We start from the raw sequence: 72,089 nt of genomic DNA on the forward strand, positions 1-72,089 counted from the left end.
GAACGAGAACATACCTAAAGGCCTCTTAATTAACAAAATCCCTGCACAAGATTTACTCAGTGACAAATTTGAGGAGGAATGGAACGCCATGTTAACATCACACTCGCTGTCACTGATTAAATTAATTATTAAAAGAAGAACTGAGATATTGGGTGATCTTAATAATAAAATAGCAAAACTCAAAGAACCAATTGAAAAATTACCCAAAAATGAGGAATTTGAGAACTGGCAGGAGAGATTATGTAGGGGACTGGATAGATTGGAGAGTGAGATAATAAACAGAAAAGGGAAGAAACATCTAAATCCCCAAAGGAACCACTATATAGAGAATAATTCGGATCAACCAGATGTATTTGAGTCTAATCCCTCCAGCAATATAGCAATAGGAGAAGAAACCTTACAAAATAGATATTCAGTAACGGTCAATAACAGATATGACCAATTATCCAACGAGCATTTTTTAGATCATACTCCAGCACATCACAAGACAAGAATAAGACACAGAGAGCACAGCCCCCCAATTCACAATCAGGAATCACCAACTCCCAGATACAATTTGAGGCACAGGAATCACTATTCAGCACAAACACTAGAGAATCACCAACACTACAACTCTCAGGGCAGAGATCACACCACATATCCCTTAAGGAATCCAAGGGAATCCCGCAAAAATTATCACCAAAACCACACAGAAGGACAAAGAAAAAAACAAGAAGAAGTCGTAGAAAGAACACGACAACACAGGAGATATTGAAAAATAAAGACACAACAATAATTAATTTAAGTTCAAGCAATTTCACAAATTCACAGATTAAACTATTAGAGAAAGGTCTGAAATTTGCGCCTACTGAAAGAATAGATAGATTCTCTGCATACATAGGGATCCAAAAATATATAAGAAAGATATGTTTAAAAAAACACTTTTTAAAAAATCCGATAACGAGCAGTATGTCCACGGACCAAACTAAACCCATGCTAAAGAATAAGTCAACGTTTTTTCCTAGGAATGAAATAAGTGCAGAAATGGCCACTTTTCAAAGAAATGTAGAAGAGGACATACGTAAATTAAAATCCGGGTCCAAATACCAGAGCAATTTAACGAGACAAGAATACCAGGCCATTAGACAGTTACAAAAAAATGAAGCCATCACCATACGACCCGCAGATAAGGGGGGAGCATTGGTGGTCTTAAATACATTAGACTACAATGAGGAATGTCTACGACAACTAACAGACAGTGAGACATATACACTTTTGAAAAATGACCCATTGGATGGATTTGAGCAGGACCTGAGACTATTGTGCAAGAAGGGTCTTGAACTCTTATCAATCACTAAACAGGAATGTGATTTCATTTTGGGGACACAGAGAAGACTACCAGTCTTCTACTGTCTCCCCAAAGTGCACAAAAGTCTAGATAAACCGCCGGGTCGACCGATAGTCTCAGGCATCGGCTCAATATCTTCTAATCTGTCTAAATACATAGATATACAGATACAACCGGTAGTCAAAAGAACAGTCTCTTACATTAAAGATACAACCCACATTATAAAAATACTGGAAGAAATGCATACTGAGCCCAATTGGATCATGGTCACACTTGATGTTCAGTCACTGTACACAGTGATCGATCATCAACAAGGCATATTGGCAGTAGGGGAACAATTAAGAAGGGATGGCACATTGGATAAAACATGTATAGAATTCATCCTAGAAGGTATAAGCTATATTTTGACCCACAATTATTTTTATTTTGAGGGAAATTATTACCTGCAGAAATGTGGGACCGCCATGGGGACCAGATTCGCCCCTAGCTATGCCAATTTGTTTTTGGCAGAATGGGAACATAACATCATTGTGCCCAGGCTGGGGGCGGATCTGGTCCTATGGCGGAGATTTATAGATGATGTTATCTTCATTTGGAATAAAAGTAGAGAAGAACTTGATTTGTTCCTGGAAGAGATTAATCAAAATGAGCTAAAATTGAAATTTACCGCCAACATTGCAGAGGAGACAGAATTCTTGGATTTGAAAATAAAAACTGTAGAACAAAGGTATATTTGTAATACATTTTCAAAGCCTACTTCGACAAACAGTTTCATACAGTTCTCCAGCTGCCATTTGCCTACGTGGCTCATAAATGTCCCATATGGGCAGTTTCGTAGACTAAAAAGAAACTGCACATATGATATAGACTTTGAAGAAGAAGCGGCCAAAATGAGGGATCAGTTTATAGAAAGACAATACCCTGAAAAAGTGGTTAACCTAGCATTGGAAAAAACCAGGAAATTAGATAGGAGTACCTTTTTCACTGACAAGGAACCAACGGCGGAGAAAATACAAGACAGTGAGGTAATGAATAGTAAAATTGTCCTTCCGTTCAATAGTAGTTATAAACGGTTACAAAAAATTATCAAAACCCACTGGCATCATATCTTAGGTGATAAAAGGATAGGCCATCTTTTACCAACCATGCCAGCATTAGTATTCACCAAGGCACCCAATCTAGGCTTGAAAATAGCCCCATCGATTAAAACAACTATTGTATCAAGAAAAGAAAATACAATTTTGGGTACTTGGATGAATCTAAAGGGTTTTTTTAAATGTGGGAAATGCATGGCATGTAAGGTTAATCCCACATCTAGAAAAACAACAATGATCTCCTCAACACAAAATAACCACATATGGGAAATTAAGGACTGTCTCACCTGTAATACGACAGGGGTTGTCTACCTGATCCAGTGCCCTTGCAGGAGACAATACATAGGCAGAACCAAACGACCTATGAAAGTCAGGATGGCCGAGCACATAGCCAACATACGAAAAGGCTATGAAAAGCATTGTCTATCTAAACACTATAAAGACATACATAACAAAGATCCCACGGGCCTGATTTTTATGGCACTGGAAAAGGTAGACAGACACTGGCGGGGTGGTAATTACATCAAACAGATGTCCAGGATTGAATCCAGACACATATACCAGTTTGGATCATTGTTGCCAGTGGGTTTGAATGCTGAATTGGAGATTTTTGGGTTTATATAGGCCGGGTGCCCCCGTTCCGACTCCCGCGACTCAGTCAGGCCGATTACCGACACTGAGTCGTGGACTCGGACGTGGGCCCCCGGCCATAAACGCCAATACCCAATTGAAGTTTGGACCTCACATCTTCATGTCTCCAATATAACCTGATTGTGCATTTTTGGTTTAACTCTCAACCCTTTTATTTATATATTTACAATTTTAAGTGTTTTTTACAAGCATTGTCTGTGCATGTTTATTGTACATTTTATATTTTTTATTTTCAATTTTTAGTCCAACTATTAAAGATATTTATATTTATTAGGGTATTATTTTGATAGTTAGAAATAATCATGTTATTATTAGTGTTATATGGTAGATGTCACATTATATCCTATGTATGTAATATATACCCTTTAATTAGGATCAACTGTCCTATAGACTGTATAGATAGTGTTAGATTCAGGTCAATATAACCTGTCATTGTTTTATATATAATAACATCAACACTCTAGGTCTATATGTTGGAAATTTGTGAAAAATTGATCATAATTTGCATAGATAATGTATAATAATAGATGGGATGTATACTAGCTATATAGAATGAAACAACAAACTCACACTATGAAAAAACACATGTGTTTGGTAAAAACCGCATTGAAAACGCATCATGGAAACGCATGCGATTTTTCATGTCCTGAATGAATCCAGTGATCCAGATTTTGGTGCTTATCTAGGATATAAAAGGCGGGGGCATACAGGTGTTGCTGTACCACTGACGAAGGGATAGGATTCCCGAAACGCGTCTGGGCCGCACACCTGTAGCAAGAAGCACCTCCGCACTTATGCATGGCCATGCAAATTCTATTCTGAACGGAAAAGACCGGGACAACTAATAAGCACAGTGGAGAACTTGCAAACTGCCGTTTAGTATTGTCTGGACACAGTTCACATTTGAAATCCCGCGAGATTTGGGATTAACAGGTCACAGGAACTACAAGCGAGACGCCGGGAGCGTCTCACGCCGCTCACCTCCCCACACGCCCAGAGTGAGATCCACGAGACGCATTGAGGGGAAGGTAGGACTATTGCGGTGTGATGTTTATGTGACAAACGAATTGTTTGAACAAGTGCGACAACACTATTGAATCTGCATTTAAGGACATATACAGACATACAAACAGAGCCGCTCAGTATATTCGTTAGATGAATGCGCAAGAGCGCACAACTCGATTTTCACGTATAGTGTGCTTACTGGACTTTGATACAAAATAAAAGAACCAGGAATTTGCTATTTAATAATTCAGAGTATACAATTCTATTATTATACAGTGTGCTGACTGGATTTTGATACAAATTAACAGCACCAGGAAGTTGTCATTTAACCATTTGATTGCGCACCTTCTAACTTCAGCACAGCAGTCCAATATTGGATATTAAGGGACTGTTTTTCCTATTACCTCTTTTGTGGAGCTGAATATTTTTAGTATATATTTTAATTTTTATTGTAGTTTTTTATCATACGCGTTGTAATATTGTGATTTAATTAAATTTTACATTCAAGTACTATCAGTGGTCCAAGTGTTGAGTGCTCGCCCTAAACCTTGAATTTTTCATATATATATATATATATATATATATATATATATATATATAGTTTTTTAGCAGAATTCCATAAACATAAAATTCTATTGACAGGCTTTGTTATTCTCCTTTAAAAAGGAGTCTCTCCTTATCCTAAAGTATGCTGCCATTTTTGCTGAACTTTTCTTCTGATAATATATATATTTCTATATTTTTACTGTTGTTACCATGTCTGTATTTTTCATGCAAATGTTAACGGTATCCCGCTGTGCACAGTCTATTTTAATCATAGCTATATATACTGCTAACAGTGCTTAGAAACATTCTGTGATACTTTGAGCATATGTACGGTAGTGTACCAAATTATATTTCTTGAGAAAATAGGGAAAGATAGATAGTCTAGGAAGTGGATTCACTTGAGAATAACTGCAATCTGTAGTTTATCTGCTTTTGCATAGATAAGCATTTGGATATTGTATTGTGGAAGTCACTAAAATGCACGTCTCTCCACTGATAAGGCAGCCACCCTATAAATGACTTTATCCCTCTCTCTATTTCCAACTGTTCAGCTTGACACTAGTAGTTGCAATACCCGTTAATGTGATGGACATGTGAGCGACAGCTCAGCTTGTGCTGCTTTTTTATCGGAAGTTGGATATAGGATTGAAAGTCTTGGAAATAACAAGAGCTCAATGATATTAAACTAGCCAAACTCTCTGAATAGGAACAATGGAGAAATCTGTTAAAACTGGAGTAAAGGAAAACTAGCTAAGTTGCCCATACCAATTAGAGTCAAGCTTTCATGTTTCAGAGCTCCTTTGGAAAATGAACGGATTAATCTAATTGGTTATTATGGGCAACTAACCTGTTTACCTTGGCACCAGTTTTGATAAATCTTCCCCAATGTTTTTTATTTTATTTTTTTCCTTCTGCCAGTCATTCTGTATCATTGCCATTGCTCAAATACCTAAACATTCCTCCTTGTTCAAATATCACCTTATCTGGATGACATCGTTTTTTCTACTCTATATGTACAGTAGGTCTACTCCTATTGTTAGGCAAACATCATTTACAGCAGAGACTAACACTAGCAAGGAACAATTTTAGGGCATAACAGCTTAGGCTCACATTTCCTCACATACTCCCAAAGGACTCCCTTTTCTACTCAATACACCCTTAGAGAAGTGTGTAAAAATATCTTCTCCATTAACCCCTCACTGCTATAGACAACCAAGGCCTTTATCACTTTTAAACTGTTCTAAATAGTCCCAAAATATTTCTTATAATATACTTTATTAATGAATTATGTTTTTTTTTTTGAAACTTAAAAAGGTATCCTAAGTTCATGTTAGTACTGCTTCTTAAAATCATCATTCCCCCACAGCACTGGCTGTATGGTGTATGGATTTCTGCTGCTATGGAGAAATCTGCACAGGAGGAAGCATCTAGGCACCACTTCTTGACCTGTACAGATCACTTTACTGCAGTTACCTGCTTATCTGTCATTCTATTCCTGTCTGTAATATCACCTCTGTATATAGATAAGACAGGATCCACCATCACAATAGGTGATTGTCAGAGCTTATCTCTTCTTTTCTTGTACAATGACCTCTGCACAGGTCACTGAGCATGCCTAGAAAACTCTCCCATAGAAGTCAATGAGGTCCCCTCTAGACCATAGTGCCAAGGGCCCATGGGACTGCCGTAACAACAACTTTGGTAACGCTTTCTCAATGGTGTTAAGAATATCTCAGACAAGATGGTCAACTCCATAATCATGTTGAGGAAATAGAATAAATAAATAGTCAATCAGAAAAGAATGACAGATGATTTCCTTTAAACTACCTATTATTATTTAGCAGTGTTGCTGACATTATTTTATAACTATATGGCGGTTGTTTGTGGGCACTATTTTGTAGTATTATTTGGACACTGTAGGGAGGTATTATATATGAAGCAGTTTCTAACAACTGTGATATTATGTCACAGCTTTGTATCATGTCACAAAAGCTATCGAAACGCATTGAGAAAGTCAAATAAACATTTCGTAGCATTGTCTTTTTAAGGGCTCTTTCACACCTGCGTTATTGTCTTCCGGCATAGAGTTCCGTCGTCGGGGCTCTATGTCGGAAGAATGCTGATCAGTTTTATCCTAATGCATTCTGAATGGAGAGAAATCCGTTCAGGATGCATAAGGATGTCTTCAGTTCCGAAACTGAAAGATTTTTGGCCGGAGAAAATACAGCAGCATGCTGCGCTTTTTGCTCCGGCCAAAAATCCTGAAGACTTGCCGCAAAGCCGGATCCGGAATTAATGCCCATTGAAAACCATTGATCCGGGTCCGGCCTTAAGCTAAACGTCGTTTCGGCGCATTGCCGGATCCGACGTTTAGTTTTTTTAGAGTGGTTACCATGGCTGCCGGGACGCTAAAGTCCTGGCAGCCATGGTAAAGTGTAGCGGGGAGCGGAGGAGCAGCATACTTACCGTCCGTGCGGCTCCCGGGGCGCTCCAGAGTGACGTCAGGGCGCCCCACGCGCATGGATGACGTGATCGCATGGCACGTCATCCATGGGGCACTCTGACGTCATTCTGGAGCGCCCCGGGAGCCGCACGGACTGTTAGTATGCCGCTCCCCCGCTCCCCGCTCCTACTATGGCAACCAGGACTTTAATAGCGTCCTGGCTGCCATAGTAACACTGAACGCATTTTGAAGACGGATCCGTCTTCAAATGCTTTCAGTACACTTGCGTTTTTCCGGATCCGGCGTGTAATTCCGGCAAGTGGAGTACACGCCGGATCCGGACAACGCAAGTGTGAAAGAGGCCTAACACTAATTCGGTGTCAAGACAGGAATTGCTACATTTTATATGATATGCATAAATAACAATGCTAAACTGTCTAAGGACCCATTCACACAGAGTTTTTGTCCTTAATTTAGGCATGTTTTCCATGTTGGAATCAGGGTTAAAATACAACCCCAAACAGATACCCTTTCATTTCAATGGGGAGCAGCTTTGCCCTAACTTGGCACAGACTCTACACTGAATCTCTTATTGAAATAAATAAAAGTATGCTATATGCTTCCATACTTTTTTGTGCCTTTTTTGGCACAGTTACACGGCAAACACCAAAGGCATAAAATGCAGTTTTTAAATTAAATAAGCTCCCATTAGTAAAAAAAAATAAAAAATAACACTAAAAACCACTTCAAAAGAAACCAAAACATGTATCTACAAAAACAGCTTCTTAAATCAGCACTGATTTTGGAGACAGATTGTCAAAATGTGAAGTAAAGTCAGACAGCTACATGCTAAAATCTAGACCAAGTCTCAGCTCTCTAGGACATACTGTTTCTGAGATATTCCCCAAAAATGACCTACATTAGCCAATACAAGCCTGCAAGTCTTTCTCTTCAAATCCCAACTGCCATACACACAGTTAAATGTCCCTTGTCAGCCAATAGAAGCTTGCAGGCTCTTAGTCTACACATACACACAGTTTTACTCCAGGTTTCCATAACAACCCAGCCATTTTTCTTCACTGCTGTAGGTCAGCTTTAGGCTAGGGCTACACAATGACATGTGTTGTTTGACAATATGTCTCACGACACATAGGGCACAACTACACTGCGACATTGATGTTGCATGACAATTTTTATATTGATAGTCTATGGTGTGGCACTGTGACATGTGACATACTGCAACTGTGACGTGACAGTCACAGAAAAATCCATCTTGGATTGCAACATCATAGCCTATCATTATAAAAATTGTTGTGCGACATTGGTGCGACAAAATGCCGCATGACACATGTTGTCGTGTAGCCCTAGCCTTAAAGGTGCAGCACGCTTTGGAGGTCACTGTTAAAGGGAACCTGTCACCTGGATTTTGGGTATAGAGCTGAGGACATGGGTTGCTAGATGGCCGCTAGCACATCCGCAATACCCAGTCCCCATAGCTCTGTGTGCTTTTATTGTGTATAAAAACCGATTTGATACATATGCAAATTAACCTGAGATAGAGTCAGAGCTTGAAAATATGACTCTTCTCTGGTCAGACAAGTAAGATATGACTCTTTTATGTTAATTTGCATATGTATCAAATCAGTTTTTTTACACAATAAAAGCACACAGAGCTATGGGGACTGGGTATTGCGGATGTGCTAGCGGCCATCTAGCAACCCACGTCCTTAGCTCTATACCCAAAATCCCGGTGACAGGTTCCCTTTAAGGGGGCAGGGGCCACTAATCAAGGGGCAGCTGCTGTTGACGTCACTGTTAAGGGGCAGGGTCCACTATTGAAAGGGCAGCTGCTGTGAAGCTCAATGTTAAAGGGGCATTCACTGTGGATGTTACTGTAAAGGGGGCAGGCTGCTGTAGAGGTCACTGTTAAAGGGGTGGGCACTGTAGAGGTCATTGTTAAGAGGGAAGAGGCCACGATTAAAGGGTCAGCTGCTGTGCAGGTCACCGTTACGTCAGCAGGGCGCTGTGAGGTCACTGCTAAGGGAGCGGGGTACTGTGTAGGTCACTGTTAAGGGAACAGTTTACTGTGGCAGTCACTGTTAAAGGGACAAGTGGTGTGAAGGTCTCTGTTAAGAGGGTAGGAAACAGTGTAGGACACAGATAAGGGTACGGTTCCCTATGGAGGTCAGTGTTAAGGGGAAGGGTGCTGTATAGGTCACTGTTAAGGGGACAGGCCCCTGAGGAGGTCAATGTCAAGGGAGTGGGGTGCTGTGAAATTCATTGTTAAAGGGGAGAGCTGCTGTAAAGGTCAAACTTAAGGCGATGGGCTGCTGTGGAGGTTGCATTTTAAGGAGGCGGGGCACTGTGGGTGGGTCAGTGTTAAGGGAGGAGTACTATAGATATCTTTTAATGAAACACAGAAACATTAAATGAAATAGATTAAATATACCCATGCAAAGCCAGGTCCTTCTGCTAGTATATATATATATATATATATATATATATATATATATTTAGATCTCTCCTTTGTTTCCCATATTCAATAAAGAGAACATGCATCCATATTTCATTTAATTATTTAAAAACAATTACCGTATCAAAAGTGGGGGGGGGAAATGGCAGCGTGTGTTATGGGGCGAATGCTGCTATTTTTACATCGCAGCCTGCGATGTATCAGCGGGGAGGGAGGGGGACTTGGAGGCAACTCGCGGTGGGGCCCAGTGCAGTCACTGTACTCTTACACCAGGCCCCTCACAAACAAGTATTCAGATGTAAACTGTAGGCAATTGATATGTTAATTGTAGGCGATCCATATTTAACCACTTCAGCCCCGCTAGGTGAAACCCCCTTCATGACCAGAGCACTTTTTACACTTCGGCACTACACTCCTTTCACCGTTTATCGCTCGGTCATGCAACTTACCACCCAAATGAATTTTACCTCCTTTTCTTCTCACTAATAGAGCTTTCATTTGGTGGTATTTTATTGCTGCTGACATTTTTACTTTTTTTGTTATTAATCAAAATGTAACGATTTTTTTGCAAAAAAATGACATTTTTCACTTTCAGCTGTAAAATTTTGCAAAAAAAACGACATCCATATATACATTTTTCGCCAAATTTATTGTTCTACATGTCTTTGATAAAAAAAAATGTTTGGGCAAAAAAAAAAATGGTTTGGGTAAAAGTTATAGCATTTACAAACTATGGTACAAAAATGTGAATTTCCGCTTTTTGAAACAGCTCTGACTTTCTGAGCACCTGTCATGATTCCTGAGGTTCTACAATGCCCAAACAGTAGAAAACCCCCACAAATGACCCCCTTTCGGAAAGTAGACACCCTAAGGTATTCGCTGATGGGCATAGTGAGTTCATAGAACTTTTTATTTTTTGTCACAAGTTAGCGGAAAATGATGATGATTTTATTTTTTTTATTTTTTCTTACAAAGTCTCATATTCCACTAACTTGCGACAAAAAATAAAAAATTCTAGGAACTCGCAGTGCCCCTCACGGAATACCTTGGGGTGTCTTCTTTCCAAAATGGGGTCACTTGTGGCGTAGTTATACTGCCCTGGCAATTTAGGGGCCCAAATGTGTAAGAAGTACCTTGCAATCAAAATGTGTAAAAAATGGCCTGCGAAATCCGAAAGGTGCACTTTGGAATATGTGCCCCTTTGCCCACCTTGGCTGCAAAAAAGTGTCACACATCTGGTATCGCCGTACTCAGGAGAAGTTGGGCAATGTGTTTTGGGGTGTCATTTTACATATACCCATGCTGGGTGAGAGAAATATCTTGGCAAAAGACAACTTTTCCCATTTTTTTTATACAAAGTTGGCATTTGACCAAGATATTTCTCTCACCCAGCATGGGTATATGTAAAATGACACCCCAAAACACATTCCCCAACTTCTCCTGAGTACGGCGATACCACATGTGTGACACTTTTTTGCAGCCTAGATGCGCAAAGGGGCCCAAATTCCTTTTAGGAGGGCATTTTTAGACATTTGGATCCCAGACTTCTTCTCACACTTTCGGGCCCCTAAAAAGCCAGGGCAGTATAAATACCCCACATGTGACCCCACTTTGGAAAGAAGACACCCCAAGGTATTCAATGAGGGGCATGGCGAGTTCCTAGAATTTTTATTTTTTTTGCATAAGTTAGCGGATATTGATTTTTTTTTTGTTTTTTTCTCACAAAGTCTCACTTTCCGCTAACTTAGGACAAAAATTTCAATCTTTCATGGACTCAATATGCCCCTCACGGAATACCTTGGGGTGGCTTCTTTCCGAAATGGGGTCACATGTGGGGTATTTATACTGCCCTGGCTTTTTAGGGGCCCTAAAGCGTGAGAAGAAGTCTGGAATATAAATGTCTAAAAATGTTTACGCATTTGGATTCCGTGAGGGGTATGGTGCGTCCATGTGAGATTTTATTTTTTGACACAAGTTAGTGGAATATGAGACTTAGTAAGAAAAAACAAAAACAAACAAAAAATTTCCGCTAACTTGTGCCCAAAAAAATGTCTGAATGGAGCCTTACCAGGGGGGGGTGTGATCAATGACAGGGGGGTGATCAATGACAGGGGGGTGATCACCCATATAGACTCCCTGATCACCCCCCTGTCATTGATCACCCCCCCTGTAAGGCTCCATTCAGACATCCGCATGATTTTTTACGGATCCATGGATACATGTAACGGATCCACAGAACGCATGCGGACGTCTGAATGGAGCCTTACAGGGGGGTTATCAATGACAGGGGGTGATCAGGGTAATCAGGGTGATCACCCCCCTGTCACTGATCACCCCCCCTGTAAGGCTCCATTCAGACATCCGCATGATTTTTTACGGATCCATGGATACATGTATCGGATCCACAGAACGCATGCGGATGTCTGAATGGAGCCTTACAGGGGGGTTATCAATGACAGGGGGTGATCAGGGTAATCAGGGTGATCACCCCCCTGTCACTGATCACCCCCCCTGTAAGGCTCCATTCAGACATCCGCATGATTTTTTACGGATCCATGGATACATGGATCGGATCCACAAAACGCATGCGGACGTCTGAATGGAGCCTTACAGGGGGGTTATCAATGACAGGGGGTGATCAGGGTAATCAGGGTGATCACCCCCCTGTCACTGATCACCCCCCCTGTAAGGCTCCATTCAGACATCCGCATGATTTTTTACGGATCCATGGATACATGGATCGGATCCACAAAACGCATGCGGACGTCTGAATGGAGCCTTACAGGGGGGTGATCAATGACAGGGGGGTGATCAGGGAGTGTATATGGGTGATCACCCGCCTGTCATTGATCACCCCCTGTAAGGCTCCATTCAGACGTCCGCATGTGTTTTGCGGATCCGATCCATGTATCCATGGATCCGTAAAAATCATGCGGACGTCTGAATGGAGCCTTACAGGGGAGTGATCAATGACAGGGGGGTGATCAATGACAGGGGGTGATCAGGGAGTGTATATGGGTGATCACCCGCCTGTCATTGATCACCCCCCTGTAAGGCTCCATTCAGACGTCCGTATGCTTTTTGCGGATCCGATCCATGTATCCGTGGATCCGTAAAAATCATACGGACGTCTGAACGGAGCCTGACAGGGGGGTGATCAATGACAGGGCGGTGATCAAGGACAGGAGGGTGATCAGGGAGTTTATATGGGGTGATCATGGGTGATCAGGGGTTTATAAGGGGTTAATAAGTGACGGGGGGGGTGTAGTGTAGTGTAGTGTAGTGTGGTGTTTGGTGCGACTGTACTGACCTACCTGAGTCCTCTGGTGGTCGATCCTAACAAAAGGGACCACCAGAGGACCAGGTAGGAGGTATATTAGACGCTGTTATGAAAACAGTGTCTAATATACCTGTTAGGGGTTAAAAAATTCGGATCTCCAGCCTGCCAGCGAGCGATCGCCGCTGGCAGGCTGGAGATCCACTCGCTTACCTTCCGTTCCTGTCAGCGCGCGCGCCTGTGTGCGCGCGTTCACAGGAAATCTCGCGTCTCGCGAGATGACGCATATATGCGTGACTGTGCGCCAGCCTGCCACCTCCGGAACGCACATGTGCTTTAGGCGGTCCGGAGGTGGTTAAACTACAAGGTAGTGCAATCCGCGTACCTTAGTACTCACTATTGAACTTGCAAGCAGGCTGACCTGTCACTCACTTCCTCACGGTGCATGCTCCGCCCACTTTATTAATGAAGCAGGCGGAGCTTGCACCGTGAGGAAGTGTGTGACCGGCCAGCCTGCCTGCAAGTACGGGCGTTCAATACTAAGGTAAGCGGATTGCGCTACCTTGTAATTTAAATATGGATTGCCTACAGATAACATATCAATTGCCTACAGTTAACATCTGAATACTGGTGTGTGCGGGGCCCGGTGTATTAGAGTACAGTGACTGCACCGGGCCCCACAGCGATTTTAATACCAGTTGCCAGCCCCAACTTGTATTAGAGTCACTATTTACTGTACACAGGGACACTGTTATGGGGGATATCTGTGGATGACACATATATAGCATAAGATGCTATATATGTGTCATCCACAGATGCCCCTATAACAGTGTCATCCACAGATCCCCCCATAACAGTGCCATCCACAGATCCCCCTATAACAGTGCTATCCACAGAGCCCCTCATAACAATGTAATTCACAGATCCCTCCCATAACAGTGCCATCCACAGATCCCCCCTATAACAGTGCGTCATCCACAGATCCCCCATAATAGTGTCATCCACAGACCACCATTAGTTCAAAATCCACCAAAAGCACACCTTTTGGTTCAAAATTAATATTTTTTTATATTCCTCCTCAAAAACCTAGGTGCGTCATATGGGCAGCTGTGTCTTATAGGGTGAAAAATACGGTATATATAAAGATGGTTCAAGTGACAATATGGTCTCAACATACTAATTCTTTTCAAAAAACATGCTGATATTGCCTTGGAGTACTGGCATCTAATTAAAGTGTCTTCCTAGGCTGGGCATACACATTTGATACTGTAAATGTTGGCTGAACCTGCGGATTTGAGAAGGACCGGCCAACCATTTAATCTGTATGGGGGCCTTGTGACAGCAGGTGCCGAGGGAGATAAGGATTGGACACTTAGATTTTAACTGCCAATCCTTTTGTTCTCAGAGAGATAAGCCCCTGTCAGAGGTGTCTGATAGTGTTTTTTCCCTGTTCAGAACACATACCTACTTGTCTGTGCCCAACATGCAGGCTTAGAAGAGAGAGTTATCGTCTAAATAAGTGTTTGGCCAACCGTTATCCAATGTGTACTGGCAGTCTTAGGTTGACTTTCTATAAACTTGGATGCTTTCCACAGAGCACCTCTAGCCAGAGTCTGATGCTTATACAGATGAATAAGGCAATGTTCATATCCATGTTCAGTCCTTCCATTGGGGATTCCAGTAAAAATTCTAAGACTTTTATTGACCCTTTCCTGCACATGTAAAAACATGAAACTCTTTGTAGTCAACATAGTTACAAGACAGCATTAATCAATATTACCATGATGCATTTTCCCTCCATGTTAAGGTGACAATATGTTACAATATTGCAGATTAATCTGACCATATGTAAGAAAGGTTGATTTGGTAGAAATTCATAAAAATGATTGTCATTTCCATCAACACATAAAAAGTACATAATTCCATATATTAACATGATTGATGGTAATAAAAAGCCTCGATCACACATGTGTGTTCCATGTTAGAATAATTAATATAAAATAGGATCAAACAGTTGAGCTTACCAGGGGACTAATAACATAGCAGCACCCCAAAGTCGGCGTTACTAGAGCACAACTGCACGTTTCTAGGAAAACTACAGGAGGCAGAGGAAGGTTCAGAGCATATTGAGCGTGTCCGACATGCGCCATAGCATGCACACACAAATGGCAGCCATCATAAAAGCGGGACAAAGGAAGGGCACTTCGCTCTATAATGTATAATAGTAAATATAAGCGCTCTCTATAAAGTGGCCGTAAAAACTTGTTCACAACAGGGAATAACAGTGGCATAAGAGCAAATAAAAGCAGACTGGCATACCCATAAATAAAATAACTAGGCACTTAGTTTATTAAGTAAGCCAAAAAAAGGGATCTCCTCAAAAGGGGGTATTACTAGAGGAGTGAAGAAGGGGTCATCACTATATGCTGGAGCAACAATCCCTATCTGTTGGAGAGATAGAGGGTAGGACAACCCTCTACCCAATAGAGCGTAGGACAACCCTCTAACCAATAGAGCATTTTCCTCTGTCGCCTCCCTACAAATAGACCAATATCCCAATCCCCAATATGGCGCAAGTTCCCCGGTGGATCAAATGTTATTGACACATCTCTGTAAAAAAAAGCAAATTAATCATAGATACACATGAAAAAAAGAAAAAAGAAAAAAATTGTAATGGTAATCATAGGCATAATCCAAAGAACCTGCCAACACAGCAGTACCGATCAGAATCATGAAGGAGGCTGGGGGCAAAAGACCTCCTATACATCAATGAGAGATCTGTGTATTATTGTATTTAACTACATTGAGACCCTTGGGTTTCAACGTGTTCAGTCTGAAGATCCATTGAAGCTCTTTTTTATTCAATAAATCCACCTCTCCACCTATTGCCACCTCTCCTCAATCGGGGGACGTGGTCAATTATCTGGAACCGCAACTGTTGTTCAGAATGTTACAAATCCAAAAAATGTTTTGGCACTGGTAAATCTTGTCATTTTTGCCAAATAGTGTCAGGATGATGGTTAAGTCGAGTTTGAAGATCAAGGGTAGTCTCACCCACATAAAGTAAATTACAGGGGCAAGATAACTTATAAATGACATGATCACTGTCACACGTTAAAACAATGTCTAATAGGAAATGTCTCCCCCGTATTAGGATGTGTAAACTGCTCGCCTTTAATCATCAGGCGACAGTTGACACATCTCAAGCAAGGGAAGCAACCAGATTTGCGAGTGGATAACACAGTCTGAGTTGATCTTACATTCTGTAATACATGGGCAGATACTAAACGGTCCCTAAGGTTCCTCGAACTACGATAAAAAAAATGAAGGAGAAGTAGAAAATTCAGAAACACCCTTTATGCACCCAGAAAGCATAGGCAAATGATGTTAATGTGTACACCGTGTTTATTCTACACCACAGGTGCACAACCTTTTTAAGTCTGGGGGCCGCATTGTCACATCGCACTATTTCAAGGGGCCGCAAAAAAAAAAGTTAATCAGCTTGTTTGCATAAGCCTATTACACAAGCTAATGCAAAGTGACTGGGGAGGAATGATCACTACCACAGTCATTCCTCCCTCATTCACCTCTATCGATTATTGGTAGCACATTCCTGATTACACGGTGAGATGTGCTGACGATAATTGTACATCTTTCATCCTGATGAAATATGCAAATCAGACGACAAACGAGCGATTCCTTGTTTATCAGCTGATCAGCGGCACGATTATACCACCAGATATCAGGAATGAGCGTTCCTATGAACACTTGTTCCCAGTAATTGTCCTGAATATTGTGCCGTGTAACAGGGACTTAGAGATTTCCTGGCAATGAAATTATTTTTAGCAGGTTCCTGCAGCATGGGCCTGAAACAGAAGATTCATACTCTCCTGCTGCCTGCCGATCCCGCTGCCTCCATCTTCCATTCCCGGTGCTGTTCACATTCGGTTGGATATGGGCATAGTCACTTGTACCTCTCCAGCCAATGACTGGCTTCAATGGTGATGTGGCCACAAGCAGCGTGTCACCGCTAAAGTCAGTCATTTGCTGGACAGGTGCTCCGGGACCGGAGGATGGAGACAGCGAGAGCAGCATGGAGCAGGAAAGTAAGAATTTTCTATGCCAGCGGCCATGCTGCAGAAACATGTTAAAAATCATTTTAACTAGGAAACATTTGGTGACATTTCATTCCTGCCTTTTATTCACAAATGAGCGCTTTACTTCACTGCAGAGGACAACGCTCACTGGTTATTACCACCTTCTGCACCCCAAGATATACTGTAGGTGCCCTGCAATAACCAGTAAGCACTTTCCCTGAGGGCTCACACACATGGCCATTGTTTTAGTCCGCATCTGAGACATATATTTTGTTTTTCTGGCTTGGATGTGGAACCATTCACTCCAACAGGGCGGTAAAAGATGCGGACAGCATTCTATGTGCTGTCTGCACCCGTTACTCCGTTCTGCAGAATGCAGAACATGCATGGCTGGTGTCCTGAGGACCAAAAGAAAAGGTACGGTCATGTGTACGAGGCCTTTCTAGCCTGGAAAGCACTTATTGGTTAACCCAGGGGTGGCCAACCCATGGCTCTTGAGCCTCATGCGGCTCTTTGCTTCTTCAAGTGCGGCTCTATCTGTGGAGCCGGGAAGCAGTCAGGCCGGCTCACTCTCCACCTCATGCTCAGTTCTGGCTTCAGTTTGTCTCCTGATCATCATTACTATGGTGACTGCCTCACTTTATCCTAGTCATGGACCTTGCTCCACAACTGGTCTGCAGCCTGTGATCTGGGCCTGATCTGTGGCTCAGGCTTCAGCACATCCCTGGCATAGGACAGGGCTCCACTTCCAACACTCCTGCACCACTTTGTCATCTCGTGTACCATTTGAGTCTTGTGTACCTTTGCTAGTCTTTATGCTGCTGCATCTCTCTTCTGGTGCACCCCTAGCAGAGGATACACATGACATCCCAGCATGGCTGTTCCACATTCTGCAGGAAACACTCTTCTGGTTCTGTTATTTGGGTGAATTAGCAAGTGCTCTTCACCTGCTGCACAAAAGCATAGTGCTCACTCCTCCTCAGCTGAGAGATAAGTGCCTTATTTTGTGTATAGAGCTGAGGACATGGGTTGCTAGATGGCCGCTAGCACATCCGCAATACCCAGTCCCCATAGCTCTGTGTGCTTTTATTGTGTAAAAAAACCTGATGTAATACATATGCAAATTAACCTGAGATGAGTCCTGTCCCTGAGATGAGTCAGGGACAGGACTCATCTCAGGTAAATTTTCATATGTATCAAATCAGTGGGGACTGGTAGCGGTGATCTAGCAACCCATATCCTCAGCTCTAAACACAAAATCCCGGTGACAGGTTCCCTTTAACATGTGATATGCACTGCACTCTGCCCAATATGCCATTATCAGGTCCCATCAATGGTGCTACATCTATTGGCTAAACTGTGGCATTGCATCCAGGCCATCATTATCTTCCAGTGACAGAGCAGTGTAGCATTTAGTGGCGTCGCTAGAGGGGGGCGAGGGGGGGCAATTGCCCCCCCTATGTTGTCCCTTGCCCCCCCGGGTGCCCCCCCCCGCTGATTCCCCAGAGTGAATACTAATGAGCGCTTCCATTATGGAAGCGCTCATTAGTACCGAAGGACCAGGAAGTGGTGAACGCTCTGTACTCACCACTTCCTGGTCCTCGGCTGTCGGCTGTGCAGGGCTGCGCACAGCGTGAGGGCGCTCTGTGACCTCACGCTGTGCGCGCCAGTTTAGAGCACAGTCGACTGAGGAGAAAATGGCAGGCGGCGTCCGTCCAGGAACAGGAGAGGTAAGTGTTTTTATTTTTTATTTTATAAAAAATGTGGCTGCTGGGGGCATTATGGGGGCTAATAGGAGGCATATAAGGGCTAATTGGAGCCATATGGGGCATTTGGAGGCATATTTGGGGGCTAATAGGAGGCATATGGGGGCTATTTGGGGGCTAATTGGAGGCATATATGGGGGCTAATTGGAGGCATATTTGGGGCTAATTGGAGGCATATTTGGGGCTAATTGGAGGCATATTTGGGGCTAATAGGAGGCATATGGGGCTAATAGGAGGCATATGGGGCTGATAGGAGGCATATGGGGGCTAATTGGAGGCATATGGGGGCTAATTGGAGGCATATGGGGGCCTATGGGGCTAATAGGAGGCATATGGGGGCTAATTGGAGGCATATGGGGGCTAATTGGAGGCATATGGGGGCATATGGGCTAATTGGAGGCATATGGGGCTAATTGGAGGCATATGGGGGCTAATTGGAGGCATATGGGGGCATATGGGGGCTAATAGGAGGCATATGGGGGCTAATAGGAGGCATATGGGGGCTAATTGGAGGCATATGGGGGCTAATTGGAGGCAAATGGGGGCATATGAGGCTAATAGGAGGCATATGGGGTAATAGGAGGCATATGGGGGCTGATAGGAGGCATATGGGGGCTAATAGGAGGCATATGGGGGCTAATTGGAGGCATATGGGGGCTAATTGGAGGCAAATGGGGGCATATGGGGCTAATAGGAGGCATATGGGGTAATAGGAGGCATATGGGGGCTGATAGGAGGCATATGGGGGCTAATAGGAGGCATATGGGGGCTAATAGGAGGCATATGGGGGCTAATAGGAGGCATATGGGGGCTAATTGGAGGCATATCGGGGCTAATTGGAGGCATATGGGGGCATATGGGGCTAATAGGAGGCATATGGGGGCTAATAGGAGGCATATGGGGGCTAATAGGAGGCATATAGGGGCTAATAGGAGGCATATGGGGGCTAATAGGAGGCATATGGGGGCTAATTGGAGGCATATGGGGGCTAATTGGAGGCATATGGGGGCATATGGGGGCTAATAGGAGGCATATGGGGGCTAATAGGCATATGGGGGCTAATTGGAGGCATATGGGGGCTAATAGGAGGCATATGGGGGCTAATAGGAGGCATATGGGGGCTAATTGGAGGCATATGGGGGCTAATAAGAGGCATAATGGGGCTAATAAGAGGCATAATGGGGGCTAATGAGGCATAAGGGCTGATATGGGGGCTAATGAGGCATAAGGGCTGATATGGGGGCTAATGAGGCATAAGGGCTGATATGGGAGCTAATGAGGCATAAGGGCTGATATGGGGGCTGATATGAGAGGCATAATGAGGGCTAATGAGAGGCATAATGTGTCATCCACAGATGCCCCCATAACAGTGTGTCTTCCACAGATCCACCATAACAGTGTGCCTGTGCACTGACGAGAGACAGAAAGAAGGGGAAAGAATACGTGGATGCAAGCAGAGGACGGCACAGCAGACGACTGAGTAGCTTCTTTTGTAAGTAAATTGCTTTATTATAACTGTATCCCTGCATATCGCAATTCACTCGTATTTTGTAATCTTATTGATATATACTTATTTTGTTTGTGCCCCCCCATTTTTGACTGTGGTATCTTTGTGCCCCCCCTATATATTGTTCCTAGAGTCGCCACTGGTAGCATTGTAACCGCAACTCAGCTTAGGACTTCAGAGGAGCGAGGCTCTGCAGTCCTCTGCCCCTGACACCCGGCGATCACATGATCGCCATGTCTAAACTGCACATCACGCCTCTCACCTATGTGAGGAGAAGGCAGAAGCACTGATACACTGCTTCTGTCTTCTCCTCGGGTCTCATGCTGTCTCTGACAGCCAGGGACCCATCCTGATCCTGCTACAGTGCGGGGGCAGGAGCTGTAATCCTGCAATTGTGCGGCACTCCCAGCAGAAACACAGCTGGTGTGATCAGCTGTGTTTCTTCCCAGCAGGACGGGGGCCGCAAGCCATGGCGGTTTTGCACACCTATCGATAGCACACCTATACCAGTCCCTAAAAGGACTTTTGTGGCCCTATTAGCTAGCGTTTGGTGTCCCTAACAGTCTGTCCCTGCTCCACACAGTAACCTCTCCCTACACTGGCAAAATACTGAATGTAAAATGGCGGCCAGATCAGGTTTATTTATATGGTAGGGGGTATGTCCATGTGCTGAAACGTCTTAATTGGCTGTCCTGTACCACCTGATGGATGTGTCATGGGTCAAAGTTCTTCACAATGTAAAAGAATATGGCGCCATCGGACATCGCCATATGTTCGCCCGTTTGGTGAACCGCGAACGTGCAAAGTTTGCCGTGAAAAGACTGCCGGGCGAACCGCAAGTCAATCTCTAGTTATATGTTCTATAGCCTTGTATGCTCTATATTGGTGGCAAATGAAAACTATATTTGCCGTTGAGCGGTGCAGTTATATGTTCTAAAGCCTTGTTTCCCCTGTATTAGTGGCAAAAGAAAAATATCTTCGCTGTTCAGCGCTGTACTTATATGTTGAAAAGCCTTTTGTGTAGTGGGAAAGTGGAAAAAACTAGGGCCTAATTGCCGTTTAATGGTGCAGTTATATGTGGTAAAGCCCTTTTTGCGGTATGGACTGAATTACATAGTGGTGAATTTTTTTGGGTAAAACAGGCTTTTTTGGGGGAAAATTGATGGGTGATTGTAGACTTTCTTGTGTATGAACAGAATTCCATTATCCTTTCATTGGTGAAATTTTCTATTTCAAACATGTTTTTTTGGGGAAAATTTATGGGTGATTGTAGACCTCCTTTTGTTGTATGGATTAAATTGCTTAGTGGTGAAATTTTTTATGTGAAACAGGTTTCTTTGGGAAAACTGATGGGCAATTGTAGACCTCTTTTTGCTGTATGGACAGAATTACATAGTGGTGACATTTTTTATGGGAAACAGGCTTTTTTTTTTGGGGGGGGGGGGGATTGATGGGTGATTGTAGAACTTCTTTTGCTGTAAGGACCGAATTATGTAGTGGTGAAATTTTTTATGTGAATTTGGCTTTTTGGGGGAAAATTGATGGGAGATTGTAGACCTCCTTTTGCTGTATGGACTGAATTACATAGTGGTGACATTTTTTATGTGAAGCAGGCTTTTTTGGGGAAAATTGATGGGTGATTGTAGACCTCCTTTTGCTGTATGGACAGAATTACGTTGTCGTAGGTCCTGCATTAAACTTAATGAAAACCCTGAAGACAACACACCAGCAGATTTTGCCTTTACCTTTTATTCACAATTAAATCAAGAAGCTTCAGTAAGTTTAAAATTTTCATGTGTTTTTATCTGCTCCATCTGCATTCGATCTCCACTGCACACAAGACATGACAGGAGAGCCTCTGCTTTGGAGTCCAAGTCCAATTTCTTAACATCAGGAGTTCCATCAGAATTGTGCGTGTGCAAAACCATACCAGAGGAGCGAGGCTCTGCAGTCCTCTGCCCCTGACACCCGGCGATCACATGATCGCCATGTCTAAACTGCACATTCTTGCTCCCTGTGCAACACCATAACAAAAGGACTCCATAGGCATACACATCAGAGGAAGCTGAAGCTGGTTTCCCCAATTGAAATTCAGGAGCAGTAAACTGCGGGAAGCAAATAGAGGTGGCTGCTCTGTATTTCTTGTGAAGTCAATGTCTCCAACTATGCCTCTCTCGCAATTTGTAGCAAATACATTATTTTCATGTACAGATCCAAGAATTAAGTTGGAGGCATGTAGTGCAATAGAGATGTGGATATCATTCTTGATCAATTAAGGTGGCCCCCATATCTTCCAGCTCTCAGCTAACGCCTTATTAACTCAAGTTTCAAGATGACCCTCTTCCCTGATGTGTCATATATGAAGTATGCTGTACTGATGTTAATGTGAAGCCATTACAATATAGTGCTGGCACCTAGATGTTTACATAGTTTGCATACCAAAGTTTGTAAAACAATGCACAATGCGCAGATGCCAAGTGTTATATTTTTTTTCTTTTTTCTAGCCAATGGAACAATGCCACGAGCTTGAGGGGGAATACCCCCTCTGATGTACTTATAAACTGCTTAACTTCCTGTTATAAATGAGACCTGCTTTGACCCTTGCCTGCGTACTTGTCTCTGATTGAGAGTTGCTTTAACAGTTTGGCACTGATGTGATTATGAGGCCAAATTAAGAGTTAAATTGAGAAAAAAAAAAAGAATTGTCACAGATTCATAGGGATGTGTGTGCTTTGGCTTTAGGCCAAAAAAGAGTGAAATTATTACAAAGGTGCTCACAGGACTGAACACAGGACATTCGGACTTGATTTTAGAACATTCTGTTCTGGATAACATAAAAAAACAATGCAAGCATGCCTGGTTCACGGTTGAGTGGCGAGAGCCACAATTCAGTCTGGTCCCTTATACCCTGCCATAGCTCTGTGGCCTTTTTCAGCTTGGCCTGTTGCAGCTTCCCCACTGCAGTGCTACACTGCTTTCAGCTACTGACTGATGGCTAGATGAGAATTCAGAGGTGGAAGTGGAGGAGGAGGTGAAGGAGGAGAAGGGGGGGTTGTAGCCACTATTGTAGGTGGTGGTGGAAATCCTGATGGGAGTAGGGTCCACAATCCTTGGCGTCGGTAGCACCTGTGCCATCCCAGGGTACGACTTCAGCAAGAAAGTGGAAAACCACGCTGCTTGATACACCTCCTCCCGTCTTGGTACGGGTTACAAAAGGCACGGGGAAGGATCTGCAAGGGGTATACCCTAGGACAGTGATGGCGAACCTATGGCACGGGTGCCAAAGGCGGCACTCAGGGTCATCTCTGTGGGCACCCGTGCCTTGGAAAAATCTATGGCGTACCAATATGCTTTAGACTTTTCCTGCCATTCATCAACACAGGACGCACGATGAACAGCACGGGCAGCGTACTGAATGTAGGCTATTAAGCTATTATAGCTAAATGATAAAGTACATGGAAGATATACAGGTTAAATTGCCGTGTTGGCACTTTGCAATAAATAAGTGGGTATTTGGTTGCACTTTGGGCACTCGGTCTCTAAAAGGTTCACCATCACTGCCCTAGGATCTCTCCTCTCTCCAACACTCCTGTGGGTAATTAAAGGTTGCAACAATAGTGAAGCCCAGACTGCCATTGTCACGTGCAAAGATTTATTGTACTTACAACAGTATCTATAAAACAGTATAAAATGCATAAAACAATGGTATGCACACTTGGGTATCGCCTGATCAGGGTTTCGCTGTCACGTTTCGTCAGGAGTGAACATCTTAGCATCAGAAACCAATATTAAATACCATTAAAAGGCACACCCTTTCCCTGCGTCACCACTCAGGGTCACAACTCCTTTGTTACAATATAAAAATACAATTCAAAAATACATCAAAATTTATCATAAAATAAATGTATAAATAATTTCAATAAAAGTCAACAGATTCGCAGTATCAAAATACATAAAACAAATAAAACCATCTTTCTAGTACTCACTTCTAATAGATCTAAACCCACCTCTTTAAATACCCTGCCACACTTTTATCTCAGGCTGGCCCCTTCTAGCTGGTCACAGCGGTTCTACTCAATCACCTCATTCATTCCATCACAAGACTTGACTAGTCAGCCCCGGACTACTTCGTCAGACCTTCAATCCACTTCTCATTCTATCTCGGTTAGGAAGAACGGGCCCTACCTGGTCACAAGTAAGAGATGTACAATAGACCGGACTATACGATGCAAGGTTTTAAATCGCTATCAATATTCAGTCTGTGAGGTTGTAAAAAAACCAAATTGTACATCCATTCCACCTCATTTTTTGTTGATTTTGGCACAGAAATCCCCCCCACGCCAGTATGTTTTAACTAGTTCTACATCAATGAACCTTAATCCTTTGGGATTCTTTTGATGATATTTATTGAAATGTAGGGGTACACTATGGGTCTCCAGGCCTTTTTTTATGTTGTGAATATGCTCCTGTACCCTTATCTTTAGTTTTCTGGTGGTCCTCCCTACGTACTGGAGGCCACATAGGCATTCCAGCACAAAAATCACTCCTATGCTCTCACATGTGATACTCCCCTTAATTTTAAAGTCCTGTTGATTTTTTCTGGAATTAATAGACTGAACATTCCTCCCCTTATCTGACTTCCCTCTGTTTCTGCAGGGAAGTCAAAAACCGCACCAGGAGAACTTATTTGTTTTTGCTTATCTATTAATTTGCATTCAGCACTATATACCAGGTGTTGCCATAGGTTAGGGGCTTTTTTTTAACAATAACCAGAGGGTGTTCAGGGAGAACTCCCCCTAGAACAGGGTCATTTTTGAGAATACCCCAATTTTCGCATTTTTTTTTTTCCTGCGTTAGTCTTGAATTGGGTAATAAAACTGAATCTATAGTCTATGGTCTTATATTTTTTCACACCACTCTTTTCCTTTCCACTTCCCTCAATCTCTTCTATACACCTAGTCAGATCTTCATCCGTATATCCCTTCTCCAAAAACCTTTCTTTAATATTGGTACTCTGTTCTTGAAACACTTTTTCATCGGTACATGTATTAAGGGATATTTCTAAGCCAGGGGTTATGGTGGCAACTTTACATATCGATGTAAGTATTTACATCGGTAACTTTAAAAAACATATTCGTTTTTAGCCTGCTCTCCTTCACAAAAATAGTCAGGTCTAGAAAATCTACCGTACTGGCACTAATAGTACAGGTAAAGTGAAGGTTCCAATCATTGATATTTAGTTTGGCAATAAAATCCTCCAGACCTTGCCTCTCTCCTTTCCAGACTAATAGGCAGTCATTGATATATCTGCGCCAGGTAATCAGTTCACCCTTTTCCAGTGTTTTATTTAGCACTGGGCTGATGTTACCTTCCTCCCATGAGGGCATGAAAAGATTTGCGAAACTGGGGGTGAATTTATCCCCCATCACTATCCCGCTGCACTGCAGGTAAAAAGTGTTCTCAAAAATAAAATAATTATGGCACAAACAAAAATCAGTACATTTTAGTTAGAACGTCCCTTTGGACAGGATTCATATTGGTGTTCCTGCTGAGGGCCTGCTCTACACCCCTCAGTATCAAATCCTTGAGAATGACGGTGTAGAGTGAGGTGACATCAACCATGGCCAAAAATATATTAGCTCCAATGGGCCCCATATCATTTACCAGCTGTATTACACTTCCAGAATCCCTCAAATATGAGGGAATCTGCGAAACAGAACTCTGGAGGAAAAAAAAACACATACTCCGACAGCCTACTAGTCACCAAATTTTATTCCTGAGACTATAGGTCTCCCGGGAGGATTGCTAAGACTTTTGTGGATTTTTGGGAGGTGTTAGATGACCGGTGTAACTGGATGCTAAATCTGCAAATTCTTTCTTATTTAGGGAACCCTCATCGTAGCCATCTTGGAGGAGTTTGAATTTTTTTTTTCTTAAATTCAGTGACCGGATTACTTTTTAGTTTCTGATAAGTATTCCCATCTGCAAGAAGCCTGCGCATTTCTTTGTTATAATTTTCAAAATCCATAATAACCACCCCACCCCCTTTATCTGCCGCTTTTTTCATTAGTCTCCAGATTTTTGAGTGCTAATTTTTTTCCTGTAAAACTAAAATACCTTGGTTTAGTGTCTGACCTTTCAAGTTCTCGCATCAGACCTCTTTTGAAATGCTCTACACAGTCATTCCCTTTAATAACTGGGAAGAATTTTGACTTATCATGTAACTGTGTATGAACAGTCCCAGTAGCCAGGGTATGACTTGCTTCCGACCTCCACAGCGTTCACCCAGTGTCCCATCAGGGAACTGTAGCGTCACTGGCTACAAGCACTTGTCCATGTGTCAGTCGTTAAGTGGACCTTCCCAATAACTGCATTAGTCATGGCAAAGGTGATGTGATGGGACACATGCTGGTGTAAGGCAGGGATGGCATACCGGGAAAAATAGTGGTGGCTGGGGGATAACGATAGATCGCCATCAGGCTGCGGAAAGCCTCAGTGTCCACAAGCCTAAAGCACCATAATAGTCCACTATCTCCTCTTACACTTCCTCACTCTGGTCATCCTCCTGACTTGTTGACCTAACAACAACCATACCTATTAACAACTGTGTCTAATCTACATCATCAACCTCTTGAGAGACTAATTGCCGTTGACTTATTGGCAACTGTGTATCATCATCATCCACCTCGTGAAACACTAATTGCCATTCCCCACCATCATCTTCTTGTGACTGTGGGGGTCTAGGTGCAGGATGGGAGGCATCCGAGCCTGCGTCTTGGACAGGGGATTGGCCAGCACGTAACATAGGGGAAGAGGATGCAGTGGTGTGACCCGCAGACACTGGTTGTGGACCCAGGCGTTCGGCCCACCTATTATGGTGCTTTAATGCCATGTGGCGGATCATGCTGGTGGTGGCGAGGTTGCTAGTGTTCACGGCCCTGCTCATTTTGGTATGGCACAGATTGCAAATGAAAATTCTTTTATCATCTGCACTTTCCTCAAAAAAGGGCCAGATTGCGGAACACCTACCCCTTGGCAAGGGAGATTGCCACAAAGGGGTGCTACAGGAAACAGTTGCGGGACGGTTTGGTGTGGCCAACCTTCTCCCTTTTGCCACCCCACTGCCTTTTCCAGCCTGTTGCGGTGCTGCGGATCCCTCCCCCTCTGTATTGCTGTCCTTGCTCGGCTTGCCACCTTCCCAGGTTGGGTCAGTGATTTCATCGTCCACTATCTCCTCTTACACTTCCTCACTCTGGTCATCCTCCTGACTTGTTGACCTAACAACAACCATACCTATTAACAACTGTGTCTAATCTACATCATCAACCTCTTGAGACACTAATTGCCGTTGACTTATTGGCAACTGTGTATCATCATCATCCACCTCGTGAAACACTAATTGCCATTCCCCACCATCATCTTCTTGTGACTGTGGATGCTCAAGAGTTTGGACATCGGTGCACATGATCTCCTCATGTCCCTCTTCAAGCGGGCTTGGCGAGAGACCCAAATCAAGGATTGGTGATGAAAAGAGCTCCTCGGAATATCCAAGTGTGGGATCACTTGTTTGGCAAGACTCTCCATGGTGGGAGGAATCAGGGTGAGGAGTCTGTTGACCAGACTCTTGGCTACCGAGACTGTACTTTGTGGATGACAGGGTTGTGCTTAACCGACTGGAAGGATAATCTGCTGCAATCCAACCAACTACCTGGTCACACTGTTCTAACTTAGAGAGTGGTGTCCTGCGCCACCCTGCAAACAAGGACATGAAGCTAGGTATCGTGGATGAGTGTGTTACTTGTGTTTTGGCAGCAGGCACAGTTTCACCGCATCCAGGGCCAAAGCCTCTGCGTACAGCACCATCAGCAGCACGACCACTTCCCCGTCCCTTACTGCTCGCCTTGAGCATATTAAATGTTATATATATATATATATATATATATATATATATATATATGCTTGCAAGTATATCACACGTACTCTAGAGCAGGTTTTGTAAGTGTATGCTCAAATAAATTAAACTGAATGTCACTGATATTTATGATGCTCAAACGTTATACAGGAGATGTAGCGCAGATAATGTCGCTATGACTAGCGGCTAATAAAAAATTACAGGGAATGTCACAGCTATTCAGGATTCGCAAACGTTATACAGGAGATGTAGTGCAGGTAATGTCACTGCTGTAACCAGCGGCTAATAAAAAATTACAGGGAATATCATTGATATTTAGGATGGGCAAACGTTATACAGGAGATGTAGTACAGGCAATGTCGCTGTCACCAGCGGTGAAAAAATTTAACTGAATGTCACTGACATTTATGATGCACATATGTTATACAGGAGATGTAGTGCAGGTAATGTCGCTGCTGTCACCAGTGGCTGATAAAAAAATACAGTGAATATCACTGATATTTATGATGTGCAAACGTTATACAGGAAATGGCAGCCAATAGTGAAATACCGTCACATGAATTGGAGTAAAACAGGGTTTATTATACTCACAATACACAGGTAAAAACAAGCAGTGTATAAAAGGACCCTTTTATACACTGCTTGTTTTTACCTGTGTATTGTGAGTATAATAAACCCTGTTTTACTTCAATTCATGTGACAGTATTTCACTATTGGCTGCAATCTTGGTTTTCCATAGAAACCTGGAAGGGAGAGGAGGAAAGGTTGTGTTTGGCCTGTATGCTTTCCCATGTTCATGATTATCTGACTGGTTTCGAGTGTGGAATTTCTGTTAATCCTGAGGCAGCGCAATGAACTGTACCCACTTCACGATTGGGACCTGCGAAGCACCTAAGGCAACATACATTTGAGGCTGTTTTTTATTGTTATACAGGAGAAGTAGTGCAGGCAATTTAACTGTCCTTAGTGGAGACTGTCTAAGGAAAAAGTACACTGGATATCACAGATATTTTTAGTATGCGCACACATTAAACAGGAGATGTAGTGCAGATAATGTCACTGTCCACAGCATCTACGGAAAAAGTACACTGGATGTCACAGATATTTTTAGTATGCACACTCGTTAAACAGGAGATGTAGCGCAGATAATGTCGCTGTCCACAGTGTCTACAAAAAAAGTACACTGGATGTCAGAGATATTTTTAGGATGAGCAAACGTTTTACAGGAGATGTAGTGCAGGTGATGTCACTGTCCGCAGCGTCTACGGTAAAAGTACTCTGGATGTCACAGATATTTTTAGGTTGTGCACATGTTACACAGGAGATGTAGCGCAGATAATGTTGCTGTCTGCAGCGGCCAAACAATTACAAGCTATTTAGAGCACGTTGCGCTAAACTATATATATTGTGCTAAAATATATATAAATTGGCTGCATAGCAGCCAACAAACGTGCGTGGAGGAGACTCGAGCACACGCGGTATTTGGACAAACACTGCGATGTGCCGAGCATTGCGATGCTCGAGCCAAACTGGTGTTCGGCCGAGCATGCTCGATCAACACTAGTATCTAGTCATTAATATTAGTGGATGTGCCGAGGACAGTGCATCTTATTCCAATTTCCCAGAAAGGTGAGACACTGTGATATAATTATTCTTACCAATGTTGAATCATGTATCTAGGATGACAACTGTCATGTTAAGCATATAATTCTTATCCATTTGCTTAGTGTATAAATTGATTTGCAATATACCATTAATAAGCCTAACAGTAGTATCAATAAATTCAATATGACTGAGGAAGTGAACAACAATGAACTTGACCCCAGGATTAATGTCATTAAGAAAAGTGTGGCAAGAACATAGGGATTCAAGGGACCCTAACCAAATGAGGAAGATGTCATCGATGTAACGCCACCACCTCAAAACCTGAGAGAAGTGGTGGGAAACATAGATGACGTCATCCTCTAAATTTGTGTTGATCGCAAATATTCTAATTTCAAATTTTTATTTGCAAAGATGTAGAATATAGTGCTATATATTCGTAATCGTGAATTTTCTCGATTTTTATTTTTCATCAGTAACCTCCCTTCTTTCTTGTGGGCAAATGAGAAGGTTGCAATATCTTTGTCAGAGCTTAGCAACATCCCTAGCAACCAATAGGAAAGTTGCCAACCACTTTACTATATAGGAACCTCACCAGCAGCCTTTTTTTGCAGTTCTGAGAAAGAGAGAGCAGTGACATTGCTATGCCCTGTGCTTTCATCTGGATCTTGTTCCTTATCCAATTACATTAGATAGTTAGTTATCTCATATACAGTACAGACACCTCCAGGCTGTGTAAGGGCTATTTGACCATGAAGGAGACTGATGGGGTGCTGCGCCAGATGACCTGGCCTCCACAGTCACTGGACCTGAACCCAATCGAGATGGTTTGGGGTGAACTGGACCGCAGAGTGAAGGCAAAAGGGCCAACAAGTGCTAAGCATCTCTGGGAAATCCATCAAGACTGTTGGAAGACCATTTCAGGTGACTACCTCTTGGAGCTCATCAAGAGAATGCCAAGAGTGTGTAAAGCAGTAATCAAAGCAAAAGGTGGCTACTTTGAAGAACCTAGAATATGACATATTTTCAGTTGTTTCACACTTTTTTGTTATGTATATAATTCCACATGTGTTAATTCATAGTTTTGATACATTCAGTGTGAATCTACATTCTAATAGTCATGAAAATAAAGAAAACTCTTTGAATGAGAAGGTGTGTCCAAACTTTTGGTCTGTACTATATATAATACAGATAGTTAGTGGGAGATAGTCATTTTCGGTTAGATAGTGAAATAGTGTAGCTGATAGGTTCCAGTGCAGAGTGTTAGGTAGTGTGATAGGAATTACTGTTTCTTGGCTGTCCATACATACATGCTACAATACTTAGTGCACCAATCAGTAATATCTACTCAGACCTGATAAAATGTGATGTTGCATGTATTGCGCAAAAAAACGCGCATCATTAGTGCCGATTTGAGCAATCACAAAAATAATGACTGGAGATCACAAATTCTAGAATTCGCTAATTAATTGCGAATATTATTGAAAAAATTAGCAAAACATTGTGAAAATGAATATTGCCTATGCTGCTCATCACTACTCTAAATGTCTCTAAATGTCAGCGTATGTTGGTGCTATGTTAAACCCCATGGCCACGCCCTGTTGTTGGATATTAAAATCCTTTTGGAAAATAAAATAATTGTAGCATAATACAATCTCAAGAAGTGACAGAATGAAGTGTTGTGCCTCATCATCAGAAAATGTAGAATGTTTTAACATATTTTGAATTGCTGTACAACTCCTATCATAATCAATAGAAATAAAAAGGTTTGCAACATCAAAAGATGCTAAAATGACAGTGTCATTACCTGAAAGATCTACATCATGCAATTTCAATAAAAAGGACAGAGCGTCAGTGGCAAAAGGGCATAAAACCTTGTCCAGGAAAATGGCAATGTGTGAAAAATCAAACCCCTTCCAGAGACAATAGGTCGTCCAGAAGGTCCACAAGAGTTGTACACCCTCAAATACACTGCATTTTAGCTTTTAACTAAAAGTCCCGAATTAACCATAATAATAACTTTCACTTAAAATCGAAATTTAGATTCATAATATATATATATATATATATTTTTTTTTATAAATGTGTACAGCAATGCAGAGAAGCTATGACAAGAAAACGCGTATCATTAATTGTGGGCTTTGTGCCAACTAACGCGCACAATATAATGGATCTTGAGAAAATGAAATATGTAAAGCAGGAAACTGGTGCATGTAAAATTCTGAAGATTTTTTCAAGCAAACATTTAAATGAGAGGCAAATCAATCTTTTGAAGAATAAATGCTACACTGTATGAGGACAAGAAATTAATTAATTGCAGAATAAGGGATGAATTTACAGAGGATTGAATAGCACCAATATGTTTTTTAGTCTTTCAGTTCCTCACCCTTGGTCAAGTTCTTTAATTTTTACTTAATATTTTTTGTTGTTTTTTTAAATGAATATCATCACTGCTGATTAGAAATCAGTTTGGAGATATATGGCAATTTAGGCTTGAAAACTCCCCAATAGGTTGTCTGTTTTACATAGCAAATTGCTCTGTCTGTGCTACCTAATCTGATCCATTAGATGCCAAATCAACATTAGAAAAAGAGACTGATCTCTTTAATTTCATCTCTTTTATATGTCACCGAAATGTTTAAGAAATATGTGAGCAATAATTTTGTTTGCAATTACAGTATGTGCCAGTTCTTTCCATTTTTATTACACACACGGAAGGTTAAACTTATCAATTTAAAACTTATTTTACGCCATGTACGCTGCGTATACCCACTGACAAATGACCTGTATAAAGGATGTCCTCAATGCTTTTGAACCTCTCTTTAAAAAGAGCATCTCAAGCAATCTGTAAATTGGTTTTCTGACATAATTTAGGACAAGTCTATTTTGAAGATGGCCACGTTAGCTGACCCACAGGTTTCTTACTAAGGTTTTAGTTCAAGGAGGTGCCGGAGATGGAGATTTAATAACTGTAGCAACACTTTCTGACTTTGGTTAATTTAAATATTTATTGAACAGTCCTTCATATGAAATTATATTAAAATGGTTAGGTCCTGTTATTATGATTAAACTTAATACACTTTTGTAGACACTATTGCATGCCTATTATTTTCTGTAATTAAAGTGACTCAAACAAGAGTTCCTAGACATTTTATGACATGCTAGGATTAATCTGTAACTTATTATATATGAGGTCCTTTTAGCTAGACGAGTAACTAGATCAGTTCTAGACCAGTACTGTATTTAAATTAAAAATCTAGGTAATCCCCTCAGAATCCTCCATTAAAGCAGTGGACAATTTCCATTATCCACATATCTTATATCTTATGATATATTATAGATTGTAATCCCTTGTAGGCAGGGTCCCCTCTCCTTCTGTACTAGTCTGTGACTCATCTTGTTCATGCTAATTTTTTTATTTATTAATTATGCATACCCCTTATCATATGTACATCACCATGGAATGAATGGTGCTTTTATAATGAATAATAATAACATAACTGGAAAGGTTGATATTGGCTACTAAGTACTAGGAAAATCTGATTTTTCAGTTTGTGCCTGTCGTTTCACTTTAAAGAAAGTCTTCATTTACATTTTTGGGACAGCCTCTGTGAACCCAGAAAACAATTACATTTTAGTGTGGCATCTTTTAATCTATGTGCAAAACTTATGTCAAATACAGTTCCCAAAATGTATAAGAGAAGGAGAAAGTGACACAGAAAGCAAGGAGAAGAAAACTGTTGACGTTGGTAGCAATATCTACATTCTGTTCATGTAAATTATATTAAAGACCTGCTTTATTGAGTATTTTGCAGGGCTCTTTGGTGAACTTCTTAAACTTACAAGGGTACGATAAGGCAGAGAAGAAAACATTTTTTTTTTTAAAGATTTCTGATGGAAAATATATATGTAGCTCCTAGGTGGGATATATTCATTGATCAACTATTCCCATAAAAGAAAAATTTTGTAAGCTAGCATATTACAATATCTTTCAGAACAGTACATAAAAATATAAATATATAAAGTTAAAGCCTTAGAGCTGTGAGGCCTAACCTCCGGCACTCCAACTATAGTAAAACTACAACTCCCGAGATGTACTGTACACTTGCTTGGTTCTTCTCAGAACTCCAAAGAAATAGAGCATGCTGGCAGTTGTAGTTTCACCATAGCTGGAGTGCCGTAGATTATCCATAACTGACCTAGTGCCCTCAATATTTTGTAATGGATCCACCCTTTTTAATTCCCCAAAATGACATAAATCCTAAATGAGATGAGTGAACCTTCCAAAAAATAGATAGTCTGTTCATTCTTTAACGTGAATTTTTGACCATAAAACACTGATTCTACAATCTCTAGCCCTTGGGTTACATAGTTAATACGGTTGAAAAAAGACATAAGTCCATCAAGTTCAACCAAGGGATTGGTGGGGAAGCGAATCCCAGAAGGAATTGAGACTCAGATTTCTACACATTTTCATAAGCATTAATGTTGTTTACTTTTAATAATTCGTCTAAACCCTTTTTAAAACTGTCCACTGTACCTGCTGTGACCACGTCCTGGGGAAGTCTATTCCACAGATTCACAGTTCTTACAGTAAAGAAGCTTTGACGCTTCCGGAGACAGAACTTTTTCCAGGAGACAGTGCCCCCTGCATTTTACATGGAACAGTTTTTCACTGAAATTCTGTACTTTTTCCCGCTGTAGTGCGTCCTTTCTATGCCGCACCAACGCTTTGTAAAGTGGTAGTATTACATCCCTGCCCCGCGAGTCCATGCCTCATTTAATGCATGACAGTATCCTGGTGGCCTTAGAAGCAGCTGATTGACATTGTATGCTGTAATTTAATCTACCATCTACAAGGACACCCAAATCCTTCTCTATAAGTGACTCTCCCAGTGCTACATCACCTAGGACATACGAAGCACGGAGATTATTGCTGCCAAGATGCATAACTTTAAATTATCCACATTGAACCTCATTTGCCAAGTTGATGCCCAGTCACTCAGAGTGTTCATGTCAGATTGTAGTACATGGACATCTTCCATAGACTGTACAGTTCTACATAGCTTAGTATCATCTGCAAACATAGAAATGGTGCTATTAATCTCATCCTCGATATCATTAATAATTAAATTAAATAATAAAGGGCCCAACACTGAACCTTGGGGTACACCACTTATAACCCGGGACCATTTTGAATAGGAATCATTGACCACAACTCTCTGGACACGGTCCTTCATCCAGTTTTCAATCTAATTATAAACTATACTTTCCAAGCTAATAGACCTTACTTTACCTATTAAACATCTATGAGGGACAGTATCAAAAGCCTTTCCAAAATCCAGAAACATTGCACCCACAGCCACCCCTCTGTCCAGGCTACTACTCACCTCCTCATAAAAACAAATTTGGTTAGTCTGACAACTTCTGTCCTTGGTAAACCCATGTTGGTTATCACTTATAATATTATTTATAGTCACATACTCCTGTATATAGTCCCTTAAGAGTCCTTCAAATATTTTTCCATCAACATAAGTTAAACTAACTGATCTATATTTACCTGTGATGGACTTTGATCCTTTTTTGAATATGGCATTAGGTTTGCCTTGTGCCAATTACTTCACACTGTGCAAGTACCCAGAGAATCTTTAAAATTTATAAACAGGGGCACAGCAATGACTGAACTGAGCTTTGTAAGCACTCTTGGGTGTAATCCATCTGGAGACTTGTTCATATTTACCCTATTTAACTTGTCTTAGACCATATCTACAGTTAGCCAATTGAGTATATTACTGGATGTACTAACAGCCCCAGCACCACAGATGTCAGCTCCTTTCTCTTCTTTTGTATGTACACAGCTAAAAAAAAAAAAAAAAACATTTAGTAACTCTGCTTTACCCTTATCTTCAGTGACTACCCCCCTTTGTCATTATTTAGTGGACCTACCCGCTCAGACCTAGGTTTTTTAGCATTTATATATTAAAAATTTTGGGGGGGATTTGTGCTTTTGCTGCCTGCTGTTTGTTTAGTATTTTTGCTAATTGTATCTCCTTTTTACAGTTTTTTTAAGCCCTTTCAAACTCTACAGCTGACCCCTCAGATTTGTATTTTTTAAATGCCCTTTTTTAATCTTTTATTGCCCTTTTCACAGTAGCTGTAAGCCATGGGGGGTTTACATTTAGCAGTTTATACTTGTTACCTAAAGGAATATTTTTTTTAGTGCAATTTCTCAATGTGGATGCCCTGAAAAGCTGCCCTTAACGCGGGGAAATTAGTCTTTTTGAAATTTAGTGTCTTTGCTCTGCCTAACAGAGTTTGCTTCTTATAGTTTAGGGGGAATACAATTATATTGTGGTCACTATTACCTAGTGTTTCTCGAACAGTAACATTTCCAACAAGCTCTGCATAATTAGAAATTTCCAGATCCAACAGATGCTCCCTAGTGGGAGCTGCTACAAACTGGCCCATAAAGTGGTCCTGCAACAAGTTGAGGAATTTTCTCCCCTTTGTGGTTGAGGCAGAATCATGACCTCAGTCAATGTCTGGGAAGTTAAATTCTCCCATTATGACTACTGTACTAGCTTGTGCAGCCAGCTCTATTTGGTTATACAGTTGCGTTTCTATCTCCTCTGTGATGTTAGGGGGTCTATAGATTATACCAAGTAATATTTTTTCAGTGTTTTTATCCCTTTGAACTTCCATCCATAAGGTTTCCACATCCTCACCATCCTCACCCACAATTGCCTCTTTCACACTTGTCTTCAGTTCACTCCTCACATACAGGCGCATGGCACCTCCTTTTCTATTGACCCTATCTTTCCTAAATAGTGTAAAATCCTTAATATTTAGTAAATATCTGGGATTTTTGGGTTACCTTGGTTGATGTTTGTATGTAGCAAGTTCTTGTTACCCCCAGACCTATTTTTCTTAATTGTATAGTTATGCCCAGTCTTCTCCCTACTTTCCTTGCTAACCCCACCCCCCACTAAATCACAACTGCCCCGTTCTATATTCCGCTCTCTATTATTATTATTTATTATTAAAGCGCCATTCATTCCATAGTGCTGTACATATGATAAGAGGTATACATACATAATACAGACACTAAGCATAAACAAGATGAGTTACAAACTAGTACAGAATGAGAGAGGGTCCTGTCCGTGAGGGCTTGCAATCTACATGGTATGGGAGAAGGACACAGTAGGTGCCCGTGAAGTTGGTCATGGCAGTATGGAGGCAGCAGGTGTAGGTGAGAGTCTGATATGTTGAGGTAACGAGTTCCAGAGTATTGGGGATGCACAGGAGAAATCTTGGAGTCTATTGTGGGAAGAGGCGATAAGAGGAGAGGAGAGAAGGAGGTCTTGTGAGGATCGGAGAGTGCGTGTGGGTGTGTATCGGGAAAGTAGCTCAGAGATGTAGGGAGGGGACAGGTTATGGATGGCCTTGAATTTATTTGTTAGTACTTTGAAGTGAATTTGCTGGGCAATGGGGAGCCAGTGAAGGGATTGGCAAAGGGGAGAAGCAGAGGAGTAATAGGGTGAGCGGTGGATTAGTCAGGCAGCAGAGTTGAGTATAGATTGGAGGGGTGCAAGAGTGCTAGATGGAAGGCCACAGAGGAGAGTGTTACAGTAGTCTAGGCGGGAGATGATGAGGGCATGTACAAGCATTTTTGCAGATTCAAAGTTAAGGAAAGCACGGATGTGGGAGATGTTTTTGAGTTGGAGGCAGCAGGTGGTGGAAAGGGCTTGGATGTGTGATCTGAAGGAGAGGGAATAATCCAAGGTCACTCCAAGGCAGCAGACTTTGTTGACCGGGGAGAGTGTGCAGCCATTGATCGTGATAGATAGGTCTGTTGGGGAAGTTGAGCAAGATGGGGGAAAGAGGATGAATACTGTTTTATCCATGTTAAGTTTTAGAAAGCGAGAGGAGAAGAAGGATGATATAGAATATAGACATTGTGGGATTCTTGATAGTAAGGTGGTGATGTCTGGACCAGAGAGGTAGATTTGTGTGTCGTCAGCATAGGAGTGATACTGAAAGCCATGGGACTCTATGAGCTGTCTCAGGCCAAAAGTGCAGATAGAGAAGAGCAGGGGTCCCAGGACAGAGCCTTGCGGGACACCAACTGAGAGGGAATGAGACAAGGAGGTGGTGCGGGAGTAGGAGACGCTAAACGTCCGGTCTGTGAGGTATGATGTGATCCAGGAGAGGGCCAGGTCAGTGATGCCAAGAGATGAGAGAGTTTGCAATTGAAGGGAGTGGTCAACAGTATCGAAGGCAGAGGACAGGTCAAGGAAAAGGAGGACAGAGTATTGTTTCTTGGTTTTGGCTGTCAATAGGTCATTGGTGACTTTGGTGAGGGCAGTCTCAGTCAAGTGGTGGGGTCGGAAGCCAGATTGTAGGCGGTCAAAGAGGGAGCAGGAGGAGAGATGAGTGGACAGTTCAGAATGGACATGTTGTTCAAGTAGCTTTGAGGCATACAGAAGAAGTGATATGGGGCGATAACTGGACAAAGAAGATGGGTCAAGTAAAGGCTTTTTCAGGATGGGTGTAATGGTAGCCTGTTTAAAAGCAGAGGCGAAGACACTAGAGGTTAGTGATAGGTTGAAGAGATGAGTTAGGGCTGGGATAAACACTGTGGTGAGGTTAGGGATGAGGTGGGATGAGGTGGGATGGGATTGGGTCAAGTGCACAGGTGGTGAGATGTGATCTGGATAGTAGAGTGGAGAGATTTTCTTCTGTAATGGTGGAGAAGCGAGGTTTGGGAGAAGAGGACCGAGCAGTTGTGTAGAGGGTTTGTGGGGACTGTGTAGTGAAGCTTTCTCTGATGTTGACTATCTTTTTTTTTTTTATATTTGGCAAAGTCCTCAGCTGAGAAGAGGAGAGGTTGGGGAGGTTGGGGAGGTTGGGGAGGTTGGGGAGGTTGGGGGTGGTGGGGGTGCTGGGGAACGGAGAAGGGAGTTAAAAGTGCTAAAAATTTGTTTTGAGTTGTGGGCCAAGGAAGATATGAGAGATGAGAAGTAAGCCTGTTCTGCATCAGCGAGTGAGGATTTGAATATAAGGAGGGATTGCTTGTATACAGTGAAATGATCTTTTGAATGGGATTTCTTCCATCGCCGCTCAGCAGCCCTGGAAGCTTGCCTGAGTTGTTTGGTCAGGTTGGTGTGCCAGGGTTTTCGGTTACTTTATCGGGTTTTGTTGTGTGTGAGGGGGGCAACAGTGTCCAGAGCTGTACTTATTGTGGTGTTATATAGGGTGGTAGCAGCATCTGGGTCTTGGAGGGAACATATGGTAGAGAGTGGGAGAAGAGAGTCAGAAAGCAAGCGAAAGTCAATACACTATCTACCCACTTATTGGTAAATAAATAACATAAAATACGCTAAAAAATAAAAATAATAATCTTGATCTAGGAGGACGAGGTCTATATGGAGTAGGAGGTTGAGGAGGCAGTGGATGTGGCGGTGTAGGTGGAAGCGGCGGTGAAGGAGGAGGTAGCCTACACTGCTTTTTGGTTTTACACTTATTTCGATTTTTTTTTAATTTGGGTACACCCCAAAACATTGGGAAATATAACCTGTGATAACCCCCTCCAGTCGTGCTAAACACATGTTCAGACAATACACTGGCTGCAGGGCAGGCCAGCACCTCCAAGGCGTAATGGGCAATCAATGGATGAAATTTAGTTGTGATTGAGCGAAATTTGTGGGAGAAGCTATTAAAACTAAAGAATCGAAGGAAAGGAGGGGGAGCGCGGCAATTACCCACTCCCGATTCGGGGAGGTAGTCACGATAAGGATCCATTCACACGTCCGCAAAAGGGTCCGCACCCATTCCGCTATTTTGCGGAACGAGTGCGGACCCATTCATTCTCTATGGGCTTGGACGTGAAGCGGAGAGCACACTATGTGCTCTCCGCTTCAGCATTTGCGGAGTGCGGCCCCGAACTTCCGGGCTTCGGCCCCGAACTTGGGGTCCGCAGCTCCGCAAAAGATAGAACATGTCCTATTCTTGTCCGCAGCTGCGGTCAAGAATAGGCATTTCTATAGGGGCGCCGGCCGGGTGTGTTGCGGATCCGCAACACACCACGGACGTGTGAATGGACCCTTAATAACAGTACAGGGCTCTTAAGATGACCTGTTATTGGAATGATTAATAAAAAAATATAGGTAATGTCACTGGAGTATTTAGGATTTGGAAACGTTACACAGGAGAGGCTCTGCTGCCGCTTTGTTGACTCTAGATAACTTCTGCCTGATCGCACGTCATTGTGGCGTCAACGATCCATTTGGATATCTTCTCTATCAGCTTTCAATGTTCTTTTCTGAGCCTACCATGTTGATCACGGTTCCATGCCAGAGAAGGAGCGTGAGCAAGAGAGACCACATCCAAGGGAGGATAATAGTTTGAAATTAAATATGATCGAGCGGAAAAGTGGGACAAATTATTGAAGCGCAAATGTGAGACAAGTTGTTAACGTTTAAGCATTGAATGGAAGGAGGGGGCACGCATTAATGAAAGAAGAATTTTTGAAATTTATGTCCCTATCACCTATGCAGACCAGGGGTTTAATCATGGCAAAAATGGTCAAATGTCACCCAAGAATATAACAGACAAATTAGTGAAATGTTTTTACCTGTCTACTAGGTATAGCAGGGGTGTATCAGAGGCAAAAATTGGTGAATTTCACCCAAGAAAGTAACAGACAAATTTATGAAATGTGTTTACCTGTCTACTAGGTACAGCAGAGGTATATCACACCCAAAATTGGTGAATTTCATCCGAATATGTAACAGACAAATTAGTGATATTTTTTTAAACTGTCTACTAGGTATAGCAGTGGTATATCACACCTACAAATTAGTGAATTTAACCTGAAAATGTAACAGACAAATTAGGGAAATTACATAAAATAAAATACTTACAATAAAAAAAAGTTAACTTGATTTATGTGGTGGAGGTTCATATGGAGTAGGAGTTTGAGTAGGCGGTGGATGTAGCACTGTAGGTGGAAGCGGAGGAGGACGAGGTAGCCAACACTGGTTTTTGGTTTTAATAAAAAAAAAATTATTTACATTTTTATTTATTTAAAATTAGGGTACACCCCAAAAGAGTGTGAAATATCCAAAATACAACAATGAGCAATTGCGCTGTAGTATAACAATGGCTGGTTAAGGCCAATATACATGTCTATTCGGCACAAGGTACGGACAAGTCCTGTGGGATCCATGCCTGGTTCATTTTAATGAATGTGAACTTGTCCACATTGGCTGTGCTCAGGTTGAGAACGTTTATGCCTCGCTTCAAGCTCTGATTGCACAGCGTGCAATCCACTCATGTCTTGTCATCAGCACATTGTTTGAAGAACTGCCATGCCAGGGAACTTCTTGGAGCTGGATTTGGTGGGCTCGGTCCCGTGCTGCAGTGGGCAGTAGCAGGCATAATGTCTAGGGGATGGCTGCTCCGCTTTTGCACCCTGCTCCCTCTTGTGCTGTGCTGGTGGCTCTGTGCGACCACCGCCTCTTCCTCCAAACTAAACAGGTGACTAGCACGACCTTGATTTCATGTTGGGTCCAGGACCTCATCGTCCTCACATCATCTTCCACCCAGTCTTCACACCTGCCCTCCTTGTCGTTCTGCACACTGTGTTTCGTGATCATTCGAGATGTGCAGCACTGGTCCTCCCATGTACACATCTTGAAACATAAGTAGTTGGGCATCGGTGCACTCAATCTCTTCCACTTCTGGGGCAGGGCTAGGTGGATGGCTAGAATAGAACAACAGTATCTAAAGGATTTATCTCACAATCACATATGCAGCAAAGGCTGCAAAATATATATTTTTTGCCTAAAATATGTATTTTTTAATAGCAGAATAGAACAACAGTATCTAAAGGGTGTATTTCACACTGACAGATGCAGACAAGGCCACAAATGTAGTGTTTGGCCCAAAATGGGTGTTTTTTAATAACATAATAGAACACCAGTATCTAACACGTGTATCTCACAATGACAAATGGAGCAAGGGCGGAAATATTAGGTACTTTGCCCGAAATGTTTTTTTTTTTTTTTACCCAGAATATTATTGCTGTATTTCAAGATTGTATCTCACAGTGACAGATGCAGACAAGGCCACAAATTAAGTTTTTTGCCCGAAATGGGTGTTTTTTTAATAACAGAATATGACAGCAGTATATAGCGCTTGAATTTCACACTGACAGATGCAGACAAGGCCACAAATTAAGTATTTTGTAACAGAATAGCACAGCAGTATCTAAAGCGTGTATCTCACAATGATAGATGCTGCAAGGGCTGTAAAATGTATTATTTTGCCCAAAAAGGGTGTTTTTTTTAACAGAATATGACAGTAGTATATAACGCTTGAATTTCACACTGACAGATGCAGACAAGGCCGCAAATTTATTATTTTGCCCAAAAAGGGTGTTTTTTAATAACAGAATATGACAGCAGTATATAACGCTTGAATTTCACACTGACAGGTGCAGACAAGGCCACAAATTAAGTATTTTGCCAAAAAATGGGTGTTTTTTTTAATAACAGTGTTTTTTTTTATAACAGAATATGACAGCAGTATATGACGCTTGAATTTCACACTGACAGATGCAGACAAGGCCGCAAATTAAATATTTTGCCCAAAATGGGTGTTTTTTTTGTATAACAGAATAGCACAGCAGTATCTAAAATGTGTATCTCACAATGACAGATGCTGCAAGGGCTGTAAAATGTATTAATTTGCCCAAAAAGGGTGTATTTTTATAACAGAATATGACAGCAGTATATAAAGCTTGAATTTCACACTGAAAGATGCAGACAAGGCCGCAAATTAATTATTTTGCCCCAAATGGGTGTTTTTTTTTTTTATAACAGAATAGCACAGCAGTATCTAAAGCGTGTATCTCACAATGACAGATACTGCAAGGGCTGTAAAATGCATGATTTTGCCCAAAAAAGGTGCAGTGCCTGCACAGTGCCTGCACAGTGAGGTCTAAGGCTCCTTTCACACGGGCGAGTTTTCCGCGTGGGTGCAATGCGTGAGTTAAACGCATGTGAGTTAAACGCATAGTGATGGATCATGTGATGGACCATGTGATGAACACAGTGATGTTATCAAAGGTCCTATTCTTCACAGATGAAGACAGAAGAGATGCCGGCTGCGCGAACAAGTGGATTAAGGTGAGTTAATATATATATTTTTTTAACCCCTCCAGACCTATTTTACTTAGCATTCTGTATTCAGAATGCTATTTTTTCCCCTTATAACCATGTTATAAGGGAAAATAATACAATCTTCACAACCTTCTTCTGTGAAGAAGTTCAGGTCTGGGTAACACAGTCAGTTTTTTATCACACGCATGCAAAACACATTGCACCCGCTCTATAAAAACTGAACAACTGAAAGCAATCACAGTCAAAACTGACTGCAATTGGGTAACTACTAGCGCGGGTTTGCCGCAACGCATCCGGACCTTATCCGGACACGCTCGTGTGAAAGAGGCCTAAGAAGCCCCTAAGTGTTTCAAAATAAAAAATATTTAACCAGATAGTAACTGATGAATTAAAAGTAGTTTTTTTTTTTAAATTAAAATGGATCTAATAAAAAAAGTCATTACATATTTTCTTACAATAATTAAATCCAATATTCTTCATGCTATCTTTTAGGAAGAACTGTAGATAAGAAATGGCTTCATTGCACATTTTTTTACCATAGTTATAAAAATGGAAGAGGTTTTACAGTCACATAATGCATTTATATAAAAAAAATAATTTATTTGGGTTTTATTGCATTGTAGAATGGCTAAAAACCTAGTGGTAACCCATTAGCAATAATTAACTCACATATATGTTCTTTAAATAAGCACATACATTTATGGAAAAGAGATAACTATACAAGCAGTTAAGGTTATGGTCAATTTGCTAATTTTTCCTCATGAACGATACATGTAGATCTAGATATAGGAAAATCATTTTATGTTTTAGTAACAGTCAATATTTTGGTCAAGTAATTTTTTTAATTTAATACACACTTGACCTCTGGGGCCCTTTGACTTTGCTACTGACTTGCGATAGATAGCTATGTGTGCAATGTGTTATAAGAAATGCAAAAACATAACTTTTACCATAGAATTCTTAAATTCCTTAATGCAAAATAGGTGTATGCCATTGTGCTATGTTAGCTAGCTGTCAACCAGACACAATGACTGGGATCAGAGCTATCCAGCACAAGGTACGGACAAGTCCTGTGGGTTCCATGCCTGGTTCATTTCAACGAATGTGAGCTTGGGGACCCAGAAGTTGAATGGGGCAGACCCATCAGTCAGTACATATAGGTGTGTCCACATGCACTGTTCCACCATGTTGCTGAAATGCTGCCTCCTGCTAAGACATTCCATATCAGCTTCTGGTGCTGGTTGTTGTGGCATACTGACAAAGCTTTTACACATTTTGGCCATGCTAACCCTCCCTTCTGAGGTGCTGGCGGTGCCCCAGCTGCATTGAAGACTTCTACCTCCTCCTCTGCCTTTGCCTTGTGCTTCCATTGAACCCCCGCTATCAGGTTGGAATGCCATCAGCAGCACGTCTACCAGCATGCGCTTGTACTCGTGCATCTTCTGATCACGCTCCAGTGACGGAATTAAGGATGGCACATTGTCCTTCTAGAGGGAATCCAGTAGGGTGGCCACCCAGTAATCAGCACTGGTTAGAGTCTGGGCAACTCGGCAGTCGTTGAGCAGGCACTGCAGCATATAGTCACTCATGTGTTCCAGGCTGCCCAGAGGCAACGAAAATCTGTCCTTTGTGGGAGGTGTATCGTCTGTGTTCTCTGTACCTCTCCAGCCATACACCAGTGATGCCCATGAGCTGCTTTGGGTGCTACCCTGCTATGAACACGGCTCCTCATCATCATCATCATCCTTCTCCTCTTCATCCTCTAGAACTGTGTCCTGGCTGGACAGTTGTTTACCTGACCTCTGTTGGTGCAGGAATCCACCCTCTGAGCCACTTGTGAATGACTGGCCTGATAACCATGGAAATGATCCCTCTTCCTCCTGTGCCACACATCTTCCATCATCGCCCGTAGCATTTTTTCAAGGAGAAATAGACGTGGGATAGTAGTGCTGAGAACAGTGTCATCAGCACTGTCCATGTAGGTTGAGTACTTGAAACAGCCCAACACGGCACACACGCCCGCATGGAAGCCCACTCGTTGGTGGTGAAGTGGTGCTGTTCCACAGAGCGACTCACCCATGCATGTTGCAGCTGAAAATCCACTATCGCCTGCTGCTGCTCGCACAGTCTGGCCAGCATGCGCAAGGTGGAGTTCCACATTGTGGGTACATCGCATATGAGGGTGTGAGTGGGAAGGCCGAAGTAACGCTGCAGCCCAGACATGAGTGCACAGCAGGGTGAGAATGCTGAAAGCTTGCACCAACGGCCCACACTTTCTGTAGTAGCTCTGACATATCAGGGTAATTTTTCAGGAACCTCTGCAACACCAAATTAAGCACATGTGCCAGCCAAGAGATGTGCGTCAAATTATTTAGGGCCAGAGCTGCTACGAGATTTAACCCGTTATCGCACACCAACAGGCCGGGCTTGAGGCTCAGTGGCACAAACCACTCATTGGTCTGTTGTTCCATGCCTGTCCACAGCTACTGCGCAGTGTCGGGTTTTTCCCCAAACAGATGAGTTTCAAAACAGCCTGCTGTCATTTCCCCCTGGCTGTGCTGAAGTTGGTGGTGCAGGTGTTACCAGGTGTTACGCTGACTGGATAAGGAGGTGATAAAGGAGGAAGCAGAGTAGGAGGAGAAGGCAACAGGAGGCAACAAGAAACAACCTGCAATCCTCGATGGCGGAAGGATATGAGACAAACTTCTATCCATTTCATGCCTAGCCGCCACTGCATTTACCCAGTGTGCAGTTAGGGAGATAAAACGTCCCTGCCCGTGCATAGTGGTCCAGGTATTGGTGGTTATGTGGACCTTGCCACAGATGGCGTTGTGCAGTGCACACCTCAATTTGTCCGCCACTTGGTTATGCAGGGCAGGGATGGCTCGCCTAGAAAAGTGATGGCGGCTGGGAACCACATATTGTGGGACAGACAACGCCATAAGGTTTTAAAAGTCTCCAGCTCCACCAGATGGAATGATAGCATTTCAAAGACCATGAAGTTTGAAATGCTGGCATTCAGGGCCAGGGATGGCTGGTGCTTAGGAGGTACTTCCTCTTTCTCTCCAGTGTTTGGGGGATGGACAGCTGACCTCTTCTATAGAACAGTGTGGAGATGCTTGGTGATGATGACGGTGGTGGAGGTCGTGGTGTTGCTGCCACATCCACAGTTTGCTGTGCTCATGGTGCTGTGTGACCACCACATCTTCCTCCAAACTGCACACCTTACTCACATGACCTTGATTCCATGTGGGGTATAGGATCTCATCATCCTCCACATCATGTTCCACCCCCTCTTCACCCCTGCCATCCTTGCCGGTCTGCACACTGCAAAAAGCCGCAGCAGTTGGCACCTATGTTTTGACATCATCAGAGACATGCTGCAGTGGTCCTCCCATGTCCGCATCCTGAAACATAAGTGTTTAAGCATCAGCGTACTCAATCTCTTCCACTTCTGGGTCATGGCTAGGTGCATGGCCCACGGAAACCCTGCCAGCAGAGTCATTAAAAAGCTGCATGACTTGGGGCTCAGACTGCTTGGCTGATTTGCCAGGTGGTGAGGTGAAAGAAAGATGCACATGGGCTCCAGGTGCCAACTTTGCACTTCCAGCAGGGGACCGGGTAGGAGACAATGTAAAGGAAATGGAGGCACTGTCAGCCACCCAATCTACTACCGCCTCTACTTGTTGTGGCCTAACCATTTGTACACCAGTATTTAGGCCTACAAAATAACACTGAACGTTCTGTTGTAGGTTCACCTGAGGAAGGGGTTTTATTTGGGCATGTAGCTGGCAAAGATAGACCACGTCCTCTCCCTGCAACAGGAGCTCCACCAACACCAGCAGCACCGTGACCAGGGCCACGTCCTTTATTTGATGCTCTCCTTATTCTTTGGGGTCATGCACTGAACTAACAGACGGATTAACTGCATTAATTTCCCTGTCACGTATGCAGTGCAGATGTACCTCACACCAAAAATGGGTATATTTCACCCACCAAACTAACAGAGGGAATTACTATATTCATTTCCCTGTCATGTATGCAATGCAGGTGTACCTCACACAAAGAATGGATATATGTCACCCACCAATCTAACAGAAGGATTAACTTTATTTATTTCCTTTGCATGGATGCAGTGCAGGTGTACTTTACACAAAAAATGGGTATATGTCACCCACCAATCTAACAGAAGGATTAACTTTATTTATTTCCTTTGCACGGATGCAGTACAGGTGTACTTTACACAAAAAATGGGTATATGTCACCCACCAAACTAACAGATGGATTAACTATATTAAATTCCCTGTCAAGTATGCAATGCAGGTGCATCTCACACAAAAAAATCTGTATATGTCACCCATTAAACTAACAGACATATTAACCATATTCATTTCCCTGTCACGGATGCAGTACAGGTGTTCCTCACACAAAAAATGGGTATATGTCACCCACTTACAAATGGATTACTTATTATATTTCTGTGTCAGGGGTACAAAGGTGGTGCATTGCACCCTCAAAAATATCGCTATAGGTCACCCACAGAATTACCAGCCAGGTGAGATTCCTAACACTTTCCCTCACTTCAGCTGCCTGCTTCCTGTCCCTGCACTACTCAGAGCTGATGGGCGGTGCTACACATGATACAGCTTATATAGAGGTTCGGTCACATGGTGCACCAACCAATCACAGGCATGGCTGTGATGGCTTCTAAGTGCCCACAGCTTAAAAGCTTGTTGATTGGTTGCCCTGTAGCCTTTTAACAAGCTTTATTAAATGCCTGAACATCAAACTTGAACACAAACTTTTGCTGCAAAGTTCGGTACGGACCTGAACTTTGCAGTTCGGGTTCGCTCAACACTATTGATGATCTATCCTGAGGATTGGTCATCAATATGTAAATCACAGAAAGCTCATAAAGATTTATTTGACAGTTGTAGTTCTAAAGCTCCCTGGCAGACAGGGCTATGTATTTCCTTCATCTCAATATGGAAGACAATGTTGAATCTAAACAAGATCACACAGAATCTGAATTTTATATCATATTTGTAAGATATATTATATCTGTCCTGCTGATCGGAATACCACTTTAATAGTCTCATATATCCTTTTCCTCTCCCTCTAGATAGTATATGACTGTAATCAATACAATTGATTTCTGACCTCTATGTTAGCATTAGTATGAGGTTCTATTGGCTAGGCCTATAGTAAAAGAGGGTACCTTATCAAAGGCATTAACATATAGTATGCTATGCTTTTTAATGCAACCAGATGTAAAAAAAAAAAATGTCAAATGAAAAACCAACGCAGAGCCCAAATGGGATGTGAACAGGGCCATCCAGATGTTTTTAGGTAGAGCACGTGCCGCTCACTTGTGATAAAAATACATACATACAGCTCTGCAGAGGAGACAAGTGGGGGAATATTATTAGCATTGGCATTTCAGTTATCTATCTTAATAAAATCAAAATATGCATTGGAGTAAGATGTGCAGAGATGAATGTCTCACAATGAATTTGGGACATCTCAGGATTTTAGTTCTGCAGAAACTGAAAATCAAGTAGCTTCAAGGTACAGTAGTGTAGATTTTCAGATTTATGTTGTTAATGGTGGTAGTAATAGTGGTAGTAATTGGTATTATTGCTAAATTTGTCAGGACACTTAGGCTTCACCCCCTCTCATTCGTAACTTTACCCTTTTTTATTTTTTTTTATTATGTGAGTGTGAAATAAACAGCAAAAAGCTCACACATATATGGTCAATATGGGGCTTGCAACTTTTCTGCACCAGAAAACTAGCACTGAAGCCATATATTATTTACTCCTGTTAAGTTGGCTAAGGCTTAGCAAGAACTACAAAGTTCATTTAGTTTTTTTGGGGGGTAATGGTATAAAATTTAAAAGGTCTAAACATTAAAAAATATAGGTGCCCATTTATTAAACAGAAAGACAGCAAAATTTGGTGTATTTGTGGCGCAAAGGTGCTTTGCGCTGCAATCTGTGACTTCCCCCTGCTCACGCCAGGTCTAAAAAAGTTAGAGTGGCGTGGGTGGGGGAGGGGACAGGCCTGCAGGCCTGTCTCATTTACCATTTTCTACGCATGTTTTAAGCATAGAAAATGGTCTAAATGTAAGAGAGTTAGGAAGTTGTCTTACATTTAGAAGCAGTGGTGGATCCGATGAAGTTTTAGTCTAAAATGCCAGTCTTAATAAATGTGCCCCATAGAGTATATATATATATATATATATATATATATGTTTATACTATACTACTTTACACAAGTAAACATATTTTATGCAAGCATCTGAGAGGGCTGTAATGTCATCTTTCATTTACCTTACACCTATTTTTTATTTTTTTTTGTATGTGTATCTGCTCCATGAAAACTGTAAAACACAGAACGACATGTTTTCATAGACCACTGTCTAGTTTGTAGAAAAATTATGCATGTTGTCTGCCAGTAAATGATGCCAGATTCCATGAATGCCACCTCTCCTGGAGGAGATATGTATCCAGCAAGGCACTGTGGCAAACTGATAGCTCTGATTTTTGGCAATTGAACTGTATAATCAGGTTGGAATAATGTGCTAGAAGAATTTCCCTAGTGCGCACAATCTGTACTTTCACACTTTGTATATATAGTTAATTTATTTTTATTTTTATAGACATGTTAATTATATTTTATTCATAATGCATTTTACAAAATACAGTATGTAACATTTTAGAGAAACCACTCTGTGCTGTTACTTTAGTCGTCACCCTATAACATTTTTATTAGGATGGTTCAATAAAAAATAAATTGCTCTACAGAAACTTTGACCGACATAACTTTACTCCTTGTGGTTTTCAACCAGAAATATTGGAGTGGCCCCTGTCAATAGTCCCAAAATGGGAAATTTCACATTTCAGCAATTTTTCAGGTACATCACAGAGACAAGTCAAAATACATAGGGTCAGTAGAATTAAAATAGTTATATAATTAAACCTCTTGTTTACATAATGGAAATTGCCATAATGTCATACAGCACTGCTGCCTGTACACTGGCATTTAAAGTAGTTGTGCTGTGACAACTAATTTATTTTTATTTTTATGACCTGTCATTCAAAAAGGCCGTAAAAATAACCTAGGTAGGAGTCTAACCTATGTGACTCTTACCAAATCCTCCATCTTGGACATAATTCACAATGAGCTTGTATCTGTGTGGAGATGAGTGTTTGGAACAACTCAGATTATATGAAGGTGAAAGTTATCAGCCAAAAATGTTAGTCTTCCTATCTTCCTAGTCTCACTTGTTAGGTCTCCACAAAAAATTAACAGCGCAACACTCTGGTACCTATAAAAATACTATATATATATATATATATATATATATATATATAAAGGAAAAATTGCAGCACAGACAATAACAATGAGCTGGTGCAATGCCCTATGGGAATAAGCAATTACCCACTACACAAAATACAAAAAACAAAATACTAAAAAGGCGCAGCACTCAATGGTAAAAAAATTAAAGCTTGAGAAAGGCTCTATTGCTGTACTAAATGTGTAAATAAAAGCTTTTTAATTTTTTTACCATGGAGTGCTGCCCCTTTTTTGTATTATGTATATATATATTGTAAGGGATCACCTCTTATTTGAGGTTCATTCTCACAGATACGACTTTAGGACACCAGGTTTCAGGGCCAAACCGTGCATTTATTGTGCACACTCCAACTAATACAGGTTACCATGAAGTCGCAGCTTCACCTTACACATGCGACATCCACATAAAATAATAAACACTTGCCCGTCCAGGCTCTAACTAACATAGAGTTTCCTGACTCACCTAAGTCCTTGTTCACACCCTGTGAACACAAGCGGCTTTCTCAGCCAATGTCCCACAGCCTCCTGGCTGTACAGAGCACAGTACGCCCACTGCCTCCAGTCCAGTGTCTCAGCACACATGGGGAATCATGGTCTCTCAGCCCTCCTGGCTTGGACCACACAGAGCCTCCAGGCCTCTGTCCACAGGCAACACACTCCCCACAGTGAGACCCCCCTGGGAGGTGCTTTGTGCCAGCCTGATTACTTCCAGCTGGTCTCATCTGTGGTGGAATAGGGGTGTGGACCGAACTATCCACCCCTTCCTTGCCTCTACCCTGCGTGAGACCTGTCACTGTCTCACAATATATATATATATATATATATGTGAGGACCCATGGTCTGTATCCTAGACGCATTATTTGGCGAATCATAGAAGTAACATATGGTGACACACAGTCTAAAACTCCATTATATTGAACTTTAGGGACTTGTATACTGCTATGCAAGTTCCCTGTATAAAACTTTACTGTGAGGACAAAAAAAAAAGTATAGTAGCTGCATGTTCTCTTTAAAGGAGTTATGCAGGAATTGATACAGGTCATCATTATCAAATATGTCCTGGCACCCCTACTGATCAGATGTTGCTGTTTGCTTTTTATTTTCTATTCTTTTTAGAGCTGTATAGTAAATCATTTATGGTAAATATTATATCCAATACATGCTGTATTTTGAAGGGTGGAAAAAAAAAAAACACTGACTCCCCCCTCCCAAGAAAAACTAAAAAGTTAAACAAACCAAAATTCATTTTATGTAGCATATTTAACATGGCACTAAAAAAAAATATATAAAACACTTTTGTGTGAAATCAGGAACCAACCTTAGTCTATGTTTACAACTGTATTAGAAATTCTACATTTCTACTCTATCATAAAAGCAGAAACATTGAATTCAAACTGTGATAGATACATTATGTCAGACTCCAATGGTTCTTGTCATAGCCCATTGGCTTATAATGAGGTATGTAGGGTTTAGTCATGGGTTGGATGGGAGGGCAATTTATCATTCCCCATGCCAGTTTTCTGGTGCAAAAAAGTTACAAATCTTGCGTTTGCAACTTTTTCAATGCCATGGTTCCTAAATTTTGATGCAAGTGGTGTTTCTATGCCTCTATCACCACTTTCCAGAAGAGGGAGCCTGGTAAGGCGGACAGGGTGAGGCCAGCAGGCCCTGCCTATGTATCTTCTTTTACACTAGTATTCTGGTGTGAAAGAAGACCAAAATCTCCACTAGCTCTCAGCTGCGTAGATTTCACTTAAGATGTGCTGACAGACCTCACATAGTTCAGGGGATATCATAGACCAGTGTAAAGCACTGGTCTGGAATAAATCTCACTTCTGGTGTTTGCTATATTATTGGAAATACCAGTGCTGAAACTGATCTAGTTTTGATGGCAAATTTAAAGGAAATCTGCAATGGAGGCTGTAATGGGACCTTAAAAAGTTTTCTGTATATTAAAGAGTATTTTTTTTTTTAGAATTTATATCAAATAAAATAAATTGAATGCATCACACATGGACCATGTTAGTCTGGGAATGCAAAGCAAATTAAACTAAAATCATTGTATCCAACTGTCTTACCACTGCATCTTTTGATACTAGGTTGTGGGTGTATGTCAAAAAAGCTACCAGTAATTAAATGTTTACATGAAATTAGAAGTTACAGAAGTGAACAGAAATATTTCTGAAAAAATCATTAGCATTCAAGGTGCTTGTTGTACAGTACACTATCTAATTGAACACATATTTGTATATTGATTGCTGGCCTGAAACACCTTTCCAATGTTCTTTTTGAGCAGTTAATTTTCCTTCTACTCATTGGTAATTGTTTTAGGTACTAGTTTATATAAAAGGCAGCTTAATGGCATTCCTTTTATGGATTTTAAACATCTGCTATATTTGTGCTGAAATTCCACCAACAGCCCTGGCACATAATAATTGCATCATTTAATCACACTATAAGGCTCCAGAAACACTCAGTAGCTTTTTAAGTACCTCAGTTGCTCTTTTAGCATTGCCTCTTGGCTTTCCAAGTAGCAGCATGGGCATCAAAAGGGCTCCACATTACAGTAGGACTCACTGAAAAGCATTCATGTCAAAAACTGCAACTGATTTATCTTTTAAATTTAATGCAAAAATGAGAAAATACCCTTCCTAATGTGACTTAGTGTAAAAACCACCACAGTACATAAGGATTTTAAGAGTCTGAAAAGTCTCATGATTGCTAATCTCCTTGCAGCAATCTGTTCTTTGTAAAGTAACTAAATCATAATGACAGAGCAATGAACTGCATCACATTAAATTCACAGATGATCCAACATCACTTCATCGGCTTGGATGGAACCAAAACTTGTGCAAATACATCCCTTGGTTATGAAATGAAACCAAGCAGATAAGTGTTTAACTGCTCTTCCATCTGCTTACACAGAAGTGAAACCATAGCGATATGCTTGTATTCCGCCTTGACTACTTGAATATTTTAGACAATGTTTACTTGAACTTTTTTTAGCACCCTAGTTTATTTTATTTTTTTCTGTTTATTCACATACAGCTTTAAGACTGAGATTTGTGAGATCTATGATATTGTCCCTTTAATTTTAATGTTGGCATACATTTTCTTTGATATTTGGGTATATGTATATTTTTATACTTCAGGATATTATTTACTTGTGCTTTTAAACCGAAAGTATACACATGTTAATTGAAAAAACTAATTTGTTTTATGGATGTTAATAGGTTCCAATTCAGATACATCATTCAATTCCCGCAAAATGTAAACAGGGTTGTCTGGGCTTTTAATATTGATGACTTATCCTCAGGATAGGTCCTCAATATCAGATTAGCGGGGGTCCAACACCCAGCATCCCTGCCGATCAGCTGTATGAGATGGCACGCACAGTGTGCACGTGCCATCTCCTTTCTCTCTTCCTCCTCTCCGCTGTATGTCTATGGCAAAGCAGCAGTCAACAGGCAGAGAGAAGGGAGACGGCACGTGCACACTGCAAGTGTCGTCTCCTCATACAGCTGAACTGCGGGGTGCCAGGTGTCGATCTGATATTGATGACCTAGGTCATCAATACTAAAAGCCAGGACAACCCCTTTAAATAATTGCATACATACACATTTTTGAGCATGGGTCAGAATGCCTGAAATTACCATTGTTGACTACAGCTGAAAACTTAATCAACATTTAAAGCTGATCTCCAAAAATATATTTATATTTCTACCTCAAAATCTTATTATGAAAAAGCACTGACTGACCATTTCAATGCTACCAGCAGATTTTGCCATGTTGTAGCCTCAAACCATTCAATCAGTGTTTTTTTTTTTTTTATAGTAAGATTTTCCCCTTGTGGTAACCTAAGTCTCGCGATGCTGAAGTAAGTGTATTTAATTCTAATTTAGCCTCTATTTATGAAAAGTTTCTGGTGGGATTCAAACTCACAACTTTCTATGTTAAAGTCAAAAATGTTAACCACTACACTAGAGAGTTGCATGGCCAATTAATGTACAAAAAAAAATACATAATATGAGACTTCTGCTATATAGGAATACTTACTACTAGTAAGTATTCCTATATAACATAAGTCTCATATTATTTATTTTTATTGGTAACTGGCCATGCAGCTCTATAGTGTAGTTGTTAAGATTCTTGGCTGTATTGTAGAAGGTTGTAAGTTCAAATCCCTCCAGAAACAATTCAGAAATATTTTATATTTTTGTAGTAATTGTAAAATTTGTAATGACTAAATATATATATATATATATATATATATATATATATATATATCGAAAAAATAAAAGAAGCAGCACACAAAAAACTATAGGTGGGTGCAAAAATCCTCCTGAGGGACCTGAGACCAATATCCCAAGAATGGATAAGAAGGCAAAGAGAGGCAGCACTCCAAATGGTGATGAAAAAAGTGGACAGTTTATTCACCCATCAAGCAGCTTGATGGGTGAATAAACCGTCCACTTTTTTCATTACCATTTGGAGTGCTGCCTCTCTTTGCCTTTATATATATATATATATATATATATATATATATATGTATATGTGACAAAAAATGGGCAGCACTCCAAGAAATAAAAAAATACAAAAATACTTTATTTACCCAAGCAGGACATGCAACGTTTCGGCTCTATACAGAAGCCTTTCTCAAGCAATGTGTATAGACAAAGTTCCAAAGATATATAGCAGTGTGCTAAATTATGGTGATTGACAAAACATGTGTGGTCAATTCATAACAATTAATAAAAAATCACACAAAAAATGTAGTATAATTACATAATAATAAACTGATTAAAAATACTGACATCTCATAGTCAGATTGTGTATATCACAACCAAAAAGTGTGATCACAACATGTATGAAAAAACCTTACATACATACATAATTGAAATTATTATCCTCATCAGTGCCATGTGTAATTAATGATCTAAAATATCAAGTGCTTACTGAAGGGTATTGCACGGAGGGTGAAGGAGGAGTAAGAGGACGAATGGCTGTCATCCATGGTGTCGCGGAGTGCCCAAGGCGCATCTGCACATGTTCAGATGACGTATATTTCATGCTTCTGGCTTCAGCCGCTTTTGTCACCACGCACCTGCGCACTACGGCTCTGATGTTTAGTCAACCATGTTGAATACGGGAATCGCACATTACCTAATAGGTGCATGCGCATTAGTGTCAGTCCCATCTGATACGCAAAGGATCAAGGTAGTGTCTGCACATATTCGTGCCAATTATCAACACAAGATGGCTATACAGGATCGGGTGAAGGATACCCCAACATGATAGAAGTGGAGCCTCCATCCGAGACCATCAGTCAGTTGCGCACCCACATATATTCCTGGCAATCCGATGACAAAAATATCCAGATTAACAAGGATACATGGAAAAGGAGAAAAATAACCACTCAAGCTTTTACAGAACAGTCTTTTTTAGGGGTGAAGGAAATTAAGGTGCCCGAAAGCAACGTATCAGGCGTGGAGGCCACAGACACCGAAGGAGTCAAAAGGCTGTGCAACGACAAGCCGCAACCACCAGCTGGCAGGAATATGCCATCCAGGAAGAAATGACTGTAGTGAACCTCTCATCAAAGGACTTAACCGATTCACAAGTGAGTGTACTCAGCAAGGGTCTTTCCTTTTGCCCCAAAACTCCTGCCAATTGGTTTGAGCTTGAGTTTGATTTATATGCTTTTTTTCGGGCTATTAAGTTAAAAATCTGGTTTCACAATAGGGGACGGATCGACCATGCCAAGATGAGTGAACCTTCTCTTGGTATGTTCGTTCTTTCCCTTAAAAGCAATTTTAATTAGGTTATTATGAACCTGCAATTGAGGCCTATATGGCTGCTGTTAAATCTTAATTCAGCAGTAAAAATAATGCATTCTAAATAACCCTTTGGGCATCCAAATGTGACTGCTGATGAAATGGCTGCGCTCAATGAATTGAAACACGACCCCGAGCTCACAATTATGGCGCCGATAAAGGTGGCGCAGTGGTCGTGTTTGACACCCGCAAGTATATTGCTGAAATTTTAAGGCAATTAGGTGACAGCACCATTTACAGACACATTGATATGGATCCTAAGTTCAAGATCGCTGGACTTATTAAGGATGTCTTGTTTGGGGCTTTAGACGCGGGGGTTATCGATGAGGGACTTGTGGATTTTCTTACTGTAACGCATCCGGTTACTCTGGTTATTTATGTGTTGCCTAAGATCCACAAGTCCCTCATTGATCCACCCGGTTGCCCCATTATGTCTGGTTCCGATTCAATTTTCAGTCACATTGCTATTTTTCTTGACAAAGTATTACAAAGCTTCTCATGTGGAGGCAGCTCCTATATACAAGACACAACAGATTTGTTGCTCAAGCTTCAGATGATAGATTTGGAAGGTATACAGGGGTGACATTAGCATCTTTTGATGTCACCTCCCTTTATACTTTAATTGATCATCAGAAAGGACTATCTGCAGTTTCATATATGCTGGAGAAATCATCACTCACCTGTCAATGTCAACAATTCATAACATCTTTATTGGAGATTGTTTTGAGATTCAACTACTTCCTGTTCCAGGATTCCTACTATATGCAGGAACAGGGTGTAGCGATGGGGTCCAGTATTTAGGAAAAAATGAATAACAAATTTTGGGGTGCATTTTCTCCTATTACCCCTTGTGAAAATGAAAAACTAAAGGGCTAAAGCAACTTTATATTGGAAAAAAAGTTAATTTTTCATTTTCACAAACGTGTTTCTACATTTTATGAAACGCTTGTTGGGTCAAAGCATTCACTTCACCACTAAATTTATTTTTTGAGGGGTGTAGTTACCAAAATAGGGTCACTTTTAATTTATTTTATTTTTTCTAGGGGTACCTCAGGGTCTCTTCAAATGTGACATGGCACCTGAGAACCATTCCAGCAAAATCTGCCCTTTGTTAATAATATGCCACTCCTTTCTCTCTGCACCCTGCCATGTGCACATAAAGCAGTTTACATTTGGGGTGTTTCTGCAAACTGCAAATCAGGTTGATAAATATTGAGGTTTCTTTGACTGTTAACCCATGCTGTGTTACAGAAAAATTGGATTTAAATGGATAATCTGCCCAAAAAATTTAATTTAAAAATGTCTTCTCCATTTTGCTTTAATTCTTGTCGAACACTTGAGGGGTGTAATTTCTAAAATGTGGTCATTTATGGGTGGTGTCTACTGCGTAAGCTCCACAAAGTGACTTCATAACTGATAAGTGATAACCAAAACCAAAGAAATTCTAATTTTGAAAATAGAGAATTTTTCCAAAATGTATAGATTCTTTTTTATTTTATTATTCATAAAGGTAACGTATCAACTCAAATTCATCACTAACATGAAGTGCGATGTGTCACAAGAAAACGATCTCAGAATGACTTGGATAAGTAAAAGCGTTCCAAAGTTTTTACCACATAAAGCGGTACAAAGCTTCTCATGTGGAGGCAGCTCCTATATACAAGACACAACGGATTTTTTTGCTCAAGCAGATTTGAAAAATGGGGCTCCGGCATTTGGTCCAAACTGGCTGTCATTTGAAGAGGTTAATATATATAAAAAAAAAAAAAAAACAGTATTAAAAGCACTGTAATAATGCTTTTAATCTGCATTTTATTCTGTATAATGTGATTTTGAGCAAGTTAAGCTTCCAAATTAGTATGCAATGAGAGTTTTTTTTTTTTACACTTAAAGTGTAAAATTAAAGTTACAGGGAACATCTTATTTATTACCCTGTTTATAATTAATATTAGAAATTAGTTAAGCATGACTTTTAATTAGCACACACTTTTTTCTCTTAACCTAAAAATAACATTTTCTGAATGTTGTGACATTCAAGTGGAACATCTGATGAGCCTAAAACATGTAACTGCTCATTAAAAAAATCAATACCCTTCTTGCAATAGTTTTTTAGAACATGTAACTAAGGATACCTATAAAAAAAAGTTAAATATTATTTGAGCTATAAATTACCCCGTACATTGCTTCTCAACTTGACTGACCTGTTCCATTTCTGTGCAATTATCTAGAATAATTTGTTTTGCCCTTTTCATTAATGGAACTGAAATTAAAATTTTCTTGGAAGTCAGTATAGTAATGTGTGTTTGCCAACTATGCACCATGGCTCATTCACATTCTTCCTCCCTCCTCTCAAACACCAACCTTTGATGTTTTGCTCCTATCTTTGCTACAGTACTCCTACAGTCTGAATTGATTCCAAACACCTATGTTGACCCACTGTTTTAATGTTTAAAGATTCAAACCCAAATCACTGCTGTATCCTTTGTTTGTCATACATAGAAAATGTCAGTACACTCTAGGCCTTAAATTGCTTTTGAATTTGAACAGAAAAGCACATAGCAAATTTCTTCTTTTCCAATTCCAGGGGGAAAAAATATCTGCTATTTATAGACAAAACAATTGTACACTGGCATAACATGTGGACCTACATGAATTGACAAGCCTCTCTGCTATCAAACTATTGAATTGCATAGGCTTTAGTCCATTTATCTGCTATAGAGAATATTATTAGAAAGCTGAATATGTCATATTTTGAAAAAGTCTATATAATCAGACTCATTCTTATCTATAAATACTTTTTATAATCTATTTGTTACAATGCTTTATTGTTTGGGCTCTTTTTCAGCCAGTAAGTTGACATAGTAACCTTGGCAGCGTGGCATATTTTGTATAGAAAATTAGTCATGTTTATTGTAAGTAAAAAAAGGTGGAAAAAATTTCAATAGAGGTATGCTTCAGATGAAAATATATTGACAATGTATGTCATGCAGAAAACTTCTACTGTGTATTATCATATGAGGCAATATTTCAGGTAATTAGCTCTTCATCAGGCTTCAAAGGCTGATCTCATGGTATGGGCAGGGGCAGAAGGAAAAAGGTCCACCTTATAGGAAGTATTCTGCTTGATCCCCAATTTAAACAGTGAACATATGACTCAACTGTATTGGTCACAACAGTGTTAACATCTTATCATCTGTGTTTCTATTTTTCCACATTTAGAAGTCAAGGGGGACATTTATTATGAATTTTAGGCCAACTTTTGGAATATTAATGTGGAAGATTTTGTTGCAATGTTGTTGTTTTTTTTGCTGGCAAAACCTGAGACTTTTTGCCGATTACGCCACTTTTCCCGAGTGCCAAGAAAAGGGGGAGTGGTGCATCAGAAATTACTTAAATCTATGCTAGCAAGGGAGCTGGCATAGATTTTAGTATGTTTCATAGTCTGCTGGAGGTAGCGCCAAAGTTATATGGAGACCTACAGCTCCACATAACTTTGGTGCATCCTACCGGCAGCTTAGAGAGACTAAGACCGACGTCTAAATCACCTGTCTTAATCAATGACCATCCTGAATACTTATGACTTGCTAAAAAGAAGTTTATATAATTCTAATGAGTATATCTAAACCCATAAATTATAGTCCTCTAACCTTTCTTATGGGACAGAATATGTGCATGGATCTATATTGAGGTGCTCTATGTACACAGATGAGGTGCTTGGAAGTAAAGTCTACATGCATACAGTTAGTTGTGTTTTTTGATTTAAAAATATTATACAGAGCCCTTTTTATAATATCTAGAATATTACCATTATATGTATTTTATGCAAATAATGTCTGATTTATAGCTCTTTTTGTAGTTCAATAAAAATAGCTTTAATGACTAATCCTCATGACAGGCCATCAGTATCAGATCAGTGAGGGTCCGACTCCTGGCACTCTCACAATCAGCTGTTTGAAAAGGCAGCGCTGAGTCCTCTTCAATAATCACATGACTGTCATATAAATTGTAATTGCAGTGCTGGGTAATTATAGCATTTTGTCACATTCACTTTATTGGGAGACAAAGCCAGGGGCAGACTGAGAACTTCAAGTGGCCCAAAAAAAAAAAAAAAAAAGGGCCCGTAGATTGATAGAAGGCCAAGCAATAAAACTAGTGGAATTAGCAGTACTGCAGTGCAGGACAAAATTCAGCTTAAGCATAACTAAATTCTTTAGTTTCCTTTCTCAATAAAAAAAGAAAAATATATTTGGTGCTTTTAGGGGTGTTTTAATTTGCTTTTAAATGATTTAGTTCAGCTAAAAGTATGTCAGACAGTGAAGTGCCAGGCCCTGCACATGGGAGTGTCAGAGGCATAAATGATTCTGGCATAGACACAGGTCGCAGCAGAGTAAGGAGGCGTGGCAGCAGGGGTTTCATCCCGAGGCCTCAAGTCCACATGTCAGCTAGCGGTCGTGTCTTGACCAGCAACCCAACAGTTCTTGATTGGTTGACTGGATCTTCGACTTTTTCGCAAGTGACAGCAGCACCAGAAGCCTGAGTCTAGAGTCGCTGATGAGCAGCTTTCTTCACCCGCATAGTGAAGAAACTACTCGCCAGCAGCAGTAGGTAGACCTGGAGAAGGACCTGAAGCAGCAGGTGGTGGCATACTTTGACAGCACCCTGCCAGCCGTCATAGAAGCTCCACTGGACTACTGGGCAGCTAAACTGGATTTGTGGCTGCAACTGGCCAAGTTTGCCCTGGAAAAGCTGTCTTGCCTGGCCAGTAGTGTGGCATCAGAGCGGGCGTTTATTAAACGCATTGCACCCACACTGAATCCTGACCCATTAATCTCAATAGGGCTTTGTAAATGAGCAATGTTTTTCACGTATCACTTGTGCGTTGCGTGAAAATCGCAGCATGCTCTATATTCTTTGTTTTTCACGCAACACAGGCCCCATAGAAGTGAAAGGAGCTGCGTGAAAATTGCATTGCATCCGCAAGTAAGTGTGGATGCAATGCGGTTTTCACAGATGGTTGCTATGGAGATCATGTGAATAAATAGGGATGATCCCTGGGACCACATTAAAGTCCATTTACTTGATTATTTTCATTATAACATGGTTAGAATAGAAAATAATATAATTCTTTAAAATAGAATGCTAAGTAAAATGACCATTGAGGGTTAAAAAAAATACTCACCTCATCCACTGGATCGCTCAGCCGTTATCGTCTTCTTTCTTCTTCTTGCAGGACCTGCAAAAGGACCTCCGCTGACATCATTGTGCTCACCATGCGATGAGCTCGGTGACGTCAGCGCAGGTCCTGCTGAATGAAGATAGAAGATCCTTTTGCAGGTCCTGCAAGAAGAAGAAAGAAGACGATAACGGCTGAGCGATCAAGTGGATGAGGTGAGTAATTTTTTACATTATTTTTTAACCCTCAATGGTCATTTTACTTAGCATTCTGTATTAAAGAATGTTATTATTTTCCATTATAACCATGTTGAAATGGAAAATAATACAATCTACGGAACACCGAACCCAAACCCGAACTTCAGTGGAGGAGTACCAACATTCAGTTTTTTATCATGCGTGTGCAAAATGCTTTGCACTTGTGTGGAAACAAATGAACAACACAACGCAATTGCAGACAAATTGTGTGCGAACTCGAGCCGGTTTCCCTGAACCCGCTCGCAAGGCATCTGGACTGAATTTGGCAAGCTTGTCTGCAAGGGGCCTAAACGTTTAATAGAACAGGTTCTATAGACATCTATATGAAATCAGCTGACAAGGGTGTAAAAGGAGAGCACTTCTTCTTGACGCTAACATGGACCTGTAAGGCTGAGTTAATACTTGAGTTATTTGGTCAGTTTTGGCCCCGTGACACCTGTCATCTGCGTGTCATACTGACTGACAGTATTATTTCACTACCCCCTTTGCATGTTACTGCAAGGCATAGTGTTCTACACCCATATAAAGGCTCTCTGCAGTAAATAGCCATTTTTAGTGCGATTCATCGCAAATATATTCAGATCAAAGCAAATTTTTTCGGAAAATTCTGTGAATCGGCGGAATCAAATTTTTGGAGAATTTTGCTCATCTCTATTGATGACCTATCATATACATACATCATATACATATCATATACAAATCTTTTATACCCATTTAAGCTGGAACCTTTTTTAACAGGTCTATGTAATATTCAGTACATTGTCCTGAGACAGACAAGTCTATGTGGATTAAATCAGAGTAAGGTAGCTAGGTGATAGTAATGAGCTAGGAGTTAATAAAAGTCAGCATTCAGTGATGTTTATGGGAAAGGCTTACAATGAATCACAGAGGAATTATCCTTAAGTTTAGCAATAGAATATTGAGTTTTCTGGCAGTTCATATTGACTAGAGATATGAAAAATCAAAATCTGCTTTAAAGATCAGAAAATGGATGTAAGACCTCTGCCAATAACGTTACATGTGAAAATGAAAATGGCCTATTGAGATATTAAAATTGCTGTTTTTTGCTAAGCATCTTAAATAAATAAAAAATCTAAAACAAAAGATGTATTTGGTGGAATTAGGTGTTAAAGAAGAGATACAGATAAACACATTTTTGTGCATCATTATTCAGTATGAATAGAACAGTGACTTTTTTCAGACAAGAGCCCATAAAACCTGGCATCAGTCATGTATTCAATTATTTATATAGGTATACATTTATATATGTATTTATTATATTTTTTAGCACATAGTGAATTTTCATTTATTTATTTATTTTTGTGCTGCTGCTGAAATGGCCTGTAATCTAAAAATGTCTGTTGAAAATAATCAATGTGAAAATAAGGTTTTGTGAAGCACAAGTTTTTTTCAATGGGAAGAGAGTTGAAAGCTTCTACCAGACACCTCTGGTGGTGTTGTGTCTCCCAGGTAAGTAAAAGCATCAGTGAAGAAATCAATGTGCCTACATCATCTGTTGGGGAGAGTTGAGAGCTGTGTATACATTATTGCTTGACAAAGACCGGAGACAGTCGAAACGTTGCATTACTTTGCTGCTGGTTAATTAAAGACCGGATTTTTTCACCATCGGAAGAGTGCTGCGGATTCTTTTATTTTATCTGTGTACACATTATTATTATTTTTTACAAGTATGACTATTATGGTGCATCTCCATATTTAACTGTGATTTTTGGAAGAGGATTTAATGAAATTTATTTAAAAAACTCAAAGGTAAAAAAACTCATAGGTAAAAAACTCAAAAAAACTCATAGGTAAAAAGATGCTGCTATAAAGGGTTTTTCTGAGATGTTAACACTGGTGGGCTAGCTTCATGATAAGCCATACATACAGCACCTTGAAAAAGTATTCATACCCCTTGAACTTTTCCACAATTTTTCAATTTACACTTTACAACTTATTGAGAGTTTATGTGATAGACCAACACAAAGTAGCAAGTATGTGTGAAATGAAAAGAAAATAATAAATGGCCTTCCAAATTTTTTGTAAATAAAAATCTGAAAAGTGTGGTGTGATTTTGATTTTAGCCCCCCTTAGTCAATACTTTGTAGGACCACCTTTTGCTGCAATTACACCTTTTAATGTATGTCTCTACCAGCTTTTCACATCTAGAGGCTGACATTTTTGCCCATTTTTCTTGGCAAAATAGCTCAAGCTCAGTCAGATTTTAAGGAAGCCACCTGTGAACAGCAATTTTCAAGTCTTGTCACAGATTCTTGTTGAAATGTAGGTGTTAGACAGGGCTTTTCTAACACATAAAAATATGGGCCATTTTATTGTAGCTCTGGTTATATGTTTAGGGTCATTGTCATGCAGCCTCTAACAGGTTTTCCTACAGGATTGCCCTGTATTTAGCTCCATCCATCTTCCCATGAAATATGGCCAGCTTCCCTATTCCTTCTGAAGAAAAGCATCCCCAACTCATGATGCTGCCACCAGCTTGTTTAATGGTGGAGATATTGTGTTCAGGTTGATATGCAGTGTTAGTTTTAGTGGAGGGCCATATTTTAGTTGGTTTGCAGTTGTGCCATACTCCTTCCATTTTTAGATGATGGATTGAACAATGCTCGGTGACATGATCAGAACTTCAGATATTTTAATTTTATTTTTATAACCTAAGCCTGCTTTAAACTTCCCCACATTGTTATCTCGTACCTATCTGGTGTGTTCCTTGGTTTTCATGATACTGTTTGATCAAAAATGTCCTCTAAGAAACTTCAGAGGCCTTCACAGAACAGTTATAGTTATGCTGAGAATAAATTACTCACAGGTGGATCCTATTTATTAGTTAGGTGAATTCTAAAGATAACTGGTCACACTGGATTTGTATTTAGGGGACAAATACAAATGCATTTCACATTTTTCAGATTTTTATTTATTAAAAATGTTTAAAACCATCAATAATTTCCTTTCCACTGCACATATGCTTGCTACTTTGTGCTGGTCTATCATATAAAAGACCAATAAAAAATACAATTTAAGTTTAGGGGTGTAACGTGAAAATATTAAAAAAATCAAGGGGTATGAATACTTTTTAAGGTACTATATCTGATTGCTTGGAGTCAGACATCCCACACATAATCAGCACTTTCATAGTAGCCTTGTCGTTGCAAGTCAGTGATGGAACTACATAGCTCCATTGTGTAGTGGTAGAAACTGACTGCAGCATTGATCCCATTCATTTCCACTGACTTCCAGTGCTGGACATACTAAGAAACAGATGATCTGATCGGATATTGATGGCCTATCCTGAAGATAAGCCATCAATATTAAAATCCCCAAAATACCCTTTAATTTCTATAGTAAAATATTATAAAAACTGGTTTGGATTTGGTTTCTGGCATTTTTAGGATCAATGCTCCAGGTATGCTTTTATTGTGGCATTTTCCATAGACTTTAATATAGAAAAAAAAGCAAGAAAAAAGTGTGTTTGAATCAGCATTAACCCCTTTGTTAAATGTACTTGTACATTGGGCCCACTTACGTGTCCAGCGGGCACCATGGCCGGTGGGAATCCGCTGTTTCAAATGGAAGAAACCCACGGCTAATGACCGTGACTGGTAATAATGCTGATCGCAGTCATTAAATCCTTTAGATGCCATGATCAAGTGTGATAACGGCATCTAAAGAGTGGAAAACCTGGGTGTGCTTCTTACCAGCATCTTCTACAGCTAATGAGGATACCAGTATATAATGGTACAGAATTTTAAAAAACAATACAGAATTTTGTATCCTTAAACACGAGCTACAAAACCACAAAAATAATATAAATGTTTAAATCACTCCCCTTTCCATAGAATAAAAAAATAAATACATAAATAACAAAAATATATAAACATAAGGCTACATTCACACGATCGTATGTGTTTTGCAGTCCACAAATTGGAGATCCGCAAAAAAAGGATGACGTTCCATATGGCATACTTTTTTTTTTTGCGGATCCATTTTAACAATGCCTATCCTTGTCCGCAAAATGGACAAGAAGAGGACATGTTCTATTTTTATTGGGGCTATGGAAACAAAATATGTTTGTGTGAATGTAGCCTAATGGGTATCACCACGACCGAAAACACCTGTACTATTGAAATCCCAAAATATTTTTCCAATACAGCAAATAGCGTAACAGAAAAAAGAGTCAAAATGGCAGATTTGCCATTTTTTCATCGCTTCCCTTGCCCTCAAAAATGTATTAAATGTGATCAAAAAGTCACACACACTCCAAAATGGTATCAATAAAAACTACAAATTGTCCCTAAAAAATGAACCCCCATGTAGCTCAGTGGAAAATTATGGGGTTCAGAATATCGTAAAATAAACATATTTTTTTCAAAGTTTTAATTTCTTACACAATTAAGACATAAAAAACCTATACATATGTATATATTTGTAATTGTAGTGACCCAGAGAGTAAAAACCACAGTCATTTTTGCCGCAAAGGGAATGCCATAGGAACAAAATCTGTAAAATGGTGGATGAATTGTGTTTTTATCCCAATTCCAGCCCATTCAGATTTTTTTTTCCTGCTTCCCACTACAGTGTTACACAAAAAATAAGCCCTTACATGGATACATGGATGAAAAAATAAAATAAAAAAATATGCCTCAAGGAAAATAGGGAAGAAAAGTAATATCCTAAGGGTATGGCCTCTTTCACACTTGCGTTGTCCGGATCCGGCGTGTACTCCACTTGCCGGAATTACACGCCGGATCCGGAAAAACGCAAGTGTACTGAAAGCATTTGAAGATGGATCCGTCTTCAAAATACTTTCAGTGTTACTATGGCACCCAGGACGCTATTAAAGTCCTGGTTGCCATAGTAGCAGCGGGGAGCGGGTGAGCGGTATACTTACAGTCCGCGCGGCTCCCAGGGCGCTCCAGAGTGACGTCAGAGCGCCCCAGGCGCATGGATGACGTGCCATGCGAGCACGTCATCCATGTGTGTGGGGCGCCCTGACGTCACTCTGGAGAGCCCCGGGTGCCGCACGGACGGTAAGTATACCGCTCACCCGCTCCCCGCTACACTTTACCATGGCTGCCAGGACTTTAGCGTCCCGGCAGCCATGGTAACCACTCTAAAAAAGCTAAACGTCGGAACCGGCAATGCGCCGAAACGACGTTTAGCTTAAGGCCGGATCCGGATCAATGCCTTTCAATGGGCATTAATTCCGGATCCGGCCTTGAGGCAAGTCTTCAGGATTTTTGGCCGGAGCAAAAAGCGCAGCATGCTGCGGTATTTTCTCCGGCCAAAAAACGTTCCGTTCCGGAACTGAAGACATCCTGATGCATCCTGAACGGATTTCACTCCATTCAGAATGCATTAGGATAAAACTGATTAGGATTCTTCCGGCATAGAGCCCCGACGACGGAACTCTATGCCGGAAGACAAGAACGCAGGTGTGAAAGAGCCCTTAAAAAAGCTGAAAAAATAATGTTTAAAGTAACCCTAAAAATTACGTTTCAAAAAGCATACCATTTCTGAATGTGAATGAACATCTAATAATTAACATTTATAGGAGAAGAAATATGATGAACCTTCACAGGGTGAGAGCTATAATACAGGGGCGACAGCTGGCACAGCAATGTCTCGTATGTAATTTGGGGCACTTTAAGAGCAGAGCTTATATTCTAGAGTTCATATCATTGGTTGGCTGCCGATAACATTTGGTTTGACTTTCTCACTTTAGAGATGGTAAATTAAAAAAGCTACCCAAAATCAAACAGCAATGAATTCACTCATTTGGAATACACATTTTTCATTTTGTAGTACTATTAAACCAAAGCTGTCAGTATGTCTCTCACATGATAAGAACGATGCATAATTTTATATACAGTATTACTTGCAAACAAATCATGTTCATTGTAAGCAATTAGTGAGCATTTTCTAGGATGCAGAGTAAGTGCATTTTGTATAGATAGCGTTTTTCTAAAGCCCGTTTAGTCGCAGGTGTCTAGTGTACTTCATAGCTGTGGAAATATAGTGTTGACATTTCTCATTAAGGGTTCCAGCTGGTAAAACATTGAGTTCCTTCTGGAATAGCTGAAATCCTGGCTCTAACCATATACATATAATAAAGTGTTAGGAGCAAAAGATGTTTAAGTGACTATGTCTTATGAGAGACATTGCTTGAGTAAAGTAAAAAAATGCAGCAGAGTGTAATAAATTTGCAATTTATAGGTTAACGCTTGTATACAAATCGGCATACTTTCCTCACATTTATAATATTTGCACCTTCCATTCATCTTTTTAAATAATTTATACAAAGTCCCTTCTCAGCATTTCACGGAATAGAAGTTAATCATAAGGATGTAAAAAATGACAAAATAAAAACATAACTGACTACTTGCCTGACTTTTTGACTAAGGCTAAATGAAAGGTTTTGTCATGTTGACATCTAGACACAGTTTGAGACCTTATTTTCAATGTGAGTGATCTGGAGCTTTTTAGTTTTTTTTTCTATTGACATTTATCATGTTCTTTGTTTTAGTTTTTTTCACGCAGGGAGATGCTAATTTGCATTCTATAGTAAATTATGAAATGTAGTTGTTTTATGTTTGTGCATATATAGCAATTTTGGTGTTTTTGCCAAACTCCAGCTCGCTCTAGGTATGGCGTAGGTGATGCGGAGCAGGATTTTCTATGTTTCAGAGGAAGACGTGGATATGCATTTCCTTCTCTAAGGGCTTGTTCACATCCCCATAATGCATTCTATTATGGCAGAATCCATAAGACGGAAATGAAAATGGAAGCCTTTAAGAGGCATTCCGTTTTGATCCGTCATAATAGAGGTCTATGGGCAAGCATAACGGATCCGTCTGGTTTCTGTTATGCTGGACTGAAAACAAAGTCCAGGATTCTGTTATGCATTCCATCATAGAACTCTGTTATGGCCCGTGGTAACGGAATCCTTAGGCCTCATGCACACGACAGTAAATATGGTCCGCATCCGAGCCGCAGTTTTTGCAGCTCGGATGCGGACCTATTCACTTCAATGGGGCTGCAAAAGATGCGGAGAGCACTCCGTGTGCTGTCCAAATCCATTGCTCCGTTCCGAGGCCCCGCCAAAAAAATATAACATGTCCTATTCTTGTCCGTTTTGCGGACAAGAATAGGCATGTCTACAACGGGCCACTCATTCCGTTCCGCAAATTGCGGAAGGCACACGGGGGGCTTTTTTTTTTGTGGTCCACAAAAAATGTCACGGTCCTGTGAATGAGGCCTTAATAGAATTGCCAGAAAACCTGAAATCGAACATCGAATTTGAACTTCAAAACATGAAGTACGCTCATCACTAGTTATAATGCTTTTATATTTTTATGGCCAGTGCTGGTAGTTATATTAGTGACATTTGTCTGACAGACTCCCTTCAATAGAAAATAACAGGGATTTTGTAAAAACCAAACAGCCAGGTACGTTTTAAGCAAGATAAGATCATGTGTCAATGATAGAGGGAAAGGCAGCAAATAGCAGTGTGAAAAGGTAAAAACACGGTCATGTGCAGTATACTACTGTAATTGAAGACAAAAGGTCACTAAGGCCCCTTTCAGACCCGGCCTGAACTTCCAGAACTTCTGGGGTCACATAGCATTATGATGATTTATGATACTATTTAACCCTTAGAGGTCTGGAATTTAATGTAACACTGACAGCATTATGCCCCTGTTATCTAATAGATTCCAGAACTGTAAGGGTTACATAGCATCATAAATCAATATAACCCTATGTGACCCCGGCAGTGCTGGAAGTTCAGGCTCACTGAGAGTCTGCACGAGACACTAACTCGTCTGCAAGGGGCCTAATGCAGAATTGACGCTATCAGCGGATTCCACTCTGCAATGCCTTTCCAATAAGTGGCATGTTCCATCAGATGTTGCATAGATATTTATTTCCCTATAAAAGGATGCATGAAAACTAGAGAAACATGGACTTCCTAAAATTTGATCAACCTTTATCTACTCTTTATTTTTTCACACTAGAACCTGCACCCATTCTATATAAGTACTATTTTTCACCCTCAAACTATAGGTTATTTTTCTCCATAGGGAGATTTATGATCTGAATGTGAATACAGACCATGTATTGAACCTTCTATGAAAACACATAGAAAATTGTAATACCAGAGCCAAATACATAAAAAATAAATACTGCTGGACAACCCCTTTAAGATGATTATCCAGATAAGGTAATGCTATTTAGATATTTTTCTAAATCTCCTTGTGAGGAACGTAGACTGAATGAAACTATGGTCACTTGAATGGGAGCAGCACTGTGGTCACTACACTGTGTATGAAGTTGTGAAAACTGCTGATCGGCAGGAATGCTGGGAGTCGGACCTTCGGCTATCTGATAATGATTACCTATTTTACAGATCAATCATCAACACTAAACTCCTAAAAACTATTTATGCTTGCAATATACGTTTTGAGTTTTTTTGTAGGTATCCTACACATGAACCCCATTGCTCCTACATATTTCTATAGCTTCTGTAATGCTTGTGTAATCCTTCCATAATGAGGTCATACCATGTCATATCACATGGTTGCATCTTGAAATGGATGCATTAATTCAATTATATTTGACATTTGTGAATGGACAATGCAGCCACATGATTATACTTCACAAGGACAAAATATTATATAGACAGGTGAAACTAAAAAAATTAGAATATTGTGCAAAAGTTCATTTATTTCATTAATGCAACTTAAAATTAGAATATTGTGAAAAGGTTCAATATTTTAGGCTCAAAGTGTCACACTCTAGTCAGCTAATTAATCCATACCCCCTGAGCAAAGGTGTGATTGTGACTTTGGGGTTTTCATAAGCTGTAAGCCATATTCATCCAAATTATAACAAATAAAGGCTTGAAATATCTCGCTTTGCATATAATGAGTCTATATGATATGTTAGTTTCCCCTTTTAAGTTGCATTACTGAAATAAATGAACTTTCCACAATATTTGAATTTTTCGAGTTTCATCTATATAAAAATGAGTTTCTGTTTGTTTGTACGTCTGACTGTTCTTTATGTGCGACCAAACAACTGGACCAATCTTCACTAAATATGGCACACAGGTACATCAGGTGTCCGGGGAGGTTTTAGAGCGGGTCTCAGCTTTCTAGGGCGTACAGTTTCTGAGATATTCCCAAAAACGTACCTGCATTAGCCAATACAAGCCCCCAACTGCCATACACAACTGCCATACACACTGTCACATGTCCCTTATCAGCCAATAGAAGCTTGCAGGTCCTTAGTCTCCACATACACACAGTTTTATTCCAGGTTTCCATAACAACCCAGCCATTTTTCTTCACTGCTGTTGGTCAGCTTTAGGCTAGGGCTACACGACAACATGCATAGCTCAGTAGACAGTATCACACAGGATATCATTAGACACACATCTCAACAGACAATATCACACATGACAGGATTACATACACAGCTCAGCAGGCAGTATCACACAGGATAAGATTAGATTCACAGCTCAGCTGACAGTATCACACAGGATAGGATTAGATACACGGCTCAGCAGACAGTATTACACCAGATAGGATTGGATACATAGCTTAGCAGACAGTATCACACAGGAGAGGATTAGATACACAGCTCAGCAGACAGTTTCACACAGGAGAGGATTAGATACACAGCTCAGCAGACAGTTTCACAAAGGATAGGATTAGATACACAGCTCAGCAAACAGTTTCACTAAGGATAGGATTAGACACAGCTCAGCAGACAGAATCACACAGGATAGGATTAGATACACAGCTCAGTAGACAGTATCACACAGGGTATGATTAGATACATAGCTCAGCGGACAGTATCACACAGGATAGGATTAGATACACAGCTCAGCAGACAGTGGGGTGGGGTGTTCTAGAGGACGGTCACTGTTATGGGGGATACTGTCGATATCTTTCACCGAAAACATTAAATGAATTAAATATACCTGTGCGAAGACGGGTTCTTCTACATATATATATATATATATATATATATATAGTAAGGGATCGTTTACTCTTAAGCGGTTGCCATCACAGATTACTTCACCAGTGAAGGGTAGAATGTCCGAACTCGTGCTTTATTCCGAACACTTTAGCAAAAACAAATTTTGAAGTTGCAGCTTCAACTCATCACGTGTGACATCCACACAAAATAATAAACACTTGCCCGTCTAGGCTGTAACTAAAACATATGATGTGTCTCTCTGACTAACCTACATAGCACAGTTCACACACTGTCTCAGGTGTGTCTTTCTCAGCCAATCGTCCAGCAGCCTGCAACTGCACCATGCACATTTCCACCCAGGGAAGAGATTTGGCTACACAGTCGTGACCCCTCATCCCTGCTAGCTGAGACCACACAGCATTGCAGGCCTCTGTTCCTGGATCACACTGACACTCCGAGATGTGATCTTATCCCTCTCTGATTACAGCAGGCCACACCTGTGACCAACTCAGGTAAGAGGGAATACCCGTGCCAGAAGGGTGTGGGCTGACAACTACCACTGCCAAACCTAACTGCCAATCCT

This window comes from Bufo gargarizans, chromosome 1 (assembly GCF_014858855.1).
Source record: "Bufo gargarizans isolate SCDJY-AF-19 chromosome 1, ASM1485885v1, whole genome shotgun sequence".
Classification (NCBI taxonomy): domain Eukaryota; kingdom Metazoa; phylum Chordata; class Amphibia; order Anura; family Bufonidae; genus Bufo; species Bufo gargarizans.